At 35.5% G+C, this 64,075-nt stretch overlaps 1 protein-coding gene across 1 annotated transcript; it reads right to left on the reverse strand.

Annotated features, from left to right (window-relative positions):
* Positions 1 to 8,410: 8,410 nt before the first annotated feature.
* Positions 8,411 to 46,295, reverse strand: RpS23 (ribosomal protein S23). The gene is made up of 4 exons (XM_090406230.1): positions 46,207 to 46,295; positions 28,718 to 28,877; positions 18,272 to 18,392; positions 8,411 to 8,594 (listed from the first exon to the last, which is right to left on the reverse strand). The coding sequence occupies exons 1-4, from the start codon at positions 46,208 to 46,210 to the stop codon at positions 8,448 to 8,450; spliced, it is 432 nt and encodes a 143-aa protein (XP_090262356.1). The 5' UTR covers positions 46,211 to 46,295; the 3' UTR covers positions 8,411 to 8,447.
* Positions 46,296 to 64,075: the final 17,780 nt, after the last annotated feature.

The raw sequence follows: 64,075 nt of genomic DNA on the forward strand, positions 1-64,075 counted from the left end.
TAATATGTCTGTAATTCTTAATTTAATGTCACAAATGTCTCTCAAGAGTAAAATTCCTATATTAATGTTTACACTTTGTAATTTCTTGCTTGTGACATTCATTCTTGCGAGAATATCACCACATAGGCAGGTCATGATCCCAACCTCCAGTGACTGAAGTTGCTGTAGAATCCCACTTGCTTTACATCGCGTAACTTTCTTATGGGTGATGTCATTTTCAATTTTGGACAAAGTGGAAATTATTTCCTTCCATCTCTCACGAATACTCCGACAGGCTTCATCACGAGCTGACCAACCAGTAGGCGAAGGACGTTGCATTACTTTTGCAGAAGTGTCCAGGTGCTTTCTTAGAACGCTCCACCAATGTGTTAAGATGTGAAAAATACGAACAGTTTCTGAAGGACATCAAAAAATGCGGAAGAGTACCGATAGGATTCGGCAGCGCAAGTACCAATTAAAGACAGAGAATGTCCAGCACACGGTGTGAATTCTGCCAATGGATTTATTTCAAGAATTCTTGCTTGCAGTCCTGTGTACTTGCCTAACATGTTACAAGCATTATCTACATCAATTCCAAGCTCGTTTAGTGAAGTCAAAACTGCCTCTTTTAACTCTTCAGATTTGTGACTGACGTTAGGAATGAAATGCATGAAACGCTCTGCAGGACCAAAAATGCCATCCTTTCCCCTCAAAGCAAGTCCTCTAATGCCAATGCTTTCACAACTGCAACAACTCATTTTAACACTACCTTCCAGTACTTAATTTCTTCTTCCAGTTGCTGAGTTATTTGTAAGTCAATTCTACCTGCAAGTTTGCTCTTTGTTTCAGAGCTATCAGACAGTTCATATGACTAATTGCTTTCTCGTGAGGACTCACTCGTGCTTCTGCATTTTTTTCCAGTCATTAAATCCACTGAGAAAGTGACTATCGTTAGCTCCCCCTCCACCAAAAAGGCGACAAGGCGCCTTTTTGGTGGAGGTGGGGGAAGAGGAAGGGGGAGGATGGAGGGGTACTAGAAGAATAAACACGAAAATCTCATTTTTTTTTGCCATTAATCAGATTCCTCTCAATGAGTTTCTTAGAAACATGTCTTACTTTGTCAGGATAAGCTCGTTGTGATTTTGAAAGATCACTGTAAATTTTGTGGAAACCCGTTAACTGCGATATACTCGCGTGTTACATCACGCCAGTATATCGCATGTACTCGTGACGCCAACATTAGAATCCACTCAGATGGGTCATTACTCACTATCACCTGTGCTGCCAAATTGTTTGGATTTGTTGTAGGCACTTCATGTGAAACAGATCCAATTTCCATCTCCTCAACCACTTATTGTTCTTTTTCCAAATCAGGATTACTATTAGCAGATACCGACGCAAAAAAACTGTCCAGTTTTCTTGTCTTTGATACTACTTCGTTAATTTTCGCTTTGTTTTCTTTTCTCCTCTTCTTGTATTCACTACCACTTAGTCACTTTCTACCGTCACTCATTTTTAAAATTTAAATAGTAATTTAAAACACAAGGAAGTATTGGAATGATTTACACAATTTATAACTTTTTAAAAGCAAAACAATATAACAGTATTATCTCCACTCTGATGACAACATATGACAAGGGCACTGAAAACTCTAAAAATAATTTCCGACTTAGTACATCTTAGCTGCCACAAAGATATCTGGATACTAAACTAAAGAGATGAAGAAAGGGCAACAATTAACAATCTTAATTTGTATTCGAAATAATAAAATAGGAAAAGTTGTTACAGTTAGTAAGAATAATACCGAAACAAAATTAATTAGCATCAACCTCTCCCGATTGCGATCTCTATTGCCTTTGTGTCAAATTACCGACAATACATAGCTTTCCGTGCACGTGTCTCGGTCTGTATAGTTATGCAGAATCTGATTACATGCCAATATGCTTGCAGACTAAACTTACAATGAGGAAAAGAAAAATATTTCTCTATTTGTGAGTAGATGCGGCATATAAGGAACATGTTATAATTACAAAAATGAGAGCCTGGAAATTTCCGCCGCCCACTCAAAATTTGCCACTCTAGACCCGGGCCTATACCTAAATATGCCACTGATTTTATGTAATACCTTTAACTTCTACTAATAATAATGATATCAGTACTCTAAATGCCTTCTTTTCTCTTGTTTTTTTAGTTCGAACGGATCTAAAGATTTTTTCGAAGGGGACCCTTGCCATGGATCATTAAAACAGTAGCGCTATCAAGCCAACTGTCTGCACATAAAGCAATCAAGTTCTGGACTAACACAGTAGCATGCTATCCACAAACAGCAATGGAAATTGCACTTCACACTGAATGCCTTTCCTGATTAGTGCTTCTCATCAAAATTTAATGCTTTTTTCAAAGCCCACATTTCAATAATCACCTCAGTTTACTTTATAACAATCACTACTGAAACAGAGTTACTGTAATTTTATCCCGCTCACAGCATCATATCTCCTTTATCGGCAACTTTTAAACTTTTTTTTATTACTCCTCCCCATCCCGATCCGGTAGTGTATACAAGCTTGCCTACTTTACCAGTATCGTTTACTGTTAAAGTAAACGCTTCTCTAGATTGCTCTGAAAATGGATTCTTTAATATGAAACATCCTGTGTATAAATTTTGCATTCATACTTTTTCAATAACAAGAATCAGCATTTCATTTGAAATGAGATGAAAATTAAAGTTATGTAAAACCTAATCGAAAAACAGAAATTCAAAAGAGATGGCAGTTCTTGCAGGAACTAAGAATTAAAGTGGCGACAAACATACTATGAGACAGGATGTGAAAGGTCTATTGGAAGAAGGGAGAAAGAAATATGAGAGTAAAAATTGTAGATTTGCTACCCAGATACGACAATATCGAGTTAAGGAAGGGCAGTAATATTAAGATGTGAAAAGAATATCGCAAGAATAAGATATAGAGGCGTTATGAAATATATAAAGCGTTTGCTAGAAAAGTAACTAGTGCAGAAAGCTAAATCGAAGCATGAAAATAAATTGGCTATGCAGTACAGGCTAAGGCAACGCAAAAGAATTCTATCGTTATGCCGAAAGCAAAAAAAAAAAAAAAAAGGAATGAAAGTGGAAGAATAACTTTACTGAAGGCATATGGTGCTCTAATGTCAGAAGCTAATGAGATGCTAAGATAAATGTTGATTTAACTAGGTATATGTCATCATACGTATCAAGGATGTTGATTTAACTAGGTATATGTCATCATGATCATCATCATCATACGTATCAATCAAGGCCTAGCATGGCCTGTTCTGGCCTTAGAAGTCATCGTTGAATCGTTTAAGAGGACGTCCTGGTTTTCTTTTTCCTAATGGCTTGTACTTTAATATCTTCGTTTCTTTTGTGATCAAATAGGGTACTTTGCAGTTTTTCTCATAAACTTCATTTCTGCTATTGTTAATGTTTTTTGTTTTATTGTCCAGATTTTGCTTCCATACATTAAGACCGGTAAGGCTAATGTATTGTATACTTTTAGCCCGGTTTGTTTTTGAACTAGGTTTGGTTTAAATATAGTTAATTACACCTGTTATTTTTAAATATTTTGCAATTTTTACGTTTATATCTTTTTCATTTTCATATATGATCATACATCCTAGGTAATTAAATGAATTCACCTGTTCTAAGAGATCTTGTTATCTATTACTATTTTAGTTCTTGCTGGATCTTGTCCTTTAAAGGCCATAGTTTTTGATTTTTCCGTTGATATTATCATACCATAATCTTTGGATATCTCATTTAGATTTAAAATAGCTTTCTGTAAGTTATCTTCAGAATTTGTAATTATTATTTGGTCGTCTGCAAAGAGGAGAGTGTTTAAGTTAACTGTAGGTGAAAGTTTAATTCCTTGATATAAATTTTTACTCCATTTTATTATTATTATTTCATTTAAGTAGATATTATAAGTAGATATTAAAAAGAGTTGCTGAGACGGGACATCCCTGTCGAACCCCTTGGTTTATCTCTCTTGTATATGATAGCTCGTGATTTAATCTTATTTGTATTTGATTATTTTCATATATACTTGTGATAGCTTTTAGGATATTATTTGGTATTTGTCTTTCTTTTAATATGTTTCTTTTAACTTTGTCAAATGCTTTTTCAAAGTCAATAAATGCAATATGTGTTTCTAAATTATATTCTCTTTTCTCTATTATTAATTTTAGGCAAAAGGCTGGGTCAATACATGATCGTCCTTTTCTAAATCCATTCTGTACCTCTAGAATAAAGTTTTCGGAATATTTCATTAGTTTGTTATTTAAGATTCTGCTATATATTTTGTATATTTTTAAACAGGAATTTAGTATACTGATACCTCTATAGTTCTTAGTCATCTCTATTACCTTTCTTAAAAATAGGAATCACAATTGCTTTTTTCCATTCTATTGGGGGGATACCAGTTGAGTAAATTTTATTTAAAAATAATAAGTCTTTCTTTGAATCTTGTTCCTGCATATTTATATAGTTCTGAACCTAGCTTATCTTCTCCAGGTGATTTTCTGTATATGTAACATGGTAAAGTACTACTGCTAGACTGGATGAAGAGTTAGAGTTGAATGAAAATGAGATTGCATAACCTGAATGATAATTTGTAAGTAGGGACAGATGGAATATCAGAATGTTTGCTAAATATGTTCAACCGGATTGGCTAGACCTTTCACATTTTGTATAACTGAATGCATGATAGTTCCATTGTAAAAGGATGGGTCAAAAACTGATGTTTTAAACATTTCAATACCACTAGTGTGATAGTGAAGATTGTAGAGAAGTTGGTAGGAACTCGCACACAGAAATGGGTAGACATACAAGCTATACCCAGCAAAGAGCAGCATGGATTTACAAAAAGGAAGGTCATGTTTTAGCAATTTGTTCATATTTTATAACAATTATGGCCGAGTTGGATAAAGGAAATGGATTTTGCTAAGGTGATAGTATACTACAGGAAAGGCTGTTGCACAAACTGGAGAATATGGGATTAGAATATAACATCTTGTTTATCAGTGAAATCAGTGGACAGCTGACAGGCAGATATATAATAATAATAAAATGGTATATGCTGGGTGTGAATCTGCCAGATTTAATGTGAACAGTGATGTATCAGGAAGGGTAAAACATGAGACGTGCAATTATTTGCTGATCATGCAGAGATAAGCAGGACAATCAGGGATGCTGCTGCTATTTAGCACTTACAAAATGATTTGAATAGGCTGGAAATTTGGACAAACAAAAATGGCTATTGTTTTAATGGTAGTAAGTGTGAAGTTATGCACTTTGGTATGATGAGATGTCCAGCGACATATCATATTAGCAGAGTTATGCTATAAGAAAATGATGAGGGCTAGGGAATTTGGCATAATGGTGAATGGGAATTTCAAGTTCAAATGTCACACAGCAAAAGTTGCAAATATAACTCAGAGGATAATGGTGGTATTGAAAAGAACCTTGGCATGCAAAAGATACGAAAGTTATTTTGCCTGTTTAAAAGTCTGCATCTGGATTATTGTGTGAAGATTTGGCCTCCCTGGTTCTAATGGCTAGCTGTGGAAAGGGTGCAAAGAAGAGCTACAAATATTATATCCAGATTATGGGATTTAGATTATGAAGACAGATTACGAGTATGTGAATTACACTCTTGTTAACAAGAGAAATAGGGGGTGATATAATAGTGGTCTATAAAGTTCTGAATGAATGGTATAGGAATCATCTGATGAAAATTTCGTTATATGGAAGGTGGGGAGAGAACATGAGGGCATCCATGGAAGATAGGTTTGTTCTCAATCAAGAATGGGATATAAACTAGATTTTTCAGTGAGTGAAGAGTGGGATAGTTCGCCTTTAGGCGGGTAGTGAGTGAATTTAAGGAAAGTTATGGCAGCTGGTTTGGCATTTGACTGTCAAACCAGCTGCCAGAACTTGCCAGGTGATTCATGAGATGTAGAGCTAGTTTGTCTGTCTAGCGTTATCCGTGGTGTAACGCTAAATGAACTAGTAAGTCCTGAACTGCCAAGTAATCTGCAAAATCTCATGTCCAGCACACATCACAAGGATTAAATATGATTCAAGCCCTAATTTCCCTAAAGACCACAGGACCAGAAAACTTGAAAAAGGTGTCCGAATCTGCCAAACCAATATCAATATACCAATATAGAAAGTTTAAGCTGGCCTAAATGCCAGTATTTATCAAAATTCTTATTAGATAACGACATTAATCTGGTTTCAAAACTCATGCAAAAAGAGTGATTACGGAAAAAGAGGAAAAATCCCAGGATATAGTCATTGGAGCCTCATCATATGGGATCACTACATATATATATATATATTACAAATACAGTCGAGAATGCATCATTACTTCCAACTTCTAGAGACAATGACATCCATGAGATTACTATCAAAGTTGGTATTGTAACAATTATCGATATTTATAAACTACCAATTATCTCATGGCTGGTGCAAGTACTCTATCCATATACTCACCTAGCTGTGTATATCGTTGATTTCAATAGCCACTATGAAAATGGAAATATTGGAATAACAACCAGCATGAAGAAGCCCTAGTTACTTGGGCTGTCTCACGAAATTGCACCTTATTTTTAATGCTAAGTACCGCAACACATTTACGTCAGCAGTCTGGAGACAGGATTGAAACCCCACTTGTATTGTCACCTCTAACAAATTTAAACCATTCTATAGACATTGACAGAATTCCCACACAGCCAGTTATCGTAGTGATTAGCTCTCAAATCTTATTAATCTCTTCAATCCCCACATTCAGTGGAACTTTTAAGGCCAATTGGCCTGCTTTCCATGCCTAGGATGAATAGCCCATTCCAGTAGAGATTTGTGGGCGGAGTGATAAGCGCAGCTATAAAGACCAACCCAAGGGGGATACCGTTAAGAGAGTATCACTTATCTCATCCTTTGGTGGGATTTCAGCTCCCAAACATGCCCCTATCGAGCATGTTTGGGAGCTGAAACGGCAGCTCCCACCGTGCCGCAATATCCAGGATTTAGAGCATAGCAACCAATACGTATACCTTTGCTACTACTAGGTCGAGCTAATCAGTTATAACAGCAGATAAAATTTAATAATTATGGAAAATCAGATCTTTTGGACTGTCCTAGATACTTTACACCAAATTCATTTCCAAAGCTTAACATGAATGCTTCTAATACAACCATTGCAATCTCACTAGTAATGATGGCCTAAAGATTTCAAAATATATGGATAGTTCACATAACCTGTCTCTGTTCTCCACCAATCCCTTATTACAAGACTGTAACCAATATGTCAATATAGGCAAAAGATAATGATTATCATTATCTTTTTATGATTATTACAATTTTTGCATAAATCAATAGGAATACTGAGGAAGATGAGTTATGGTATATCCTTTTCTACTGTATATGCATGTAATGATTGGTGGAAGATGGATCTGATGACATCTACTTTCTTCCCACAAGTATTTCTGCTTCTTAAAACTTACATGTGTCGTTGAATGCTCCACCCAAAACAAAATGTCTACCTGAAATCCAAGAGTTTACATAACACTGAATTTCAATGCTCTGCCCATATAACAAATGATTTTCTTGCTCAAGATGATAGGGAAGGTTTTTCAGATCAGTTTTAGGAATTCAATGAATTGAAGACTTAAGATATTCCAGCAAAGCTGGAATGTATGAGTGTTCTGAAACTCTGAAGAATAATCCCAGCAATGCAGTGCCTGGATAAATGACTTCCAAATAAAGCTAGAAATCTTGTGTAATAATTCAGTGTGATACAATGTAACACTTGAACCACTTCTGGCAAACAAGTGTAACTTTTAACTCTGGTTAACCACAAACTATGTAGTAGTCAGTACTGCTGCTGCTGAGAGAAACACAATGAAAATGGTTGTAATACTGTTGCTCATGTGAAATTTCGATAAACTACCACACTACTTACCCTCGAGCTTCAGTATTTCAGCACCATACTGCAAAATTAGATGATCAATATCTAGAATTACTGTACAATATCATCCAATCCTAAGTGCTCTAAATGGAAACAGTACAAATGAACAAAGCTGTTATCAGCATTGTTCATTTCAGTGACCAGAACCAACCCTTTTCTATGTTAATTCTGTATCTTTAATATAGAGAGAAGATATTACTCAATGTACTGATTATTCCAGCATGACCAGATTTAATATAAAAAAATTCTGCTTATCTCTTTATTCTAAATATTAGTGCAGGCTTCTTTACAATGAAACTTTTTTATGTATAATAAATTGCAAATTATAAAGCAATTTTTTTCTGTAGTTTCTCATGAAGATTCTGACCTGTTATCCAGTTTGGAAAAAAAAGCACACTATGTGGCACGAATAATTAGCAATAAACAAAGACAATTAATTTTCTTTATTCATATTACAGAAAGAAATTATGATCGTGGCCTCTCTTTTTTCTCTTTATACAGAGCAAGAAGCGAAACATTTGCTACTTTTACCACTTTGAAACGAACACCAGGAATATCCCCTACAGCATGACCTTTTCGTCCAAAACCTGCTACAAGAACCTCATCATTTTCCTATAATTATAAAAATGCATTTTCAATGAAACTTGTTTAAAAATAAGGTACTTTTGAAAATGAGGAGTATGCTGGCCAGCATAAAATTTCTGGGTACTTAATTTGAAACTTAATTACAAATCACAAGATCAGATTTTTACTTTAAAAAAAAAGTTAAGAAATCACAGGAAGTTTTCTATATCTTGAAGGCAAATAATAATGTGATAAGAGAAAAGCTACTGAAACTCTCCACAATTATATGGTATACTAGGACACACAATAGAGGTATATATATGTCAGCTGTTGAATTGAAGGTGGTTTGGTGCAAAAATCATGTGCAAGACAATCAATGAAAAAAAAAAAAAAAGCAATAAACTTTAATGAAAAGCACAGAAATATCATACTGAAATTAACAGTACACTGTTAAGTGTACATGAGTGTGGAAATAGCAAGCAATCCAAAGAACACGAAGACAAGGTAAATGCTCAAATACTACACTCTCTTGATGAGTCTTTGGACTCCCTGGAGGTGTGTAATAATAATAAAAATAAATAAATAATTTACCAATTAAAACAGCTACCAGATGCTAGAAAATATCACAAAATACTTTCTGATATTCACATAAGATGAGAATCTTTCAAACTTTGGAGGGGGGGAGGGAGAAAAACAGTCTGATTCAGGTTATGCTGATATAAAAGGGCTTTACAATTTTCTTCGAAAAGGCATTCACATGTAAATATTTTGGAAAAGGTGAGTATGGAATACTATGGAAAAGGTGAGCTTCATGACACAGGATATTGAGTTAGTATCAATACTATGATGTGCCAGATCATTTTTAAGGTTTCAGGTATTCAATGCAGTGTTATGTTCATTAATTCTCTCCCCTCCCCACAGAATCACTTGCCTTCCAAAAGTACGTCAAAATAACATCCACAAGGGATCTGATAAACATCAGCAAAACAGAGGCAACAGTTCGTCTTTTGTAGATGGTAACAGATGAGAAATTTTGCTTATAGAAATATGTGGAATTAAGGTGAAACTTCATTAAAATTTGTCAATAGGTTCAGATGCCAGAAATATAGGGGACTGGAACCCTGCAGCCCCACGAAGCATCCCAGAATGGAGTTAATTATCTGTTAGAGCTGATCTGACGAGGCTTGTAAGCATTGATAGTGAGAAGTTCTGTAGTAAGCCTGAAGGAGAAGAGCAAAATTAATCAAAATCAATTTAATTAAAATTAAGGTATTTCTGTTTAAGGCTTTGTGAAATGTCACCCAGTGATATGAGACAAATTCTACCAAACTATGCAGGAATACATTGTGCATCATGCAGAAGGGATATATGGGGGGGGGGGGTTCCAAAATTCACCACCAGGGATGATGTACCAAATGTAGATGTAATTTTTCTCTGCATGTAAGAAGGAGAAAAGCAACAAGCATAAATAACACATTTTTATTCACTTACATTATGCATTCATGGGGTATACTGTTCAATATGCTGCTCTTCCCAGTATCCTTTGCAGTGTGTTCAAACTACAGAATGCAGCTGGTTGGGACTGATGTTACACACACACACACACACACATCCTACGTTATGCCATCTTTCAGTGCTGGCAGGTTATCAGGATGATTCTGATAAATCCCCAAAGCCACAGGGGGTCAGATCAGGTGAACGAGGTAGCCATGCACTAGAAAACACACAGCTGATTCACCCTGGCTTCGGTGAAATGTTCTTGAAGAACCTTCTGTGCAGAGTGATGAATGTTTGAAGGGGTTCACCCCACATTAAATTGATTGAATCCATACAGACACTGCTGTAGCTATGACATAACAAAACTATTTATTACATGGTGATACCTCTTGACAGTAACTGAGCAGGACAAAGGGCCCAACTGGTGAATGATCCAATGATAAATGAAGGTGTAAACCTCCAGACTAACTTCGAATGAATGCAAAGGAATTTGTTGGATTGCATACAGGTTATGCATACCCAGCAATTGTCAATATTCACAGCTGTTCAGCAGAAATGAGCTGCATTTCCCCCACAAAATCATCCATGGCCATGCAGCGTTCAACTCCACTCAAGGAAGTTAAAGCAAATATCAGCTGTCTTTCAAAGTCCTGCAAGCATAACTTCTGTGTCAGAGTTATCTTGCATGGGCAGAAATAAAGAATCTTCCATAGAAAATTCCAGGCAGTTGCATAAAGCACATCCATGTGTCTTGATACAGCATATGCACTGCAGGAACTAATGCTGTTATTCATGATCTGCTCCCCAACAGCAGTAGCAACTTCATTCACTTGTTGTGAACTAATTCAATTGCGACCTCCAAACAATCCCATTTCTTCAAAAGACTATCATTCATTGCAGGGCACACGCATATAGTGGAACTCATCATTTGTTCAGGTGATAAAATTTGTGGAGTGTAGCAACAGCATTGCAATTATAAATCGAAGATGCCAAGAAATTATATTCTTGGTTTCATCCTTTATCCAAGCGTAAGCAAACTTTGTTTTGCATGAAGTTACTTCATGACTGAGCTACTTGTATAGAGGCTAATGACTTCATATCAATTGCTTTAGTATCCCATATTGCAATGCACATATCCTTACGGACATGGTATATTGGGAAACTATTTGAATAAATTTATATGGAATAAGAGAGCAATTATCCAAAACACAAAACTAGCAGAATATAAGACAGTGTTCAAGCTGATTTTAAGTTATGGATCTGAAATGGCATTAGAAATATAGCAGTTGATCAAGAATATAGACCACAAATATGGGAGTTGTGATAAGAATTAGTGAAGTGAACAGAATGGCATAATCATATTACACACGAAGAGATTAGAAAGGAACTTGACACAGTTGGCATTCAAGAATGTGTCAGCTGAGCTAATCAAAGGCAGTATGGCCACTTAGGAAAGGTTAGCAAAGCAGGTGTTTGATGCCTAGATGGAAAGAAATACAGAGGAAGTCGAAGGTCTAGGTAAATTGATTCAGTCAGAATTGGCTTAGAGGCATGAAATGTTAGATATGATAATATTGGAGAAATTTCAAGTAATAGACTGATTTGGAGGAAACTGTTGATAGGAGATTAATAATAATTAACTTAATCATATAGTGCTGTCATAGTAACCTGAACATCCCTTGGGGTACATATCAAGAAACTGATAAACTAAAATATTATAATAAATAAATAATTATTTCTTATCTGTAGGTTACAAAGTTACCATGCATCTAGCTTGTTCATAATGCTCTACACTATGGTCTGTAAAGTATTCCAATGTGATCTGTATTTTCAATGTAAAGCTACAGGAATAAAGATTTTGAACATTGTAAACTTTCTTAAAACAGTTACTCATATAGTGTTATATAACATATATGACTCATTCACTCACGATAACAAAATGCTGGAAATCCAGACCACAGCCCCATTAGTGCGAGCTCAGTTAATACAGATGATACCCTTTGCTTAGGTTTGAATCCAGTTTAGAAGCAAAGAAACTTTATTAGGGGTTTTCAACTGAAGGTGGGCTAACCAAGGTCATACAGAGGTAGAAGGCCTTTCCTCTCACAAAACAGGCAAAGACATAATTTACAGACATAATACAGTGGCCTCCTAGCCTTAGATGATTTGGCCATAAATCTAAAAAAACAATCTCCATATAGAATTTCACAGAACTACAGAAAATTATTCCTGTGGTCTCTACACATCTAGTCTAGTGACAGTAAACTGATATTAATTTTATTACTTGTTCCCAGCATCCTAGAAACTGATTGACTAAACCGGCAAGGCAAACACGCGACCCGCAACCCAATGACAAGTAACATGCAGCCTGCAAAGCTTTTTAACCAATATGGTAATTTAACTTTTGACAAAACCAAATTAAATAAACATATTTAAAAAATTAACATTCCCACTTAAGATTATTTTATACATAAACTACTCTGCAATTTCTAAAGGAAATAATGTTTTGTTTGTCATTTCAAAAAATTTTGTTATACCACTGCATAAATATCGAATTTTAACTAGCAAGTCTACATACACGGCTACATCTGCTGACCACAGCAATCGGACCCTAGCCGTTAGCAATTTAAGTCATAAGAATGTTAATGTTTTCATTATAATTAATAAAGAATTTATAAAATTAATGTCAAAACCTTCAACAGTATGAGTAAAAAACGATTAATTGAAGTACAGCATAGTTCTCAAGAAAAATGGGAGTTACTATTTTTGAATTCATGGAAAAAACAAAAACAAAATATGCCTGATATTTGGAAACTCTATTGTAGTTTGCAAAGAATATAATATTAAAAGGCATTACGATATAAATCCTAAAGAATGAAAATATGTTATGAAACTTCATGAAGATAAATTGTCAGAATTAAAGTTAACACATCAAAATCAACAGTGTTAAATTGTTCAAATATAACGGCCTAATAGGTGCTAACACTTCTTTATTCATGTAACTTGGTGCATTTGTATTTACACCAGTAAATACAAATGCACAGCCTTGATAATCCTCGACAGTAGCTAGTGAAACTGGTTGGCAATTTGTATTTTTTATTCATTAAATCGTATGGTCTCTTATTAATAAAGTTTTAAGTTTCATCAACAAAGTGTATTAACCAAACCTATTGAAGATGATAGAGCTATGGTAAATACAAGTTATTTGTCATCATCATCATCATCAAATTCCTGATATGTACCCTCAAGGGCTGCACAGGATATGATAGCACTACATGAAACATCTACATCATTACTAACTTCCTATGTACAATAAGTTTTAAAAGAGGTATACCGTGAGTAGACATATCGATACAAAATAAATAACGGAAAAAAACTCACGTAGAAAGATTATTTAATAGTATAATTTTCACCTGTGTGTCACAGGCATCTTCAGTACTTTAAGCTCAAAAATAAACACTAACTGACAATTCTAAAAAGCTCCACCTAAGTAGCTGGTGTAAGATAACTAAAAAGGTCAATAACTTTCCTAAAAAAAAAAAAAATTAATACAATAAAAAGTTAGGAAAGATTAGCTGATTTGTAAAGTACTATCTCCCATAAAGGGGATAGGCGTAAGCCGTTGGATCTGTTTAAGTTAGAGAATGAAGTAGAGTTTCACATGTTTCTTTATAAAGGCGTTCCATGAGAAACTGACTTTTGTGAAGAACTCTTGTCTTTCTCCAATGAACTCTGTGTCTAGTGAAGATGGCATGTTCAGAAAGTCCAGACTTTTCAGGTTTAAAGTATTCAATATAAGATTGGTGTTCTTCTAGCCGAATAGAGGCAGATATTCCTGTTTGTCCGAAACAAGATACTCCACAAGAGCATGGAATCTGGTAGACGCCTGGATGATTAAGATGTGGAAGCTTGTCCTTAGGAGAAGTGTGAAAGGTGGAGATTTTTCTAAACAGTCGAAAGGCAACAAAAATATTCAGTGGTTTTAAAACTTTTGCTATACGTTCACTGATGCCTTGTACATAAGGGATAGTAATGCGCGTTATTTCCTCTGTGTTTGAAGAGGAAGACATATTAAAACTACTCAAAGTTCTTTTAATGAAGCAATTCTTATAACCATTAGATGGAAAGGAAGAAGTTATATATTGTAGTTCTTTCTGTAAAAGATCATCTGAAGAACAAAAGGAGTGGGCCCGATGAACCAGTGTTTGGATATAATGACTCATACAGGCCATTGTATCCATGCGGAATCTCATCCCAGTCAAAAGGCAGGAACTATTAAAACACTGGTTCATCGGGCTCACTCCTTTTGTTCTTCAGACGATTTTTGCCTGTTGAGTGTTTTTTACCACTGTGCTATCACTGCTTGTTTCATTTAGCAATTTTTCGAAGTAATTACTCCATACTTCAAGGATATCCTTTTCTCCTGTTTTTATGTCACCTTTATCATCTCTAAGTCCTTTTATAGCACTCTTTCCTCCATTTCTAAGCTTCTTCAACAACCTCCAGAATATCTTACCACCAGCTTGATATTTATTTTCTATGTTCTTGCCAAACTCCTACCATGACTTTAGTTTAGCTAGTCTTACACAGTGTTTAGCATTCTTGCATTTGTCTCTATATTCTCTAAGAGCACAAGCTGACTTATTTGCCAGGAACTTTTAAAATGCTTTAATCTTTTCCTTCACTGCCTCTTTAACTTCCCTGTGTCCACCACAGAGTTCTGATTTTTCTATCCTTGCAGACATCCTCACCACATGCCTCTCTGCCTGAATCAATCAGGGTTTTCTTCAAGGCTTGCCACTGAATCTCCAAGGTTTGGTTCTTGTTCTCAAACTGTTTCATTTTTTCTTCAATAATCTTTGTGTATTTTAGTCTACAATTCACATCTGAGAGCTGCTCAACTTTTAGTCGCTTTAAAACTTTCTTACATGTCATTCTTTTTAATATGAAATTCAATTTTATCCTGCTTAAGACTAAATAGTGATCGCTTCCAATTTTAAATCCTCTGTACACTCTGGTGTCCTGTACCTGGGAGAAAACATCACTATTAACAATAACATTGTCAATGAGACTTTTTTATTCCTTGCTTCTCTCCATGTGAATTTGTGCACATTTTTATGTTTGAACGTAGTCTTAGTAATAACCAGTCCATGTCTTAAGCAGAAATCCAACAGGTATTTGCCATCATTATTAGCTTTGCTCTTTTCTCCAAATTTTCCGAAAATATTTTTGTATGTCTGACAATCATTTCCTACTCTGCTATTTAGATCCCCCAACAAAGACCAACTTTTTCTTTTTAATTGTGTCATATGCTTTCTCTAAAGCATCAAAAAATTCCTCCACTTCTACCTTAGTAGAACCTTCTGTGGGATCATAGGCACAAATAAGTCTCATTTTCCATTTCCCCATTCTCATATTTGCCCACATCACTCTACTTGAGACTGCCTGCCATTCAAGATTAGCCCCGTATTTGGTTTTGAATACTAAGTCTATACCTTCTTTTCCTTGATTGTCATTGCCTGAATATAACATTTTGTATTTATTGCTTAGAAAGATCTCACCAGTTTTGGTCTTTTTTGTTTCAGTCACCCCTATTATGTCAATCTGGTACTTATCTAATTCCTCAGCTAGCTTCATTTATTTGCCATTCAGACTTCTTATGTTGATAGTATTGATCTTTAACTCTGGTGATGTTGAGTTGGGATGTGCTTTCCGGTTTGTTCCAGTAGCTGACTTTTTGCTGTTTGTCCTGGTTCCCAGGTGAAAACAACAAGGGCCTTGTTTAACCGGGCGATGCCCCAGCCGGCATGAAATTTTGTCATGTTGTACCATCACTTTGTATATTGGATTAAGCCAATAAAAATACAATTTGATCAGCTAAATCCCAAATTGCCAGCCCATCCTTGTTCAGTATCCAGTGAGATACCCAACAGGGTGCACCATGAGAAGGTGAGGATTTGACATAAGATCAGAAGCCCTAGTCGGTTCTCCGCATTCCTTTAAAGGCTATGTGGAGGTCTCCTCTCAGTTATACAGCTTTGACCCTTAAGCACCCCCCCCCCCCCAGTTATTTGTTATCACAAGCAAGTCGAAACCATTCACTGAAGGGGAATTTATTTACAAATGTATTATTAAAGCAGTTGAAGTGTTGTGTCCTGATCAATTAAAGAAATTTTAAAATATAAGCTTATCTCGAAACATCATTGCTAGCAGAATTGATGATATAGCCAGGAACTTAAGGAATCAACTAAAATCAATAATTCCAACATTTCAGACCTATTCCCTTGCAAATGACAAAAGTACAGATGTATGGGATATTACTCAGCTGGCTGTTTTTATTCGTGGATGTGATACGAACTTAAAAAGTAAGCAAAGAACCTCTAGAAATTATTCCTATGAACAATACGACCACTGGAATTGATAGTTTTGAATGAATACAATTTACCTTTAAAAACTAGTTTGTCTTGCAACTGATGGTGCTCCTGTCATGACTGCTGTTGTTAAAGGAGTTGTTACAATTTTAAAGGAAAAATACAAAGAACAAGGTAATAATAACTTTGAACATTTTCATTACATTATTTATCAGCAAACACTATGCTCTAAAGTTTTAAATATTGGACATGTGCTAAAAAATGTCAGTAAAATTGTAAATTATATTTGTGCATGTGGGCTTAATCATCGACAATTTAGTAACTTTCTAAAATATATAGGAAGTGAATATAGCTATATACCTTATTATACAGAAATTAGATGGCTTTCCAGTCATTGTTTTAAAGTGATTCTTCGAATTGCTGGACAAAACTACCATTTTTTTAGAATTGAAAAATTATGAATGTGAAATATTAAAAAATGATCAATGAATAAAGGACCTGGGCTTTTTCAGTTGACATTACAAGTCACCTTAGTCAACATAATCTTAAGGGCCCTAGCACCTCCCAAAGAAAAAGAAAAAAAAAAAAAAAAAACATTAGAAAATTTTCCAAAAATCTTCCTAATTAAAAAAAAATTTTTTTTTTAAATTTATGTTTGTCATGTCTTCTATTGCTATAAGGCAAACATCAAGTAGTTACCATGTTATTTGACAATATTAACATTTTCAAACAGAAATTATTACTTTGGCAAAAACAAATTCAAAAAGAATATTGATCCCAATTTGAGGGTTGTCAATCACTATTACAAAAATCTCCAAAATTGAAATTTTCAGAATATGCCAATCAAATTAAGTTATTAGAAAATAAATCGAAAGAAGATTTTTAGATTTTAAGAAATATGAAAATCAGTTTCACCTATTTACTTCTCCTGTATCGACTGATGTTGAAACTGTTGATGGCAATTTACAGTTGGAATGAATCGAAATTCAGTGTGATTCCATATTGAAACAAAATATATGGATGTTGGGATTCCAAAGCTCTATAATTATTTAGCAGTCGATCGATACCTCAATGTGTCATGTGCAATTAAGCATATTTTATCTATGTTCGGGTAGCACATATTTAAGGAACAACTATTTGCAACGTTAAAGAATAATGAAACTGCGGAAAGATCAAGATTAACAGGCAAGCATTATTGAAAATAACTACAGCTCAACAAATTCAACCAAATTTTGAAGATTTTGTTAAAAGAAAAACGTTTCTTCAAAAAAATGATATGTATAATTTTATTTAAATATGTAAATTTTATATTTTATATGTATTTTTGTAGCATGGTTGTATTTTGTACTTATATACTCTGATGTTAATATTAAAAAATCTGTTTCCTCTTTATTTTGAGATTTTTTTTTTTTTTCTATGTTGTGGCCTGCGGCTTGATGTATAATTCTTAATTTTGCCCTTGGAGGTAAACAAATTTGACATGCCTGATCTAAACCCACATAAGGATCATTTCTGGAGAAAAACCTAGTACAGCTCAGTGCTATTAAAGTATACTGTATGAATTCCAATATTTATGTATCTTTGTTGGGCGAAGCTGGGTTCGAATTAACTAAGCAAGGATGTCTTGTGCATATCTTTAGGTGGGGAATTTCAATGCCTGGAGCGAGACCACTACCTTGCTCATTAGATGCTTGAAATAGCTTAAATAAGTTTCATGTCTGAAAGTTTTCAGGTTATTCAATACATAAAAAACTGCACTTCATTTTATGACAAGGAAAAATTAGAATGAGCAACTGGAATAAACCAAAACCCCCAACTTCACTTCCAGAAATATACAATGAAAACAGATATACTTACCTCAATAAAATTAAGACAACCATCTCTTGGAACAAAGGCTGTAATTTTTTTTCCATTTTTGATTAACTGCACCCTCACACATTTCCTAATGGCAGAATTGGGCTGTTTGGCTTCAACACCCCTATATAAATAAATACACCTTAAATTAAGATTAACAATGCTAATGTTTTGTCATAGTTTGAACCTTAATTATAATTATAAACAATTTAAATTATTTTCAGGAAAATTCAAAAATCCCATCCTGCTGCTTAGAGAACATATACACTAATCACTTTCTTGTGAGCAGCCTGACAGTTCATATATTCACCTGTTGTTGCATGTATCAAAATTTAGGTGCTTTGAATGCAGGTTTGTATTGACTCATACACAGACCTTGGGATGTGCTCATAAGGAATTCTGTGCTTCTAGCTGATTGTTTATACACACACACCATTAAGCACAAAAATTATGAAATGCAAGTCAGGAGAAAACACACTGTAATGAAAAGCTATGTTTGGACAAACAAGATTAGACCACATTCACTTAAAGTGAAGGTGATAATGTGAAAATAATCTGTGGTAAAATTACTGATATATCCTGAACAAAATCACAGCTGTCAGGGAATCACTAGTTTGAACACAATTCTCAGCACTTCAACAGTGCAACTAAAGAGCACCCATTGTTTATATTGAACAACAAAGTCAGTATGCAAAATGGAGATTAAACACCGTTATACTCTGGTATTCTCCAGGTGTATGAGTAATGACAATTTAAGATTGTTATTAATTTCCAGTCAACATTTTTACCAACCATTCTATTATTTGTTAATCTGATTTCTTGCATCTCAATCTTTTGAAGCACTCCTAACTTCCTCAATCCACCTATATTTTGGTTTTTCTCTAGAGCAGTTTACCAAAGTCAGATTCACAGTCCGATATTGTTCCTTAGAAAATAAAAATTATGGTATATGAAAAAATCAAGTTCTATGTATTTTCTGTATATGCCCATTTATAACTTGATTATAAATGGGCATATACAGAAAACCTTCCTCATCTACAACTAGAATCAATTAATTGCATTAATATACTAAAGTAGATTAAATAACTTTAGTATTAAATAATTATTTTAAAACCAAAACAGGTGTTACTCTGTGATGGCATCTCATACAGTTCAACATCCTTCTACATGTAATCCATACATGTAGAAGGATGTGGTCTAATCTTTTATTGTAACTGTTATGACATAGGTTTTGCCATAACAGTTACAATAAAAGAAAAGGAGCATGTTGATGTGCTCCCTAAAAGTCTTAGTGTTTGATAAAAACAGTGCGAGGAAGGTATTCCAAAGAATAGAAGCTGAGATGAAATGAAAAATGAAAACAAGAAGCTGGTTTGGTAGGGTTGAAGATGTACCATGAATGGATATTGACCGGTAGCTCAGGTTTTTTTACAGGCTAAAAGTGGAAGAATGGATACATACAAGTTCAAGTAATCAAATGCTACAGAGGTCTGACCAGATTCCACTGCTATCTTTATACCAGTGTAAGCCATAAAGTCAAAAAATCTCACCCTTTAAATAATGCTGATTAAAAGCATCAAGCCAACAATTGCCTCTCTCGCAAAGAGCTCAGACTATTTTAACTTTTATTCTTACTTCTATTTGGCTTTTTCTAATCTACCCAGTGCATTTCTCACCTCCTCAAATATTATCAGTTACAAAGTTAAATGAAGTGAGAAACTTGCTTTATAGCACATCCCAAAAGAAAACGGAGTATGAAAAGAAAATGGCCATGCAAGCTAAAATCAATCCAAAAGAATTTTATCGTTATGCCGCTAGCAAAAGAAAGAATGAATGCGGAAGAATAACTTTATCGAATGCAGATGGTACACAAGTGCTGGAAGCCAAGCAGATTGTTCAGTTAATGAGTGCTCACTTTTGATAAGATATATCAACCAGGTGAATGTACCATGATGCACAGTGCTACTGCTACGTTGGATGAAGAATTAGAGGTTCATGAAAATGAGGTTGAAGAGCTCTTGCATAAACTGGATAAGAATTTGCCAATAGGGACAGGTGGAATATCAGCCCATCTGCTGAAGGAATGTTCAGCTGAATTAGCTAGGCCTTTCCCACATTTGTATAACTTGAGTCCCAGCTCAGGAATGTATGATAGTTCCGTTGCACAAGGGTGGTGGAAAAACTGATGTGTCCAACTATCGATCTATTAGTATCTCTGGTGTGGTAGTGAAGATTTTAGAGAAGTTGGTAAGAACTCAAATACAGAAATGGGTCGACAAGCATTCTATACTCTGCAGGGAACAGCATGAGTTTACTAAAGGAAGGTCATGTTTTAGCAATTTGCTCATCTTTTATAACAATGTTACGGCCGAGTTGAATAAAGGAAATGGATACACTATGATAATGTTGGATTTTTCTAAGGCATTTGATAGGATATCACACGACAGGCTGTTGTGTAAAGTAGAGAATATGGGATTGGAATATAATCTATTGACTTGGATAAGGGGATGGTTGACACATATCAAAAAGCGGTATACAGTGGGTGTGAATCTGCCAGATGTAAGGTAACCAGTGGTGTACCTCAGGGTCCTTGGGCCATTATTGTTCAATCTATACATTAATGACATCAAGCAGGGTCATCATCAGATGTGCAACTGTTTGCTGATGATGCAAAGAAAGGCAGGACAATCAGGGATGCTACTGGAATTCAGCAATTACAAAATGATTTGAACAGACTGGAAATCTGGACAAATGAAAATGGTTATCAGTTTAATATTAGTAAGTGTAAAGTTATGCCCTTTGGCGTGATTAGAGTTCCAGCAGCATATTATATTAGTGGCATTATGCTACAGGATCTTGGTGTATAAGAATTTTAAGATAAAATTGAATTTCATATTGAAAAGAAAAACATGCAAGAAAGTTTCAAAGAAAATAAAAGTTGAGCAGCTCTCAGATGTGAATTGTAGACTAAAATACACAAACATTATTCAAGAAAAAATGAAAGAGCTTGAGAATAGCAACAAAACCTTGGAGATTCAGTGGCAAGCCTTGAAGAAAACACTAATTGATTCAGCCAGAGGCATGTGGTGAGGTTGTCTGCAAGGATAGAAAAATCAGAACTCCATGGTTGACACAGGAAATTAAAGAGGCAGTGAAGGAAAAGAAGAAAGCATATCAAATGTTTCTGGCAAATAAGTCAGCTTGTGCTCTTAGAGAATACAGAGACAAATGTAAGAAAGCTAAACACTGTGTAAAACTAGCTAAACAAAAGTCATGGGAGGACTTTGGCAAGAACATAGAAAATAAATATCAAGCAGGTGGTAAGATATTCTGGAGGTTGTTGAAGAAGCTTAGAAATGGAAAAAAGAGTACTGTAAAAGCAGTTAGAGATGATAAAGGTGACATGAAAACAGGAGAAAAAGATATCCTTGAAGTATGGAGTAATTACTTCGAGAAACTGCTAAACGAAACAAGTAGCAATAGCACAGTGGTAAAAAAACACTCTACAAGCATACAATCAGGAATACATATCTGATTATCTATTATACTTGAAGTAGAAAATGCCATCAAAGGCTTGAAATGTGGAAAGGCAGCAAAAGTAGATGATATTCTAACAGAAATGCTGAAGTATAGAGGTATAAAAGTCTTACAGTGGCTGCATAGTTCAGAAGGCCTGGACAGAGGGACAAATTCCCGATGATTGGAGTAGAGCTCTCATAGTACCCATATATAAAAAGGAAAATAAAACTGAATGTGAGAATTACAGAGGTATGCTAGTACTGAGTGTTCCTGGTAAGAAATATGCCAGTATACTTGAGAAACGGTTGAAAAGAATTGAGGAGGAAAAGCTTGGTGAAGAACAAGCTGGATTCAGGCCAAATACAGGCTGTCAGGATCAGATCTTCACTTTACGACAAATAGTTCAGAAAGCATGGGAATATAACAAAGTTATCTGTTTAAGTTTTGTAGATCTGGAAAAGGCATATGACAAGGTGCCAAGAGAGAAGCTATTCAATACGCTACAGTTATATGGTGTCAATGGGGGGGCATTATATCAAGCAATACGTAGTCTTTATTTAAGTTGTAAGTCAGATCAGTTAGAATTGAAGGAAGTACAGGAAGATGGTTTAACGTTAAATCTGGTGTGAGACAAGGATGTACATTATCCCCTATGTTATTCATTATCTATATGGATCACATTATGAAGAAAACTGGTATTAAACATGATATCAAAATTGGAGATGTTAATGTCAGCTCTTTGCTTTAAGCAGACGATGTCATACTTATCAATAAAACCGCTACAAGTCTGAAAGATTCCTTGACTAAATGGAATAATTGTTGTAATAGTTATGGTATGATGGTCAGCAATAAAAAGACAAAGACAATGAAAATAGGCAGAATTGTTGAAAATGTCAACTGTGTTGTGAACGGAGTACATGTGGAACAAGTAAAACATTTCAGCTACTTAGGCACAAATTTTACTGAAGATGGTAAATTAAATATAGAAATAGACAACAGAATCAACAAAGCTGGTATTGTAGGAAGTCACTTGAATAAATACATATGGAATAAGAGAGAAATCAGTCAGAACTAAATTAGCTGTATACAAGACAGTGTTCAACCCAATTTTAACTTATGGATCTGAGAGCTGGGTCAGAAGTAAAACACTTGACCAAAGACTAGAGACCACAGATATGAGAGTCCTGAGAAAGATTAGAGGCGTGAACAGATGGCATCAATGGCAATATCATATTAAAAATGAGGATATTAGGAAAGAACTTGACACTGTCAGCATTCAGGAATGCATCAGCAGAGCTAATCTAAGGTGGTATGGTCATTTAAACAGAATGGGTGAGGAAAGATTAGCAAAACAAGTGTTCTCTGCCAGGTTGCCAGAAATTTGGAGAAAAGAGCAAAGCTAATAATAATGGCAAATATCTGTTGGATTTCTGCTCAGGACATGGACTGGTTATTACTAACACCATGTTCCAACATAAAAATATGCACAAATTCACATGGAGAGAAGAGACAAGCAATAAGAAAAGTCTCATTATCTACGTTATTGTTGACAGTGATGTTTTCTCCCTGGTGCAGGACACTAGAGTGTAGAGAGGATTTGAAATTGGAAGCGATCACTATTTAGTCTTGAGCAGGATAAAATTGAATTTCATATTGAAAAGAATAACATGTAAGAAAGTTTTAAAGCGAATAAAAGTTGAGCAGATCTCAGATGTGAATTATAGACTAAAATACACAAAGATTATTGAAGAAAAAATGAAAGAGTTTGAGAACAGGAATCAAACCTTGGAGATTCAGTGGCAAACTCTGAAGTAAACATTGATTGATTCTGCTAGAGAGGCATTTGGTGAAGTTGTCTGCTAGGATAAAAAAATCAGAACTCCCTGGTGGACACAGGGAAGTTAAAGAGGCAGTGAAGGAAAAGAAGAAAGCATATCAAAAGTTCCTGTCAAATAAGTCAGCTTGTTCTCTTAGAGAATACAGAGACAAATGCAAAAATGCTAAACACTGTGTAAAACTAGCTAAACAAAAGTCATGGGAGGACTTTGGCAAGAATATAGAAAATAAATATCAAGAAGGTGGCAAAATATTCTGGAGGTTGTTGAAGAAGCATAGGAATGGAGGAAAGTGTGCTGTAAAAGGAGTTAGAGATGATAATGGTGACATGAAAACAGGAGAAAAAGATATCCTTGAAGTATGGAGTAATTACTTGGAAAAACTGCTAAATGAAACAAGCAGTGATGACAGCGCAGTGGTAAAAAACACTGATCAGGCATGCAGTCAGGAATACATATCCATACTCGAAGTAGAAAAAGCCATCAAAGGCTTGAAACGTGGAAAGGCAGCAGAAGTAGATGATATTCGACAGAAACGCTGAAGTATGGTGGTATAAGAGTCTTACAGTGGCTGCACTGCATAGTTCAGAAAGCCTGGACAGAGGGATGAATTCCCGATGATTGGAGTAGAGCTCTCATAGTAACCATATATAAAAAGGGAAATAAAACTGAATGTGAGAATTATAGAGGTATTTCCCTACTGAGTGTTCCTGACAAGATCTATGCAAGTATACTTGAGAAACGGTTGAGAAGAATTGTGGAAGAAAAGCTTGGTGAAGAACAAGCTGGATTCAGGCCAAATAGAGGCTGTCAGGATCAGATTTTCACTTTACGACAAACATTCGAGAAAGCATGGGAATATAACAGAGATCTGTATTTAAGTTTTGTCAATTTGGAAAAGGCATATGACAAGATGCCAAGAGAGAAGCTATTCAATACGCTACAGTTATATGGTGTCAATGGGGCATTATATCAAGCAATACGTAGTCTTTATTTGAGTTGTAAATCAGCAGTTAAATTGAAGGAAGCACAGGAAGATGGTTTAACGTTAAATCTGGTGTGAGACAAGGATGTACATTATCCAATCTGTTATTCATTATCCATATGGATCACATTATGAAGGAAAGTGGTATTAAACATGATATCAAAATTGGAGCTGTTAATGTCAGCTCTGCTTTATGCGGATGATGTTATACTTCTAAATAAATCCACTACAAGTCTGCAAGATTCTCTGACTAAATTGAATAGCTGTTGTAATAGATATGGAATGAAGGTCAGCAATAAAAAGACAAAGACAATGAAAATAGGCAGAATCATTGAAAGTGTCAACTGTGTTGTGAATGGAGAATCTGTGGAAGAAGTGAAACATTTCAGCTACTTAGGCACGTTTTTAACTGAAGATGGTAAATTAAATATAGAAATAGACAACAGAATCAGCAAAGCTGGTATGGTAGGAAGTCAATTGAATAAATTCATATGGAATAAGAGAGAAATTAGTCGGAACACTAAATTAGCTGTATACAAGACAGTGTTCATACCAGTTTTAACTTATGGATCTGAGAGCTGGGTCAGAAGTAAAACACTTGACCAAAGACTAGACACCACAGATATGAGAGTCCTGAGAAAGATTAGAGGCGTGAACAGATGGCATCAATGGCAATATCATATTAAAAACGAGGATATTAGGAAAGAACTTGACATTGTCAACATCCAAGAATGCATTAGCAGAGCTAATCTCAGGTGGTATGGTCACTTAAACAGAATGGGAGAAGAAAGATTAGCAAATCAAGTGTTCTCTGCCAGGTTGGCAGGAAAACGACCCAGAGGAAGGCGAAGATATAGGTGGACTGATACGGTACAAAGTGCCTTAGATGATAGAAATATAAGATCTGATAATGTTGAAGCCTTGACAAGTAACAGACTGATTCGGAGAAAAATTGTAGATAGGAAGTTAGTAATGATGTAATTTTTTTAATGTAGTACTATCATATCCTGTACACCCCTTGAGGGTACATGGTAGGAATTTGATGATGAGGTCACATAGCAAAAGTTGCAAATACAACTCAGAGGATAATTGCTATGTTGAAGCAAACCTTTACACGTCAAGGTTTGCTATGTTGAAGCAAACCTTGACGTGTAAGGATAAGTAATTTTGCCTCTTTAAAAGGCTTTGATAAGACCACACCTGGATTACTGTGTGCAGATTTGGTCTCCCGGGTTCCAAGGGGATAAAGAAGAGTTACAAAGATTATATCCAGATTATGGGATTTAGATTATGAGGACAGATTGCAAGTATGTGGACTGTAAACTCTGGTTAACAGGAGTGATATGACAGAGGTCTATAAACTTTTGAATGAGTGTTATAGCATTTCAAAATGATGAAATTTTTTGTTATATGGAAGGGAGGGAGAGAACATGGGGGAATCCATAGAAGTTAAGGTTTTTATCAGTCAAGAAATGGGTAAGAGCTAGGTTTTTCTCCAGAGTGCAGTGAGTGAGTGGAATAATTTGTCCTTAGGGGTAGTGAGTGCATCTAGTGTAAATGAATTTAAGGGAAGGTATGATAGCTGGGTTGGGTAATTTACAGCCTCTCTCAATGAGTCCTTGACTCAACACGAAGGCATCTTATGAAATCAGTTTAAGAATATCTAAGGCAGGAAAACCTGACACACGATTGGAGGTTCATTAATATTACTAGCAGCTAGATATGGTTAGAATAATTTTGGGGGAAAAGGCAGCAAAACAACTTGAAATGATTCCATTATCCAATGACACCATATAAACGAAGAATTTCAGATTTGTCTTGAAATGTTAAGGAGCAGTTAACAGAAAAAGTTCAGGCTAGTAAATATTTTTCCATACAATTGGATGAAACTATTCACATCACCAGCATGGCCCATCTTCTTACGTATATAAGATTTATAGCCTGCTTGAATAACCTCAAATGAAATATTTTCAAAATTAGATCAATTTATGAAAATGAATTGTAATTGTCTGTGAAAATAAGTGGTGATAGTGGACAGTAGATGGCGTTGGTATAGATGAGGCAGTTTGTGGATGAGGCTGAGTGGTGGAGATGGAGAGTTGTAAAGTAAGTTCCCTCCCTCGATGAGTCTTAGGACTCCCTGGAGGTGTCAAATAATAATAATAATAAAAAAAAAATGAATGATATAGGATGGAATAAATGTGTTGTTGTTTGTTCTGATGGAGCACATGCAATGGTTGGGAAACACAGTGGAGTTGTTGCAAAAATTAAAGTGGCTCCACAAGCAAAATTTGTACATTGTAGCATTCATCGCAAGGCTTTAGCTGCAAGAAATATGCCTGCTGCTCTGAAGACAGTTTTGAATGAAAGTGTGAGAATTGTTAACTTCATTAAGTCCAGAGCTATGAATTCACGACTATTTTTCATTTTGTGCAATGAAATGGATGCCGAACATGATTCTCTTTTACTTCACACCGAAGTTAGATGGCTGTCGAGGGGAATCGTATTGAGCCGCCTGTTTGAACTTTGTTCAAAAGTGCAGATTTTTCTCTCTGACAAATCCTCAGACTTGAATTATTTCACTGATAAACTGTGGCTTGCCCAGTTGGCTTACCTGGCAGATTTATTTTGCCACCTCAACCAGCTAAACACGAGCTTGAGGGGTGCAACGTACTTCCTTATTCTTGTTACAGGATAAAACTGTGGCTCTTAGGGAAAAAACTTGGCTTAATCATTAAAGAAATCTATACTGGAAACACGTGTTCCTTTCCACTGTTGGATGCTTTCTGAACTGAGAATGAAATTCTTCCTTGCAGTGAACTGGTAGTGAATATAAAGAAGCATCTTGGGATTCTAATCACAGATTTCAAGGAATACTTCCCTGAAAACCTGGCTTCTGAATTTTGGATTAGAGAGCCATTTTCCATTGATGACACCTTACCAGAAATGCTAACTCCTTCCGAGAAAGGTGAACTGATCGAGCTCTTCTACGACGGAAGTCTCAGGCAAAGATCAAGAGGATGGATTTAACAGACTTCTGGTTGGCAAGAAGAAATGAATATCCAATGATCTCAGAAAAAGCTGTAAAATTTCTGTTGGTGTTTGCACTACTTACCTTTGTGAACGTGGGTTTTCTTATCTCATTTATATCAAAAACAAGTACAGGAATAAGCTGAATGTTGAACTCCATTTAAGACTCAAATTAAGTCAATTGAAACCGGACATCAAGAAGCTGTGTTTAACTAAACAAGCACATCCTTCAACTGAAACAAGAATGCGAGTTCAGTAATTACAAATATGTTACATTTATAGCTTGTACTGATTGTAAGTTTATTTGAGAACTGGAGTACAATTATCAGGAATGTGTTTGTCAAAATTTGTTTATGTATTCACTGATTATTATTTTAATTTTTAAAAATTGCACATTTTACAGAACAATCCATTGAATAGATTCAAAGAGTATTTGTTTATCCAATAAATATCTGAATGAAATAATAAATAACTAAATAAATCACTAGTATTGTAGAGAAATGCTTATTTTGCCTGTGGGACCAACAAATTATGCTTTTACAGAATAAATTTGCTTACTGGTTTGCATGCAATATACAATAAGTTTGCATGTGAAGTCACTTCATGACTGGGCACTTGTATATAGTCTAAGACTACACAGTTGCCTTAGTATCCCATAATACAATGCACACATCCTTAAAGACATGTATAATGCCATGCATTATGGGAAGGCCCACTACCCAGACAGATTTCAACTTTTATTGAGGTCTCATCAGTGGGAGTCATATCCAGAAGTGATACCAAGGCTGAAGTAATGCAGAAGTCGTATTTCACTCATTTTTTGAAAGATAGTGGGCTGGGTGACATTATTAGTAGATTGTGAAATAAATGATGTTGATTTTTAAAATGTTCATTACCTGCACTGGAAATGTTATACACAAAAGGTAAAGTAAGTAAATAAGATTATTAAAGTTCATAAAAATCATTGCTAGTAAATTGACCTCACATACTAATGTGCTGTATCTTTTGCAACCTCTCATGTATGGGAATGGACAGAAAAGTTAATGTCATCAGGTACATTAACAAGTTCAGGTGACTTACACTTTTTCAAGAACGATCCCTTTAGCATGGGAAGCACCCCCAAAAGGATTAGCTTTCCAGCGAGTTCCTAAATGAGCCTTCTTGTAATCTTTATCATGCCATCGCTGTTCCCGACGATGATCCCTATGCTTACGAGCTGTACGAAGACCTCTAGGTTTGCCTAAAAAAAAAACAAGGGCATTTATTATAAAAGATTTTTAAGACCCAAAAAGCATGTATAGTATTGAAACACCATACAATCTTTTTTTTTGTATAAAAAAAATAAAAATAATCAATGGAAATAGCCTGATATATATCAGTTATTAAAAGACTTCGTGATTTCGTCACGAAGTCTTTTAATAACTGATATATCAGGCTCGTGATCAGTTCTTCATGATTTACTTATGTATTAAATCCTTACCTGCAAGGCCTGTCTGTGTTGATCAGAAATACATGACAACTAATAAACAGATATATTAATCATGATGTAAAAAATGAAAGTCTAGACAACCAGTATCCACAGTGAAACATCTGAAGTGTTTCACATGTAGTTAGCCATAGCTACATTTAATTTTTTCACCTGAACAAATGTTTAATGTCAAACTAAACAAATCTGTTTACTTTGACATCACCCTAAATGAAGTTTTGCTGTATACACTAGTGCTGAAAGAAATTTTCTGCTATTTCGGCCAAAATGAGCAACATGATTTTTCCCTCTTGCCACCACACTAACAGATCACCATTCTGTGCTGGCCTAGTTGGCTGAGTGATTAGCATATCCGTTCTCCAGTCAAGAGGGTTCAAATCCTGCCAAGGGCATGGATGTTTGTGATTCTCCCACCAACCAATCACCATATGTACTGCTGTGACCTGTGTCCTGGTACAGTATGACCCTTGATGTCTTTGCACAACAAAAAATCACCATTTCGTTTTAACAATGTCTTACTAAAACAGATAACGATCTCATCATTAATGTTTTTCTTCAGGTACTTCCCCAGTGACAATACAGCAGAAGGGGATGACATCAAACAACGACAATTTCTATTTTTCCTATCATTACCAACAATCTTAAGTTTTTTGATAAAGGAATGTTATCAACTTCATCACTTGACATTTCCAATTCAGATCTGATTAATTAGAATGCTTTTAATGCAATTTTGTCTGACTTGAAAAATGCTTGCTTAAATCCTGAATCTAATACTATAGAAATGATACACAGCCACTCCACAATGCACATTATATTCGACTCACATAAAGTGAACTTTAAATTTCTGGTGGGCTGTGCAAACTGAAGAAAATCATGGAAACATATTTTGCATCCTGTAGGAAAATAAATGGAGGACCTGACTAGGATGGAAAAAATACATAGATTGCATAGCTCCATAAGTATGGAGGTATCTCTTGGTTGGAACTAATATGAATTACAGTATCCAAATGTTTACTGTACTTTACTACTGTTCAAGATTGGATACATGAAGTTGGGTCATCAATTTTTTTATTATTATTTTGTTTTTTAATTCTTATTACAATGATAAAGGGAAAGGAAAAGAAAAGTGCAAGTGGTGACAGTGCTAGGTAATGAAAATGATTTAGAAATGAAGATGAAAATTATTAAGAACTATGAATGAAGATAAAATATGGCCATGGCACATAAAAGGCTTCAAAGGATTTGAAAAAAGATGGATCATATAAAGAGGTTACAGATAACATTGTAAAGCTTGCAGTGTACTTCAGCTGGATGCCAAGAACATGGAGTTAACAGAGAAAGAAGGCAATGAATAATCCAAAGAACTTATTAACTTCCAAGCAGTGACAGTGAGAGAAGAAAATGCTGATAGGACTCAACATGAACCAAATGAGAAGCCATGACACTTCATCAGAAAGATGGCAATGGCATTTCATGCAATTACATCAGCAACAGACGCTCGAGAAGATGGAATCAAACAGCCAACAATTCTTAAAAGTTAACGGAGGGATGAACAATACACCTGCTTGCCACAAAGAAATCGACATAGAAATGACGCCATCATCCAATCATCCATTATGTTTATTCATAGAGATGTTTTTTTTGTGTAGGAAGTCAAGTGAATAAATTTATATGGAATAAGAGAGATTAGTCAACACTAAATTAGCTGTATACAAGTGTTCAAACCAATTTTAACTTATGGATCTGAGAGCTGGGATTAGAAATAAAACACTTCACCAAAGACTAGCGAGTCCTGATGTCACAGATGAGAAAGATTAGAGGCATGAACAGATGGCATCAATGGCAATATCGCATTAAAAACAAGGATATTGGGAAAGAACTTGACATTATTAGCATCCAGGGATGTGTTAGGAGAGCTAATCTCAAGTGGTATGGTCAATTAAACAGAATGGGAGAGGAAAGATGAGCAAAACAAGTGTTCTCTGCTGGGTTGGCAGAAAAAAGACCCAGAGGAAGACCAAGATATAGGTGACTTGATAAATAAAAAGTACCTTAGAAGACAAATATAAATCTGATAACGTTGGAGTCTTGACAGATAACATTGATTTGGTGGAAAACTGATGATGCAAGGTCTTCATGTAGTGCTATCATAATATCCTTTGGGAACTTCATTCTTGTATAGCAAGAATGGAGTTCCCATATACAAACAACACACATATACCACAATAAACAATTATTTTACAAATATGTCTTATGTATCGCAAAATGTCATCAGTGAGCACAGAACAGGAATTTGAACAACAGAGCACATGTGCATTCATAAGTTAAACACTATTGCACTGAAAATGATAAGTTAAATTGTTGATAATACAATCAATTTAACACAATTGAGCAGAATGTGGTCCTGATGTTCAGAAATATGTTTGACTGATTTTCCTATAGTATGACAGATTACATGAACACAATATTTAGTGTACTCCAGGTGACAAGGTAATAAATTATGGATGTGGTTCTGGTCACTTAACTAAAGATTTTGTCATACAGCAGGACACTATATTCACAATACATCAGTGCATGACACATCTCAGAAATACAGCATCATAAAATCGTTAGTGATGAGATTAGTATTCCTCTGGACTGCTCAAACAGGAACTGGAAACCATCAAACAAATAGCTCTACTAAATGGATACAACCCAAGAAAAACAAAAATTAGTTGACACCATGCCAAGAGAACTTCACATGAACTTCAAAGGCATCTCTGAACGAGTAACAAAGATCTCCAAAGCAATGATGTCACCTGGAGTATACTTAGTGTTATGTTCATGCACTCCGTCATACTATGAGCAAACAGGAAGTTCAGCACTTATTAACATCAAAACCACATATGGCTCAAACTGCACAAATCTCTCTTTTTGCACGGTGTGAAATTAAAAATACAAACCATTGTACAGGTCTCTGTACAAATAAAAACAGATATTCAAATAAAGTACTGAAGCCCTACTTCATCGACCAAACTATAATCATTACTGCAATACTATCCCAAAAATTTAGGAAATTGTTATACTCAATTGTGTTAAACAGACTGTATTATTAATCATTTAATTTTCATTTCCAGCATATTAGTTTTTAACTTAAATGCACAACTACGCATACAGAGGAATTCAAATTTGGTGCATGAGATCTATTGTTGTTCTTCACTTGCAATGATGTCTTAATACATGAGACATCATCAGTTCAAGTGATGATGCATAAGACAATATTTATAAACTAAATATAATTTTCTAATGTGGCACATGTGTTAGTAGAATTATTCATAAGATTGAGCAGCAAATATCTAAATCTCCATAGTTCTCAAACCTCTGCAGTGGCATACTTATCAGAATATTATTTTTGATAAGGTGCTTCTTGTACTGGCACTTGCCTTAATTTTTTTTGATTGTGCATTAAGAAGCACACGTCATTTTTCCAACATGAGATTTAAAAAAAAATATTTTAAAAAAAACTGAATAAATCATTCTATTTACATGTTTGCCAAGAATTTCTTTTTTACTTCAATAAGAGCATATAGTTGTGAGTGCTGCATAAGTGTTTCAAAGTGTTGCAAAGAAATTCCGACTTATGTAAGATTCAACTTGCATAAAGTTCTGCAGAAAAACACCCCTATATGAGTGGCTATATTATCAAATAAAACATCAAATTTTCTGTTAAGTTCTTCAGATTTTTTTTCATTTAGAGTTCTGCAGAATGCAACCTATATATAAAGGAGCAGCTATATTTTCAAATAAAGCATCAAATCTTCTGTTAAGCTCTTCAATTTTTTCATTGTACCTACTCTGAAAAGTGTTATCTTCATCTCCAGATAAAAATAAATACAGAATCTGACAGTTAGAGATCGTTTGGAAATTAAGGCAACAGCTGAACAATGTACTCAAAAGTAATTTCATGTATGGTGTAATGCAAAGGTTTTGTGTGTATCAACTATATTTCATTTTTTAGATTTCTTATGACATCGAATAACATTTGTTGTTTTGATGGATTTACATTAGATATTGAGTACATACCTGTTATTCCATTTTGGTTTGACATTTCATCAACGAGCTAAGACTAATCTATTTAACTCAAAATGGGTTAGATATATAGACATTTTTAAGGAGTGGCCTCACAATACAGATACTATACCAATGTTTTCAGCTATTATAAATACTTTACATCCTCGTATCAAAATTGAAAGGGACAAATTATCACTTTTAGACATTCTTCTCATCCGCTCACCATCAGGTAATTTAATAACATTAATTTATAGAAAATTCACTTCCACTGGAAATTACATTCTTCAACAATCTGCATATCATCCTTCTCAAAAGACAGGAATCATAAAATGTTTAATTTGACGAGGTAAGACTAATTGTTCAACTCCCCATCATTAACAAGAACTCTCAACTATCAAACAATATATAAAATTAAATGGCTTCTCTAAAAGGACTACACATCTGTCTTACTCCTAAAAACCTCAAAACAAGGAATCAATAAGTCGAGTTCCAATCCCATACATCTCTGGCATTTCAGAACCGATTTCAAGAATTCTGAAGAAATATAATTTAGTAGTAACTTTTATTCCTATTAATAAACTCTGGACATTTCTTCTCTGCTAAAGATAAATGTTCTCCTATGTCTCTTCCAGGTCTATACCAAGTTCCATGTGACTGCCATCTTTCCTACTTCAGATAAACTGGACACTCAATAGAAAAAAGAAGACAAGAACTTCAATTATACATTTCCACATAAAAAAATCCTATAAAATAAGTCTGGATTAGCTCAACAAGGAATAGAAGCAGACCACAACATTCTTTGATCTGAAACACAACTACATAGATGTTAGTACAAATTTGAATGCCTATTTAAGGAGTGCTGAGGCCATGCTTCATTGCCCTAACTTGAACGGGAATGACTGCCTATCCTTATCATATACATACAGTTAATTCTCTTTTCAGACGCTTTTGAAATAACAGTTTAGAAAACAAAAGTAATTCTATTTTTACATGGTATATTTTGATTTCCCAGTGGTCTGGAAAACCATGTGGGAGTCCATCGTCTAGCAGTGGACAGAACCAAATGGTTGAAGAAATTTTGATTTAACTTGGTGAATGAGATCTACTGTTGTTCTTCACTTGCAATGATATCTTAATACATGAGACATCATCAATTCAAGTGATGATGCATAAGACAATATTTATAACACGGTTCAAATGCAGCTTATTTTTAAAATTTCTGTTTGAATTCAGTAAAATTAATTATTTTCAGATATTTTCGTAAAATTACCCCATTAATCACGATGTCAGATAATTCAGTTAGACAAAAGAAAAGAAAAAAGCTATTACTGAAATAAAGAGCCAAAAGGCTTCCCTCCGGCAATGCAAAATTATTTAAATTGAGTGGATATTGAATCCAACATTATTTCAAAGCTGAATTGAGAAACTACAAGATTTTCGTGCCGAATTTAGAAACTATAAAAGTTTTGGAGGATCCAAGTGCAAGTAAACCTTTCATAGGCGCAACCCCATAATGTATAGCATTATACATATCCACAAGGAGATATGCTTTAACATTATGGGAAATACTAAGGAAAGTGATCAGAGGTTACTCCACCTTTACCACGAGTTGTTCCTGTCACGAAAGGTTTTGCTTGTGCTTGAATCCGCCGAAACTTTCATAGTTTCTACATACAGTCCAAAAAGAAACTGAACTTTTCGAAAATAGAAGAAACTAGTGGCGCCACCTGTTGTATCTTTTTGCTGTCGAAAACAGCAACCTTCATTAGTGTTGTGTCAACTGTTTATGACATTTGTTTCATTAGAAGTCAAGTTATAGTGCCAAGAGTGGGAGTGTGTTTTGACGAACGGTCAGAAAATGAGTTTCAAACAGAGCTGCGATTGACTTTTGTGTTAAGTTCGGTAAAAGTTTTCAGAAAACGGATCAAATGCTTCAAAAAGCATACAGTGATGAATGCTTATACCGTACTCAAGTTTATGAGTGGTTTAAGCGATTCCAAAGTGGTCATGAGACGCTTGAGGATGATGAAAAGCCAGGCAGTCCAAAACTGGACTGAGCGAAGCTAACATCTAAAAAGTGTGCGATTTCATCGAAGAAAACCCAAAATCGTCCATGAGATTGATTGCAGATGAATTGGGGGATTCCAAAATCAACTGTGCACAACATTTTGACCGAGAGTTTGGGCCTTCGTAATCCGAAGGCCCAAATTCATGAAGTGTTCCCCAAAAAGTTGACTAACGACCAAAAAATGTATCGAATTGAACACTGCAAGGACCTCATTAAAACCGCTCAAAACTTCCGTGAAATGATCGTTACTGGTGACAAAACGTGGTGTTTGGAGTATGAGCCCAAAACAAAGTGGCAGAGTGCGGGGTGGAGACCACCAGAAAAGGGTCATCTGAAAAAAAGTTACTTGGAGAAGTCAAAAGTAAAGACAATGCTGATTTGTTTCTACGATTCCAAGGGCATTATCCACAAAGAATTCTTTCCACCTGGCCAAACGATCAATGGAGAGTTTTATCTCAAAGTTTAGAAGCGATTGATAGCAAGAATTCTTCACAAACGGCATGAATATCTGATGTAGGCAGCTGGTCACTTTTGTACAATAATGCACAATCTCATCATTCGAAGAATGTGAGACAGGTTTTGAGTAAAAACTAAGTTTGTGTGTTGGATCACTCACCATATTCACCAGATTTAGCACCCTGTAACTTCTTTCTCTTCCCCGACTTCATTTGACGATGAAAGGAAAGCGATACACCATTGAAAACATTCAAGCTGCAGTAACCGCAACCCTCAACAGTATCCTTAAAAAACGATATAAAAAACTCATTCAACGAATCAAATGACCATGCCAAATGCTGTATCGAAGCTGAAAGAGAGTATATCGATTGAAATAAATTATTTGAATTATAATTGGCCTGTGTTTTATTTTCTATCAAAAGTTCCGTTTCTTTTTGGACAGAGGGTATATTCAGCATGAAACTCGATTCAATATCCACTTTTTTTTTTTTAAAAAAAAGCTATTTCTTTAGAAAACTAAGATCCAAATTTTAGATCATTTAGCAGCTGGAGAAGGTTCAACATCAACAACCTTAGGAACTATTTTGGATTGAACGAAGCTACTGTGAAAACGATTAATAAAAATGAAGAGGCCATTAGAAAATCTGTTCTTTATGGAACAAAATTAGGTGCAAAATAACAAAAGTTGTTATCATATACGAGAGACATTATAAAAGCAAAGATGGAAAAGGTCCTAGTGATGTGGATAGAAGATTGCACACAAAAAGGAATACCTTTAAATGGAAATGTCCTCAAACAGAATCAGAAAAGGAGCCAACAACATGAAACAACAATCGTTTTTTCTGCAAGCACAGGTTGGCTTACAAAATTTCTCAAAAGATATGCATTTCATAATGTAAAAATAAAAGGAGAAGCCACATCCACAGATGAGCAAGTAGCTAGGGAATTTCTTTCAAAACTGTCCAAAATTATTGAAAATGGTGGCTACACTCCTGATCAATGCAGATGAGAATGTTATCGGAAAAAAATGCCAAGTAGAACTTATGGTGAAATCACAAAAATGTGCTTGTGGCTTTAAAGCAGCTAAGGATCGTGTGATTATTATTTTGCAGCAATGTTTCAGGAGAAGCATTATATATTAAAACCATTACTCATTAATCGACCCCTAAGATCTTGGACTTGAACATTACCAGTGTCCTGGAAGGCGAACAAAAAAAGGTTGAAAAATTGTCACAAAAGAAATTTTGCATTAATGTGCTTTGTTCAAGAATTTAAACACTATTTGATGGGAAAAAAATCTGGACATTAAAGTTTTATTGATTATATACAATGTGCCTGGCCTGCCTATTTTTGAACACCTGAATGTGAAATTTCGTTTTCTGCCACCTAATAAAACATCCAAAGATCTAGTCTGACACTTATTTTCTTTAAGAAAGATACACATGTAAAGGGTGTCCCAAAATTCACGCAAGATTTAAATTTAGCGCCATTTGTGCAGTAAAGTGTTGCCAATGAGAAAAAAAAGACACCATGACAGCTGACAGTTCAGGGTTATTAAAAATGGAGCGCTACACAAAAGAACCGCATTTTCATTGTTGAGCAATATTTTAAAAATAATGAAGGTTTGGCAGCTACAGCTCGCAATTTTTGTACAAAATATGGTCGGAATAGTGATTTAACTTCATCAACTGTGAAAAGATTTAAAAAATTCAAGGAAACTGGATCAATTAGTGATCTTATATACTCTGGCCGTCCTTCAACAAGTCGTTCAACAGAAAACATCGAAGCAGTTCATGAGAGTGTTGCTGAGAGTCCAAGAACATCAATTCGGCACCATGGTCTTGAATTGGGCATTTCGAGAAGCTCTCTACAGCGTATTCTCACGTAAGCATAAAGATTTGCATCTTTATGCTTACAAAGTTCAATTGACTCAAGAATTGAAGCCTACTGACCACACACACAGAGTGAAGAGAGTTCGTTGAATGGATTATGGAACAACAACAAGTGGATGCTTATTTTTTGAACAAAATCATCTTCAGCGATGAGGCTCACTTTCATCTTGATGGCTTCATTAATCGACAAAATTGTCGTATTTGAGGTTCAGAAAATCCACGAGTGATTGTTGAGAAACAAATGCATCCACAACGTGTCACTGTTTGGTGCAGATTTTGGGCTGGAGGCATCATCGGTCCATTCTTCTTCGAAAATGCGGCTGGTAACGCAATAACAGTTAGTGGTGCTCGCTATCGCAACATGATAATCCAGTTTTTTGTGCCTAAATTGCAAGATATGGACGTGGACGACGTGTGGTTTCAACAAGACGGTGCCACATGCCATCCAGCCCGAGAAACAATTCAATTACTGCATGAGTCATTTCCTGGTCGTGTAATTTCCCATTTTGGTGATCAGAATTGGCCGCCCAGATCATGTGACTTAACGGCGTTGGACTTTTTTCTTTGGGGTTTTTTGAAGTCCACAACCATCCACGCCTTGAAGGAGGAAATTGAGCGTTGTATCAACGAAATTCAGCCACATTTATACAAAACGGTCATCGAAAATTTCGACAAAAGAGTGTGTATGATGTGCCAGCAAAGAGCCGTGGAGGCCATTTACCCGATATGCTATTCCATGCATAACCCTATACTGTATACTATATGAATCAATAAGAAATTACAATTTTTAATTAAAAACCTGTGTTTTCTATCAAAATTACTTCTTGCATGTATTTTGGGACACCCTGTATATACTTTAAATAAGTATTTAAAATAAAAAGTACTCTATTCAAATTAAATAGTTTTCTTCAGTGATTTTCATATGTTTTGTTTGAAAATAACTTATTGTTCATATCGGGATTTCACATCTGGAACCATTCTTCTATTTTTTTCATATACACTGTATTCTTTTTTACACATTTTTTTCTGGAACCAATCTACCATGTAAATTTAGAATTGGGTGTGTATGTATATGCAATTTATTTTACACTATTATGATTAACCTTTTTTTCAGCGAAAGCATATTGGTGATTTAACATCACCAGGCTCGATCTATTTGGAATAAATAAATTGTTTGCATTCTACCTCTTAAAACTGGTCTGATAATTTCAGACTGAAATATTTGACAGTATATTTAATAAATAATACTTTTACCTTGTGTTATAGAACTATGGAACAAGTTTCTCTAAAAACAAAAAGTTCATAAAAATTGATTTAAAAAACAAAACAAACGTTCACAAGATCCTCAACAAAAATACCATTAAAAGCAAAAAAAGATTACAAGAATGCCGTAGTCATACCATACATTAGTGGTATATCAGAAAAAATACATCGAACACTACATAAATACAATATTAAGGCAACCTTCAAACCTCCTGCAAAATAAAATTTACTCAACTCATCCAAAGATCCTCTTCCACACCTTGCCCACCCATGAGTTTACAAAATTCATTGAAGCAGCAACCTACCCACACAGGGTGCACCATCCAAATAAGTAAAGACTAACATAAATGCCACATTCAATTCCTCCACTATACTAAAACAGGTTCTCACTAAGATCTGCAAAATACCCTTCTACAACTGCAATCACCTCTTGATTCGAAGAAAAATGTTCACCAGCAAGGAAAAGTTTTAGTTTTGAGAAGAGATAGAAGTCAGAGAGAGCCAAATCTGGGGAATAGGGTGGATGTCCCAACAATTCATAGTGCAGATCCCCCAATTTTCCCATTGCCAAAACACCTTTGTGGGCAAGTGCAATGTCCTGATGAAAGATGATTTTTTTCTTCTGCACACCGGTTCATTTCTTACGAATTTTTTCATTGTCTGGTTAAAAGATTGGAATAATATTCCCTAGTTATTGTTTTACCCTTTTCAAGATAATTTATAAACAAAATGCCTTTAGTATCCCAAAACACTGATGCCATGACCTTTCCTGCTGATTGCTAATGGAACCGACTTTTTCTTCTTTGCCACTGAACAACAGGTTTCTGTCCACTGTTTTGACTGCTGTTTGGATTTTGGTATGTAATGGTGAATCCAAGTCTCCTCCATAGTAATAAATCAAAGCACAAAATCAGTTTAATTCTAGTTAAAATGCTTCAAGCACTGTTCAGAGATTTTCATATGTATGTGGTGAATGTGTTTTTGATCTGCTGTGAGCAAGTGCGGCACCCATCTTGTGCTAAGCTTTTTCATTTGCAATTCTTCATGCAAAATATATTCTACACGTTCTTTTGAAATGCCTATAGTCTCAGCAATTTGAATTCAACTGAATAAATTTATATGGAATAAAAGAGAAATTAGCCAAAACACCAAATTAGCTATATACAAGAGTTTTCAAACCAGTTTTAATTTATGGATCTGAGAACTGGATTTGAAGTAAAACACTTGACCAAAGACTAGAGACTGAAGATGAGTCGTGAGAAATATAAGAGGCATGAACAGATGGCATCCATGGCAATATCATATTAAAAATGAGGATATTAGGAAAGAACTAGACATTATTAGAAACCATTAACGTGTTAGCAGAGTTAATCTCAGGTTTATGCCACTTAAAAAGAATGGGAGAGGAAAGATTTGCAAAACAAGTGTTCTCTGCAAGGAAAAAGACCCAGAGGAAGACCAAGATATAGGTGGATTGATACAGTAAAAAGTGCCTTAGACAATGTTGGAGCCTTGACAGGTAATAGATTGATTTGGGGGAAAATTGTAGATAGGAAGTTAGTAATGATGTACAATTTTACTATCATATCCTGTACACCCCCTTGAAGGTAGTTAGGAATTTGATGATGATGAATATTGGATTTGTGATAAACGATAGACCAAATTAGAAGAAAACCCTTGAAAGAACATTTATTAATAACGTAATCCAAATCATATAATTCTGTGACGCCCCTTGAGGGTACGGTACTAGAAGAAACTATGACTGTCGAAATCTGGGATGTACCCCAATAAAGGTACATCCAAGATTACATTTAATATGAAATACAGCTAACTGTCTTTTTACATGATTTCGAAATAATGTGGTTCATCATCATCATCAAATTCCTGCCATGTACCCTCAAGGGGTGTACAGGATATGATAGTACTACATGAAAAAAATTACATCATTATTAATTTCCTAGCTACAATTTTCCTCCAAATCAGTCTGTTAGTTGTCAACACTCCAATATTATCAGATTTTATATTTCTATCGTCTAAAGCACTTTGTACCAATCCACCTATATCTTGGTCTTCCTCTGGGTCATTTTCCTGCCAACCTGGCAGAGAACACTTGTTTTGCTAATCTTTCCTCACCCATTCTGTTTAAGTGACCATACCACCTGAGATTAGCTCTGCTAACGCATTCCTGGATGCTGACAATGTCATGTTCTTTCCTAATATCCTCGTTTTTAATATGATACTGCCACTGATGCCATCTGTTCACGCCTATAATCTTTCTCAGGACTCTCATATCTGCAGTATCTAGTCTTTGGTCAAGTGTTTTACTTCTGACCCAGCTCTCAGATCCATAAGTTAAAACTGGTTTGAACACTGTCTTGTATACAGCTAATTTAGTGTTCCGACTAATTTCCCTCTTATTCCATATGAATTTATTCAATTGACTTCCCACCATACCAGCTTTGCTGATTCTGTTGTCTATTTCTATATTTAATTTACCATCTTCAGTAAAAATCGTGCCTAAATAGCTGAAATGTTTTACTTGTTCCACAGGTTCTCCATTCACAACACAGACATTTTCAATGATTCTGCCTATTTTCATTGTCTTTGTCTTTTTATTGCTGACCGTCATACCATATCTATTACAAGAGCTATTCAATTTAGTCAGAGAATCTTGCAGACTTGTAGCGGATTTATTTAGATGTATAACATCATCCGCATAAAGCAAAGAGCTGACATATAATAATGTGGTTTATAAAACAAAAGCAATTCTATTTTTACAAGGTATATTTTGATTTAACACAGTTCAAATGGCACTTATTTTTAAAATTTTTGTTTCAATTCAGTTCTGTTAAAAAGGGTATTTCCATTATAATTATCATCTCCTAGAACGGTACATATGTACATAAACTTGAATTTTGGGGAATCCACGCTATGTTTTAAATATCAGGGTTTACTCTATGTTACAGAATGTAGACAATTGTGGTGACAACAAAAAAACATTTCACCACTGCAGTATGAACAGGATTGTCAATGTTATTCAAGTGACGTAAGTGATTTAATTCCAGTCTCACACAAAAGAATGCAGCTATTGTCAGAAAGTGTTGGCGAATAAAATTTAACTAATAACCATATGTGCAGGTGTATTTGGGCCTTTTCAAATGTTTTATTAGTGACGCTATTTTCTTTAAGAAAGATACATATGTATATACTTTAAATAAGTATTTAAAATAAAAAGTATTCTGTTAAAATTAAATAGTTTTCTTCTATGATTTTCATGTTTTGTTTGAAAATAACTTATTGTTCATATTGGGTTTTCACATCTGGAACCATTCTTCTATTTTTTTCACACGCACAGTGGTTTTTTTAGTATTTTCCTAGAACCATCTACCATGTAAATGGAGAATTGGATGTACTTCAAGCAATAAATATTAGCTTTTATTTATTTTACTACTATAAATTTATAAACATTTTCAGCATTGTCTCACATGACTAACAAACTTCAAACATAAAATCAATGTGTTGTCACAGTGAATGTTTCTTTAGCACCATGGCTCATCCTCCACAGTTTAATATACCTGTGAAAGCTTTTATTTATAGTGCTACCATTAATCCAATTAAATATCTAAGAAACATCAATACATACAGTTATAGCATTATCAAGAGTTACATATGATTCAGTGACATTTTACAGATTGATACAATGGTTATGGTGTCTTAGAATTATTCTGAGGCTGCTATTAAATGACAAGAATCATCCTGGATGTACTTCCATTCTACATGTAACAATACATCATGCTTACCTGTGATCTTTCACTGTCCAGGTATTCTCTAACATGCTCATTCCAAACAAACACCTGTCTCCTTGCAAAAAATCCAGTTTATATTCCTTGCACAAAATGCTCTTAGGATGACATGTTTATCTATCCTTTATCATCCCACACAACGCCAGCCCTCACATATGATAAAGTACTCGGCAATTTATATCTCTATCATACCATCTCTCATCTACTTCTCCAACAATATGAAAACTACACTTCCAACTTAGATCATACTATTATTTATATTGTATTATATTGTGGAATGCATACAGCTGATTGCATCAGGACTTTGGAATGTTGAGGACCAGATCTTCTCCAGCTCTTGAACAAGCTATAAAGAGAACACTCTGGATTGGTGAACATGCTGTTTCAGGCCAAACAGAGGCTGTCAGAATCAGATTTTCACTTTACGACAAATTATTGAGAAATCATGGGAATATAACAAAGATCTGTATTTAAGTTTTGTAAATCTTGAAAAGGCATGTGACAAGGTGCCAAGAGAGAAGATATTCAAAATGCTACAGTTGTATGGTGTATAAAAAATAAATTAAATTAAAATAAAATAAAAAACATACAAATTTATTTCAATTTTTTGTACTGTCATATCCCCACATGTCCCGAGGTCACAGAGGTCTGCCATACATCAGTTTACAGGCCGAAGTTAACAATGTGAGAATGGCCAGTCCTCGGCAGTGTGCCAACAGCATCGAACAATTGAACAACTTCCAACTACTAATTGAGCTCAGACTTGCTTAACCTTTTGCGTGAGCCATTAGTAGCAGAGACTCTACCAATCAACCAAACTTTGCTGGCTTATTTTACAATTAAGGATGACAATTTCCCAAACTTTAGGGATAGTAAGAAAGTCGTTATGGTTTAAATTGGGTCTGTGACGTAGGGCTTCAGCACTTTCTTTATATAAATGCTCATGTTTATATAAGGATCTATATAGAAGTTTTGTGTTTTTTCACTGGATCCTATGGTTTGGGTTTTCAACTCTGTGTTGTGCGAGGTCAGATTTGTGCAGTTTGATAAGACAGATATGGTCATGATTTCAGAGTTGCATTTACTAATAGATCTCCCTGTCTGTCTGTAGAAGACCAGGGAATGGGAGAGGAACTGATTATTTTTTAATACTGTGATCGCTGTAGCCATTGGAGAGAAAAGTGTATATGTGGTTGGGCTTAGTTGTAAGGGTAGTTCCACTGGAACAAAGATTGTGGACTCTCTTGGTTAGTGTTTTAATAATTCCATATTGTTGAGCGGAGTGGTGGTGAGAGAGTTTGTGAATGTATCTGCCTGTGTGCATAGGTTTTCTATATACAGTGAAGGAAAGTGTCCCATTAGAAAGGTGTGTGTAACTACTGGAACAAAGATTGTGGGCTCTCTTGGTTAGTGTTTTAATAATTCCATATTGTTGAGCGGAGTGGTGGTGAGAGAGTTTGTGAATGTATCTGCCTGTGTGCATAGGTTTTCTATATACAGTGAAGGAAAGTGTACCATTAGAAAGGTGTGTGTAACTAAGGTGTCTAGGAAGGGTAAACAATTGTTGTTTTCCTTTTCCATTGTAAACTGGATTCTTGGATGTAGGCTGTTGAGGTGACCGAGGAAGGAGTCTGAAGTGTATGGGCCATGAGGCCAAATAGAGAACAGATCATCTACATATCTTAGCCAGATAGAAGGTTTGAGAGGGGGGGGGGGCCTGAGTCTATGGCTCGTTTTTCAAAATTTTCCATATAAACATAGGCAACGAGGGGTAACTCATGACAGTTCCCTCTATCTGCTTGTAGATTTTGTTCTTCCAAGAAAAATAACCAGAATTGATGGCAAAGGAAAAGAGATCTAAGATGTCAGAAGGAAAAGGTTTTCTAAGAGTGTTAAAGTATCAATTAAGGGAACACTGGTAAACAATGAGATGTCAAAGCTTACCAATATGTCTGTATTATTTAAGGTTGGATTTTTCTATTAGGGTTTTAAAATGGGTAGTTTTTATGTAGGATGTGGAAATCCAGTGAGGGAGGGGGGGGGGGACAAAATATACAGAAATGTTTTGAGAAAATCTGAGAAGAGGAAGGCTAATAATAATGGTATAAGTACTGGCTGGATTTGTGTTAAGGACATGGATAAATCCTTACTAATACCATGTTCATTCAATATCTTATGAATGACATTATATTATTGTTGACAGCAATATGGATGGCGTTATTGTGGATGATTGGTAGTAGAGGTTCGGTGTAGTGGAGACAGCTGTACAGTAGGTGTCCTCCAGCGATGAGTCTTCGGACTCCTTGGAGGTGTCATGAATAATAATAATATCTTCACAGTGGTTCAACACAAGTCTATAAAAGTAGATCCTTGTCTTGAGGCAGAAAACAAAATTTAGTTGAGCTAGATAAAAAATATCATACTAAGAATAAGGGAAATCATGTATGAAATTGGTTAACAAGGATCGAAAAATCTAAACCTGTTGATTCAGCAGATCAATAAGTAGTCCTGTAAAAGAAGAAATTGCACTATAAGTTAATAGCAATTCAGCAAGTGCCCTGTGAGAATACTGAGAAAAAAATGCAAGTAAGCTACATGTACAAGTAGCTAAAAATCAAAGGAAACCTTTGGTAAGAATAATGAAGATAGGGAATATAGCAAAATATTGGTCACTGAAAACTATATTAGGGAGGAAAAAATAAAATAGGCAGAACTGTGCAATCATCATTTTTAAGTGGGTTCTTCACTGTTTAGAATGATAAAAAGAACAATATTCTCAAAAAAAAGATACTGGATAGATAACGAGACCAGAAGAGACCAATATGGTCTATATCCATAATTAGTGTTAAACGATAAAAAGAACTAATGCTGAAGACAGTATTATGTATGTAAATTGCTGTGCTGTGATACATTTGCCTGTTTTGGGGGAAAGAAAAATGAGATTTCAGTAGGATCCATACTGATACCTAACTACTTTCGATACTTATGTAAATCATTATTATTATTATTATTCCTGATACCTCCAAGGAGTCTGAAGACTCATCGCGGGAGGAAACCTACAACTGTCTCAACCACGACATTGTCCTTATAGTAACATATTCGCTTCAAACTACGTCCAACTTTTTTAAACGTTTTGAATACATGTTTAACAAAATGAATTTTATACTTAGTAATGCCAAAGATACATGAAATTAAAGGGTTTATTAATTATAATTTGTAAAAGTTGCACCACTTTATAAATACACAAGGGTGAATCACCAACAAACCAATATTGACTAGCAGAAAATTATTTTATAACAAGAAGTACAGTTCATAATTTTGAATTTTCCAATACACAGAATAAAAACTTTGCTTCAGCTACTTATCATTTACTATACCATAAGCATAATATTTTATGTTAGGAACAAACTCCTATATATGTTCCACTCACGATCAATATTATCAGAAGATTATCGCATTAAATCAAGACTCTTCAATTATATATATAATATAACAAAAAAATTACTTATAAGCTAAGCTAAATAGGCTACTTTATTCACAATCAAACTCACCCATATTACACAATACGTGCAACAAAAGATGGAATTTCCGAATAAAATCTACGATGAAAACGTGTTAAGGCAGGATATGCAAAAGAGAACCGTTAGGTGGCAGCAATTTATATTACACGTTTCCGTTTAACATTATTATTATTATTATTATTATTCATCTAACGCCTTTGGTACAACTTATGTGTTATTATCTTCAGCAATAATAATCATCATTTTAAAAAAGAGTTCATTATTGAAAACGAATATACTGCCCACACTGAGAATTTTTTATTACAGTAGCTACATTTTGTTAGAATTTCAGCAAAATTACGATATTAACATTACAACAATTCTTATATCGAAATTCATTGATATAAAAATGTAATTAATGTAATATAATAATAATAATAATAATAAAACTTATAAATTATATAACTAGCCATATGCCTAATTCGTCAGCTATAAGCAGGTCCCGGATAAATGGGAAGGGGGTGGGGGAAAAAATGGAAAAAAGCTACCGTGTAAAAAGAATCTCATCAGATTACTTTATGGCAAGAACTCAACTTGTTACAAATATGGATACCAACAATGATTCAGGCTTAATGGCAGCCTACAAGCGACTGGGAAGGAGCACAGGATTATGCCTAGTAGTCAGGGAGTAGATGGTGCAGTTGATTAAATCATATACTAAGCCCAACTGTTGATGGTGCCCATGATGAAAGAAATAGCTGCACAAAATCTTACCAAATTGGAACATGGAACGTCAGGGCATATCACTTGGAAAGCAAGAAATTGTGAAACATAAGATTAGCAGGAAAACATAGATATTGTCGGTATTAGTGAATTACACTGGACAGGAAATAGTTTCAGTTTGAAAACGTCACACGATTCATCCAACATCAGTCCCACGACTTATCCAACATAAATGACATTTGTTCGCGTGAAACTCATAAAATGGACAACATATGAACCAGGTTGACTTTATTTAATGACAACGTCATTGGAAAAACTCTGTCCACTATTTTGACTGCTGTTTGGATTCTGGTGTGTAATGGTGAATCCAAGTCTCATCCATAGTAATGAATCGACGCACGAAATCAGTTTTATTCTTGTTAAAACGCTGCAAGCACCGTTCAGAGATTTTCATGCGAGTGCGTTTTTGACCTGCTGTGAGCAAGCACGGCACCCATCTTGCACAGAGCTTTTTTATTTGCAATTCTTCATGCAAAATATATCCCACACGTTCTTTTGAAATGTCTATAGTCTCAGCAATTTGGCGCACTTTGACTAGCCGGTCATCCAATACCATATCGTACACTACATTAATTTCTGGTGTTGTTACACTTTTTGGGTGTCCTTCACGTGGATCAACTTCAAGGCTGGTACGGCCACATTTAAGCTCGGCAACCCATTACTTAATTGTCGAAAACGAAGGAGAAGCGTATCCATAAACATTTATGAACTTCGAATGAATTTCTTTTGGCCTTAAACTTTCTTTTACAAAGAATTTTATAACTTCACGACACTCAATTTTATCCATTTCAAGGGATACAGGAAACACGACAACACGTTTGCTTCAGACAGCTGTATAAAACGAACTATTTGACAGATGGATTTGCAATTTCACATGGATGCTTACGACAGATGCAGCAACTTAACAGAAAATCTTCCCAATAGTGTTGCCATCTATGGTCGGGACCAAGAACGTTTCAGACAACCCTCGTATTATGGTCGGAATATAGATCTTGCTCGATCGATTGAAGAGGTGTTTGGAGAAGCTCCTCATTTCACTAGTGTTACCATCTCCACCCCCCCTTGGAGTAATGAGTGTTACAAAGACTTAACTTATAAAGGCATTACTTCTACAGAAATTAAAATCTTGTCATTTAGAGCTTTGCTGAGCACACTGGTGGCTTGGCATGGTCACCAACAAATGACTTCTAAAATATTTCGCACCGGCGTGGGATAGATCTTGATGTATTTTAACTTTGGCCTTTTTGGCATTTTGGGGCAAAGGCATCGGCTCTGATAGACCATAACATGTAGCATTGCATTTCAGTGTGAAAATTTTTTAAATAAAATAAATAAAAAAATGACATATATTCTTGGGGAGATTACTCTTTGGACCATTGCGGTTCAATCTTTACATTAATCATATTGGGAAGAAACTAACAGCGATGTTCAATGGCATGTTGATGATGCAAAGGTAGGCAGGGCAATCAGAGATGCGACTCATATACAGCACTAGCAGAATGATATCAATAACGTTAGGCACCTGGACAAACTATGCTGGTTATCATTGCTTGTACAATACCACTGAGTAACGCACTATGGTGTAAAGAGGTTTCCATGGCTTATTATATTCGTGGAATTATCGTACAACGAATTGATGATGATAGTATCTAGTCATTATGGTGAATAAGAAACTGAAATTCAAAGGTCCCATTGTATTTAGAGGATTTTCTTGTAACAGTTTTTTGGCATAAAAATTATAATTCCTTTCTTTGAATATTTGATTTCTTATCCCACATCACAAAAACCAAGCGTGGAATACCCACTTTATTACATACAATAATACCAGTCTTACAGTTTGGGACTCAGTACGGCTGTTAACCATATATTCAATTTACAGACTAGAAGACACGTTCAAGAAACAAAATAATTTGACCAGACTTGTTGCCATAAATGGATACGGAAGAAGCGTGCCGGTATTGTAATTGGAGGTTGTACTGATAGACATTACTGTACTAGAACAATCTACATTACTCCTCACGTGGTAATTATTTTGGACCGGGATACCATTTGCTATATGGTGACAATGTGATCCAATAAAACAAGATTTCCTGCAAAACAACGCAAAGTGTCACAAGGCTTGCATTGCATAAGTATGGTTCGATGGGTATTCCCAAGCATTTCTTACATTCCCATGGCGATTTAATTCTCCTATGGTATATATATATATATATATAGTCCTATAGTATATATATATATATATAGTCCTATGGAATATATATATATATATGGAATCATGCAGAACTCAGTACATACAGATCAATGTTACAACCTCGATGACTTACGGGATGCTATACGGTTTAGTTAGTTTACAATACTTCAGAACATCGTGTATGATCTAGTAAAATCAATGGCTAAACGCCTAAAAGAGGCCGAGCACACTATTAGGAGGGTGGTGACAACATGTTCTCAGCACCTTCCAATGGATCATCGGTCGATTTGCTTGAGTTTAAGGAACGTAAAAGTCGAGTTTCCGGCTAAAAAAACCCGATTGCCCATTTTAGAGAGTGACTAACTCAAAAACTGGAAGGAAAAAAGCTTAGTAAAAAAATCTTCTAGCTGGTTACTAGACTTGAACGTAAGTCTATCTGCAGGGGTGGATTTAGCCCAAAAGAGTACAAACTACACTTTCGTTGCGCAACAGAGGAACAGTTGACATGTCTTATATATCCTAAAAGAAAAAGTAAATTAATTACAATTTGATGATAAATGGAGATAAAAAGTTTTAAGATATGTTCTTTCTTCTAGTTGTCAAAAAATCAGCTAACGCCTTTTATTCTTTTATAGAAAGTAAGTGAGATATTTTAACCCTATCCAACTTTTGGATATTGAGTGAGCAGTTCAATCCCCACAGGTAGCTAGCCCCAAGTCAATCATCAATTATAGGCAGCAACCATGAAGTGACGGGCAAAGAAGTGCTGCCCTCTCTTGGTACCTAACCCCATCAAGATGTGTTCCTATTTGAAATAATGTGGGTTCGAAAGTCGATTTTCTCTAGTATACGGGACGAAAAACACGAGGTTCCGAAAGAAACAATCCGGTTGCCAGTGGCAGAGAGCGACTAACTCAGGATCCGTTCTGCGATAGGCTTACAAAAAAGTACCTTCATACGGCAACTAGACTTGAATGCAAGTTAATCTTCAGGTGGCCTAGCGCAGAGGATTCAAGCATCCACTTCCTTACTCCAGCCTTTGATCTTGTCTAATCATTTGCTTTAATACCAGTTTTGTTCTAGGCCTTTATCAAAAATTTTCAGCCCATCCCAGAATTTCAGCTATTTCTATCAATTATTCTGAGAAATTATTTTACCAGACAACCTTTTAATTTTTTTAACAAAGTTATTCAGCAATCCTCAGGTGTTTCTTCCCTTGAACTCAATAAAATTGACCGTAAAAGCAACACAATTAGAGACAATAACATAATCCTGTTAGAGACCAGGAGATGGGATAACTTGTTTACCAGTCTCTTCATCGGTTGCTCCTTATAATTAGTGATAGTCTTGGGCCAGCTATCTCTGAATGGCTACCAGTGGAGACTCAACTGCCCACTCAGACTCCAAAAGTTAGACAGGAATAAAAGCCATCGCGTAATCCCCTATAAGCTAATTTTCAGCCATTAGCTGATTTTGTTTAACGAGAGTCACTGACTGCATCTAAAAGACCGTCTTGATGCTGCTGTTGTGCAAGTTTGGATTCATTCACGAGGATGTATAACATTTCCCCCCAAAAAAAACATCACGTGGCAGGTCAACTAGAGAATGGTTCAATGACATTGTGAGTGAACTGGTTTAAGAAAGACGGAGGCGACAGACCGAGAGAAATAGGGAAGAGCTGCTCATCTGCTGAAACCCTCTTGCTAGAAGATATTACCAGATGACGACGACGACGACGAAAAACATCAATACACATTTGTAAACATTCAGTGATAAGGGACCAGAAATCTGCTTTATGGTGATTAAGAGTATTGTACATGCAAAATCATTTAAATATGTGCAGATTTTTAAATAATGGGAACATCATACTCTCGAATTAAAGAACGCACTATATTTTGTTTCAGACAATACGCATAACTGAATCATTGCTGAAAGAAATACTGAACAAAATGTTTGCCAAACGAATTTGAATTATGATATCGGAGCTGAAGTTTATCATAAATTTTGATGATGACGTTGTTAATATAATAGTAATGAGGAGTTACTAAAACTGAATCACAAAAAAACACCATAAATGGCACTCGCCTCTAATTCCAAATTTAACTATATGAAAAGCATGAACTGGCTTTCTAATAAAATGGAAGGAGCCATAACATGAACAGAAATATTCAAAAATAAAAACTCATCTCTAAACAATAATAGTAATTTCAGCGTCGCTAAAATAAATAAAAATCCTTATGTGTCCATACTATCAACTTTATTCACAGGAATAAAGTTGATAGTATGCTGAAACTCATGAATATCCAGTGAGCTTCGTAGCTCCGTCAGTACCGACGATACCCTTAACCTTGAATATGAATTATTTATTGAACACGATATTGAACCGTTTACAAGCAAACTTTTCAATATCGTTATAGTTTCGCAAGTAAAGGTTAGTAAGCCAGACTTACTCAGTAGCAGTAGATTTTTCTTCACTAGTAATCAGGTTTTTCATCACCAAATTTGGTAAACTGACCTGAAATGATATTAGGAAGGATCTTATATTCTGTGTGATATCTAGTACAATTACCAACAACTAAATTCACACAGCTGTAAAAATAATATAAAAACTAGTGCTATGTGCTCAGTGGAACTGGTGTTTGCACTAAACCGCACGAAGATCGACTTCGAGTACAAGTTTAGTCGCCGACTATAGAACCTGTGTAGCTCAGTGGATGTAGCATTTGCACACCAGGGCGCTTGACCGCACGAAGGAAGACTTACTTTCGAATCTAGTCTGCGATTAGACGAAATTTTTGAAGCCTTTTTACGTCTGGTTCCCGAATTAGTCGATCTCTGACACGGGCAAGCGGGTTTTTTCTCCCGGAAACTCGGGATTTTCTTCCCGTAAATTCAAAAAAATCGACCGTAGAACCCACATTATTTCAGACATTAAATATATTGTGTTAGTGTTAGAAACCACGAGATGGCGGCACTTGTTGAGCCGTCTGTCTTCACTGCGTGCTGCTTAATTAGTGAGAGCCTTGGATCATCTATCTTTGATTTGCTGCCAGTAGAGATTGAACTGCCCACTCAGTCTGCAAAAGTTAGATAGGGCTAAACAGACTCGCATACTCCCTATACGGGAATAAAAAGGCGTTAGCTGATTATTATTATTATTATTATTATTATTATTATTATTAGGAGTTATTACATGCTAACTGGATATCTCAAATCTGACAAACTCAGCAGAATAGTATTTTTGGTTCCATGTAACAGTTAATGAATTGGAAGAATATTAGCAATGCATGGGAAGCCTTGAAAAGATTTGTGAATAATGGGGTATCTGAATACCCCTAGGGTTTGAAGAAGCAATAGAATGGGAGTTAAATGAATGAGCCATCTAATTAAACAAGTGATTCATAAGAAGATGATGTGTAAGGAACATTAAAGTTCCATGTAACAGTTAAAGGAATTATGAAATATGTAAAGCACGAACGGAAACATTACGAAAATTGTACAGAATGCTTAGTTGGAGTATGTAGAGAAATTGGCTGCACAAGATGAAAGCAATTCAAACGAATTTTATCTTTATGCTGCAAGTAAAAGATAGAATGAATACAGAAAAACAACTTTACTAAACGCAGACCGTATCCACGTGTCAAACGCATATGCAATAGTTCAAATTGTGATAATTTTACCAAGTCCTGCCCTTGTGTATTTAACATATGATACAGTGTTACCACCACATTGGATGAAGAGATAGAGATATGTGCTGAAGAATACGTTCTAGAGGTGTTGAATATTATGCATGAGAATGTGGCAATAGGGACAGGTGAGATATCAACGGTTATGCTAAAGCAATGTAATTAACTCTCTGGAATGGCAAAGAGGGACCTCCCTACCTGAGGAATCATCTGAAAAAATCGACTTTGTCCTACAGAATTTTAAGACTATAAAATATAGTGTTCTAATTAGGAACACGACATAGCGCTAGTTGTCTGCCTTAAAGCCCTCAGATGACAATTAAAATCACTCTCTTGGGCGAGTTATTCTGTGACTGCTTTATGATGTGGACCAGCTGCCCAACCAATCTTTAAATATAAATTAGAGCAAAATGGCATTATGGGAATGAAGAACATTACCGGAATTTTTCTTATAAAAAAACTGGTATTTTGTTTTTTTTCCTTGGTCTGCTTCGGTATTTCAGATATCATTTTCTCATAAGTCGGTGGGATGCAAGTTAGTAGAAGATATTGTGAACCGAGACGCTATAATTGTTTGAATTGTAATAGGTTTGGGTCCTCAAAATGCTTATTTTTCCGTTTATGGGATTTCTTCATATACAAAAGGCAAGAAGTATAAAAAAGATATCAACTTTTTGATCTCAACTAGGTAGCTGGAGGTGATTTCCTTATATTTTAACGATGAACAACATGAACATGATTTCTGCTTCTTTCTTTTCAAGAAATATATTCTGTGAAAATCAATTACTACATCCTCTAATTTGTCAGTGCTGTTCTAAGTTAGGCTGTGAGTGGAATGAGAAATGAAGGACAGGGATGATTCTTCGTGTATTGGAATTTTCTACTGTTTGGAAAGAAATCAACAGGCATCCCAATAGGCAAGGTGGATCATGCTATGTAACGAGTCACGTCTTCGTATCCTGTACAAATTGAAGTCATATGATGCTCCCAAGTCAGTTCAATTGTGTTCGGATGAAATGGCCGCGAGAAAGGAACTGACGGAGTTGAAGAAAACTTTGAGATAGGATTCAATGTGGCAGGTCTAACTATTCAGCAAATTATTGCCAAATGGGTCTCTTTAAGGTGAACAATCAGCGGTGAAACTATCTTGAGAAGGAAGTGCAGGGAGTCAACTGTAAATGCTGCCAGCAGTGCAAGACCCATCACACTCACTAAACGTGAATATAGTGTACTACGAAGGATAATTTGAAAAAATCGTCATTCGTTGGCCGACACGTTGAATGCGTAATTCCTGGCATCGACTGGAACACGACTACGGATTAACACATTCACAACCGAGGCCAACAACATGGGGTTTCCATGGTAGGACTGCGGTATGCGAGCCCTACATTACCTGAATGAACATGAAACATCATCTTCGGCGATGCAAAGAGCATATATATTGGGATGTGGAGGCATGGAAATCTGTGCTATGGACCAACGAATCACGCTACACCCTCTATCGAGTTGATGGATAGGTGTGAGTGTGCGAATACCCGTTGAACGTCGCTTACCAGAGTGCGTAACCCCAATTTTGAAATTCGGAAATAGCGGTGTGATAGTAAATTCCTGTGTTTTCTAGTTTGGCATAGGATCTCCGTTTGACGTGCCTTGAAGATTAAACTGCGAGAGGTATCTGAACATTCTCGACAATGTAAAGCTCTCTACTTTCTTGTGTTTCTACGGAACTAACCGTTGTCTCTTTCATCAAGACAATTATTATTATTTTTATTATTATTATTATTATTATTATTATTATTTCATGACGTCTCCACGGAATCCACAGACTCATTGAGGGTAGGGTACCTTCTATACCACTCTCTTTCTCCACCACTCAATCCACCAACTACAACGAACCGCAACCACACCAACGGCATCTACCGCCCACAACCACTAGTAATTTAACATACAATCACAAACATCCATGCCCACGGCAGAATTCAAACCCACAGCCTTTTGACAGGAGAGCATATACACTGACCACCTGGCCAGCCGGCAGTGGAATTTGCAACAGATGATGAGAGTTATTTGTTCTGTTGAAACTATAGGTAAGTTATATGAAAATGTGGAATGATTTTTTTGGCTTTATGAACCTTTTTGAAAGCACCAGTAATGGATTAACAATCATTTAAAAACTATATATTGGAATAATTAATCCATTACAAGATGTCACAGGCATGGATATGATAATGGAACTAATATGGCTAGATATATAAACAGTGTGTGAGCACATTTTCAAAGGCAATAGTGCTTTCTTCAAGAGCAGTGAATACCGTACTCTTGGCTCTAGCTCTTTAAGTTTAAATATATTAAGATATCAAGTATTAAAGTCCAGGGTATTATATTATTCTTTAAACTTAAAACTTTATGATAAAAAGGTTTCCGTTTGGTCGTTTATCTGTTGTGTGCATATGACGTTTAATCCTTGTGTTAGATATTTTTGGTTATTCATATAATGTCGTGTTTGATGAAACATTTTGAGAATGATATGTTATAGTTATGTAATATGAAGAGTTAGTGTAATGAGAAGTTATAGTACTATTGCCTATAAATTGGTATTTCTTTGTATTTCTCAGTTAGGTGCTTCTTTCAAGTCAAGCGTGTTTATTTTGTGTCGAGTATTTTTGCATTTGACATAATGGTTTGTATTTGGTATCAGATTGTATGATTAGGCATCGTTGCAGCTAAGCCTAATCTCGTTATTGTGACAGTTAAATCTTCTTTGTAGCTACGTATGTAAATCCTTGTGTTAGATATTTTTGGTTATTCATATAATGACGTGTTTGATGAAACATTTTGAGAATGATATGTTATAGTGATAGCGTTCTTGTTGTTAAGCCTATTACTGCCATTCTCTGAGCATACATACTGGATGTTAAATGAAATCTATTGATTATAAGTGTATAATACTGAGATAATTATTTCAAGCAACGTATGTAAATTTTGTTAGGTATTGTTTAATGTTGGTTAATATGAGTATTCTATTTTAAACTTAGTTCAGAACTCAATATGATAACAAGATCACAGATAATTTGTTTGAAAGGGCACAATCACACACCTAATATATTATCTGTTTTTAATAAATTACTTGCTAGTGAAAGTTTGGTGGATGTAACATTACTGTGTGAAGGAATGACCCTTAAGGCTCACAAAATAGTACTATCTGCAAGCAGCACTTTTCTATACAGCTTATTTTTAGAGAACCCAAGTAGTCATCCTGTTGTGACATTAAATGACATGAAGTTCAACGACTTAAGGTTGATGATCCAATATATGTACCATGGTGAAATTAATATTTCATGGGATATGCTTCCATCATTGTTAAAATCTGCAGAGTTCCTAAAAATGAAAGATTTTTTGGAAGTTGCTAATAAGTACAATGATTCTGTGGAAGGCATACAGCAGAGCGCTTTAGATTATGATCGTCACGAAGCAGGGAAACCGATCATTGTTCACTTGGTTGCTGAGGGTCAACTGTCAGGTGAAAGTGTGCATATGGGTGTATTGTCTTGTTCAGTGTCTGATGCTACAGTTGATTCTCACCTAACAGTCACAACCTTGGGTTGTGATGACAACAGTCCTTTCATCAATTCAGGTGAATGTGTGCATAACGGTGTGTTGTCTGTTTCTGATGCTGCAATTACGGTTTTTAGCGGTGATGATCGTCCTTTCATCAATTCAGGTGAATGTGTGCATGGCAGTGTGTTGTCGGTTTCTGATGCTACGGTTGATTCTCACCTGCCAGTCACAAACTTGGGTATGTCATCTGAGTCAGCTATTTCTTCTGTGGTTGCTGGTGATGTCAATCCAGATTACTTAACATCTTGTGTTTCTATAGTATCCCCTCTTGAATCTGATGTCAAAGTAGAAACGAAAGACTGTGCAGTCCATTCCACATCTAATATATCAAATGTTTTGCCTGTATTAAGTGACTCGTATGATCGCAGAAGTTTTAATGTAATATATGATGATACATCTGGTTTGACTAATATCCCAAGTTTAAGTGATCATCAAGACTTCGCAGTTAGCTACCATCAGTCACATAGGGAACATACATGTTTTATACAGCCATATCCCAATGTATCGGATAGAAGCATGTGGAGTAGACTGTGTTGTGCAAGTTCTCCTGAAACAAATGAACGGACATTTTTAAATGACTGTAATATATTTTATAATTTTGATCTGACCAAATTGTATAATCTATCTTTTAGAATTCCAATATGTTCTAATATTTTTTATGGAATAGGAAGTATGGAGGGATTAAGAATGACAAAGTATGAGAATGACAGAAGTGAATATGTGCATGGAATAAATAGTGCAGAAATAGATACACACATATTGCTGAGTGATATACTAAAGAATGTGAGAGAGGTTCAGGAACAAAAACAAGCATCAGTGGGAGTAAACGATGTCAAGTTAAGAAGAAGCAAAAAAGATGTTGTGCTGTATGGGAATTCTATAATTAAGGGTGTGAAGGATGGTAGAGTAATTAAAGCGTGTTACCCAGGGTCAAAGATTAAGGATATAACTAGGGCTGTGAAATTGCAGAAAGATAGAGTGAGTGAGATTATTGCAGTTATAGGGACGAATGATCTTCGTAGCGAAAGATTTTCTGTAAGACGGGATTTGAAGAATTTAATGATTGCAATGAATGCAAAGAGTGAGAGTGGAAAGATCATGAGTGTGCTACCACGATTTGATTGTGATGAAATGAACAGAAGAGCAATTATAGTAAATGTAATGGTGTCCAGATTGTGTAAAAGGTTTTGCAAAGAAATGAAACTGAATATTCATTTTATGAATGTCTGGGATGAGTTTGATAAAAGGAAGGAGTATTTTAAGAGAGATGGTTTGCACTTAAATGGATTAGGAGCTTGGCATTTAGAACATTTATTGATAAAGGACAGAGTAAAGGGTCATAAACAGGGAAATGGGATTTGCTAGGGAGGCAGGTGATAGAGTTAGCTGTAAATAGTACTAAGGTCATTAATCGTTGTGAAACTGGGATTAATTGTTCGCAGAATGTTAACAGTAGACAGAGTGGGGTAATTCGCACACAGGGATATTATGGGAGGAAGGGTGTATTGCAGTTTATGTATACCAATGCTCGAAGTATTAGGAATAAGTGTGAAGAATTTTTGTCATTACTGAGTACAACATGGCCAAAAATTATAGGAATTAGCGAAACTTGGTTAACCAAAAATGATGTAGTTATTGGGATTGAATGTAAGGGGTACAGTATTTTCAGGCAGGACAGAGATGACAGAATGGGGGGAGGGGTTTTATTAATGATAGTTGAAACATTAAAGCCAAAAAAGATAGAAGTACCTCACTGTGACAGGTATGTAGAGGGCAGTTCATTAGAGGCTGTTTGGTGTGAGATAGAGATTAACAAGGCGAAATATGTAATTGGTTGTTGCTATAATCCAAGGGGAATAAGGGAGAATGTACATAGCATGTATTGGCAAATTAGCACGATGAGTAAAGGTCAAGTAATTATTATGGGGGATTTTAACTTTGGGGACATAGATTGGGGGAAGGAATGGTCACAAGGAACAATGGAAATGGAGTTTATACATTTGTTAAGAGATAATTACCTGAGACAGCATGTGATGGAAGGGACAAGAGATTCTAGAGTGTTAGATATGGTCATAACATCGGAGAACATATCAATAAGTAATTTAGTTACAATGTCTCCACTTGGGGAAAGCGATCATGTGGTCTTGACCTGGGAGATTGAAAGACGTACTGAATATTCTAATAAGAATGGGTATATGTGGAATTACAAGGCTGGTGATTATGGCAAGCTGAGAAGTCAGCTTTCAGCTGTATTATGGCATGAGAAATTCAAGGGGAGAGATGTTGATGGTGCGTGGGAGATTCTCAAGGAGTATTTGAAGAAAGCTGTATCAGACTGTATTCCCAGAGTCAGAAGGAGAAATCAAGTAGGAGTAAAATGGATGACTAATACTATTAAACAAGAGTTGCAGATAAAGAAAAGGTTGTGGAAGACATATAAAGAAAAAGGTGATGAGCGTTCCAATGAGCAACATAAGGTACAGGCAAAGAGAGTAACCTGTATGGTAAGGAAAGCCAAAGCTAATTATGAGAGGAAACTAGCTGATGAATCCAAAAGAAACCCTAAAGAGTTCTTTCGCTATGTGGCTAGTAAAAGGAAGAATATCCATGGAAAGATTACTTTAAAAAGTGTTGATGGTAAGGAAATTACTGAAGCTAATCAAATAGTTGAGTTGCTTAGTGATCATTTCGCAAAAGTGTACCATCTTCGTAGTGATAGTGCAGTGTCAGATGTGCCATTGACAGATGAGAGTATAGAGATAGATGAAATTGAGGTGCTTAATATATTAAAGAACCTTAATGCTAACACTGCCATTGGGTTAGATGGCATATCGGCCCATGTGTTACGAGAATGTGCAAGAGAATTAGCAACTCCTCTAACCAGGATGTTTAATTTAAGCCTCAGTTCTGGTAAAGTGCCAATAGAGTGGAAAGAGGGGAAAATAGTTCCATTGCACAAGGGAGGCTCTAAGACTGATGTTGCAAATTATAGACCAATCAATATATCTGGAGTGGTGGTTAAGATTTTGGAGAAATTAGTTAAAATTAGAATTCAGGACTGGGTGGACAGCAATATGATACTTTATAAGGGGCAACATGGTTTTGTGAAAGGTAGGTCTTGCCTAAGTAATTTGCTTACGTTCTATAATAAAGTAACAGTGGAGTTGGATAAAGGAAATCCTTACTCAGTGATACTGCTTGACTTTGCAAAGGCTTTTGACAGGATTCCACATGGAACTCTGTTACATAAATTAGAGCAAATGGGTTTGGATCCGAAGATGGTGATTTGGATTAAAGGATGGCTGGCGGACAGATATCAAAGAGTGGTTTACGGAGGAGCTGAGTCTAGGAAAAGGCAAGTGACTAGTGGTGTACCTCAGGGCTCAGTTCTTGGTCCTCTATTGTTTAATTTGTACATCAATGATATTGGAAATACCTTGAATGGAAATATCCACTTGTTTGCTGATGATGCAAAATTGGGAAGAGCGATAATCAATTCAAATGATGTGGATATTTTACAGGATGACTTAAATAGGCTGACGCTATGGACTGAGGTAAATGGCTGTCAGTTCAACGTGGCTAAGTGTAAGGTGATGCACTTCGGGAGGATGAAATCGCATGCTGTTTACTATATTAACGGAACTGAACTGCAGGAAGTTGATGAGATAAGAGACTTGGGAGTTATTGTGGACAGAGAACTTAAGTTTAAAGGGCATATTGCTAAGATTGCCAAAACATCACATCAAATTACATGGTTGTTGAGGAACACACTAACAAGCAGGGATAGGGAAGTTATTATTCCACTCTATAAGGCATTAATAAGGCCGCATTTGGACTATTGTGCACAGATCTGGTCGCCAGGATTTCTTGGTGATGCGGAAGTGGTAGAAAGGATTCAGAGGAGGGTTACAAAGATTGTTGCAGGTCTGTGGGATGTTCCCTATGAGGATAGATTGATGATCTGTGGGCTCCAAAAACTAGCTGATAGACGTAGGAGAGGAGATATGATAGAGGTATTTAAATTGTTAAAGGGATTTTACAGGATTGATACTGATGATATTCTTAAGACCAATGCAGGATGTGAGAGAACGAGGGGTCATCCCTGGAGATTGTGTAAGAGTGTGGTTAACAAGGGTGTTAGGACTAGATTTTTTACTTGGAGGGTTGTGAATGGGTGGAATGCTTTGCCAGAACTGGTTGTGAATGCTTCAACTGTGAATGAATTTAAGGAGAGGTATGACAGGTATTGTGTAAATAATGGTTAGTGTGTCAATGTCGGGTCTCCCGCGATGAGTCTTTTGACTCCATGGAGACACCGTTAAAATAATAATAATAATAATAATAATAATAAAACTTTGGGGGAGGTACAAATGTAGACTAGCCTCCTAGTTGTGCACCCCAGGCAACGTGCTTTTCGCTGCGAAATCTTCTTCTTCTCTTCCGTCTAAGACGGGTTGAGTCCTCTCTTGAGCAGGATCTTCCAGTCTTCTCTATTCCTTGCTGTTCGAAAAAGTTCCTTATATGTTCTGCATCCCGAGATGTTCTTTATTAATTTCAGCCAGGTAATTCTTGATCTTCCAGGTCTTCTTTTTTCAGTTGGAAAAGTATTGATTAGGACGTTAGGTAGTCTGTCTGCATCAATGCGTACAGTGTGTCCAAACCATCTCAGTTGTTGTTTTCTAATTTTTTCTATTATTGTCGTTTTATATAATAATTCTTGTCTGACTGTGATGTTTGTTTTCTTTTCTATCCAACTTGTTCTATTTATTTTTCTTAAGCATTTCATTTCAAATGCCAGCAGTTTTTTCTCCTCTCTTTTTTAACTGTCCACGCTTCTGCTCCATAGATGACTGTTGGTATAATTATTGCTTCATATAATTTGATTTTGGTATCTTGTTTGTTTTCCAGATTTTCTGTAATTTTCCCATGGTGGTCAATCATATCGCTATTCTGTGTTTGATTGTTTTGAGTTCATCTATTGTTTCTGTTAGTTTTGATCCAAGGTATATGAAGTTGTCTACTTGTTCTATTTGTTCTCCGTTTAGGGTGGCTGAGATGGTAGTTCTGTTCCTCCCTATTTTCATCACCTTTGTCTTTTGTATATTTATTGTCATGTCATATGTTTTACAGGTTTCATTTAGCTTGTTGATCAACTTTTCTAGTTCATTTGGGGTTCTTGCAAGGACGAGATCATCTGCATATTTGATATTATTTATGTTTAAACCGTTGACATTGATTCCAGGTTTATTGTCTATTGCTTTCTTTACAACTTCTTCTAGATATATGTTGAATAGGCATGGGGATAATGGGCATCCTTGCATTACTCCTTTTGGGATCTGTATGGGTTCTGTTGTGAGTGTGTCCTTTTTAATTATTGCATTTTTCTTAGAGTAATATTTTATCAGAAACTGTATTATATATTTGTCTATGGCTTTTTCTAGTAGAATTTTAAGAAGGATTTCTCTGTTGATGTTATCGAAAGCATGTTTAAAGTCCACAAAACAACAATATAGTTCTTTATGGTCTTCCCAGCTTATCTCTGCTAGTTGGTGCAATGTGAAAATTTGGTCTATTGTTGAATAGTTTCATTAGAAACCAGCTTGTTCTATGCCTATCATATCTTTGTAGGTGTTTTTAATCTATTTTGTATAATTCTTATGAATATTTTATAGGTGTGACGGAGTAAATTGATTGGTCTGTAATTTCTGCAGTCTCTTTTGTCTCCTTTCTTGTATATTGGGATGATCTTTCCAGTTCTCCAGTGATCTGGGATCTCTCCTGTTTGTAGTATTTTATTGAATAGGGTTGTTAAATATTCTATTGATGGGCTGTGTCCATATGACCACAGTTTAATTGCGATAGTATCAATGCCTGGTGCTTTATTGTTTTTTCATCTGTTTTATTGCGTATCTTACTTCTTCTTGTAAAATTTTTGGGTGATCATTATTTTATTCTATTGTTGGCATTGTAATTTTGTTTCATTGGTGGAAGATAGTCTTAAAATGGTTTGACCAGATTTTTCTTATATATTCAATATTCCCGGTTTCAGTCATCTTGTTGTTTATCATTGTTACTGCTTTTGCTGAGAATTCCTTTGTAATTTCTCTTACAGTATCATGGAAGACTGTTAGGTTGTTTTGTTGGTATGCTTCTTGGCATTTCTTAGCTTTTTCTTCTAACCATTTTTCTTTGACTTTTTTGCATAGGTTATCCACTTTATTTTTTATTGCTCTGTATTTTTCTCTATTCTCTTCATTGTTTTTTTGGTTTACAAGTATCTTGGCCTCTCTTTTCTCTTGTATAGTAGCTATTATTTCTTGGGTTATCCACTGTTCGTTTATTTTGGGTTTGGAACCTAGAGTGTCTTTTGCAATTGATAACACTGTTTCTTTTCCTTCTTCCCAGTATTTTCCGCTGTTCTGGAAGATGGAGGGTTTTAATTTCAAGCACATCTGTTCTAAAAATCGACTTCTGCTTGAGCTATCTTTTAGTTTTGATAGGTTGATGTTTTCTTCTTTTCTGATATTATTTTTCCTGTTGAATTTTATCTTTATTTTGGCAGTTAATATTTCGTGGTCAGTGTCAAAATCAAAACTTCGTAATGTTCGTACATTATTTACTGATCTTTTTCATTGTTTGTGTATGATGATATAGTCTATGCAGTTCTTTATATTACCATTTGGGGATTTCAATGTATATTTATTATTAGGGCGTTGATAGAACAATGTGTTTGTGATCATTAGATCGTTTGCTTTACAGAAGTGGAATAATTGTTCTCCTCTGTCGTTAAGCTCTCCGTATCCAAATTTCCCCATCACATCTTTTTTGTCTGCTGTGAACTGGCCTATTTTAGCATTAAAATCTCTCATCACTATCATGAGTTCTCTATTTTTGGGATTATCTATTTCCTGTTGTAGTTCTTCATAGAAATTTTCTATTTCTTCCTCTGAATGGTTACTGTCTAGTGCATATATTTGGATTATTTTAATTGTTTGATCTTTTTCTTTTGCTTGAAGTTTGGCTGTTATTATTCTAGGAGACACTGGGTTTATTTCGATTACTGAGTGTGTAAGTTTCTTTTCAATTAGTAATGCAACTCCTTCTCTGTGTATGTTATCTTTTCTTCCTGAGAAGTACAGTCTTCCTTCTGGTAAATCCATGAATCCATCTCCGCACTGCGAAATAGTCTACAATATCTGGCAGTCGAATCCCGTGGGATCTTCTGACTATATTGATTACATCGCATTAACCAAAAACGTTCGATGAAATGAGAAGCTCAGGCACTTTCCAGAACCAGCAGACATCCAACTCAGACCTTCAATCCGTATCTGCCAATTAAATATTGAAAGCATCAGTTGGCCTAAATGTCAGTGTTTTTCTAAAATGATCAGAAAAAATGAAATAGATGTAGTTGCTATCTAAGAGACATTCATTGACAAGGAACAGGATTTTCAGAAAAGGGGTAAAATTCCAGGATATGATCTAGTGGGCGCAACATTCCACCAAGTATATGCCATTGTGTCCTAATACACCATGTCCTAAGGCTGCTGCATGGTTTGTGGACATGAACGTCAACACACTCAACTGTCCTCCACAGAGCAGTGATATCAACCCTATTGAACAGGTGTGGGATGAACTGAAG

Source organism: Typopeltis vanoorti, chromosome 2 (assembly GCF_054136105.1).
Source record: "Typopeltis vanoorti isolate ZY-2024b chromosome 2, IOZ_Tvanoo_1.0, whole genome shotgun sequence".
NCBI classification, from domain to species: Eukaryota; Metazoa; Arthropoda; class Arachnida; order Uropygi; family Thelyphonidae; genus Typopeltis; species Typopeltis vanoorti.

What these genes read in the sequence shown, in the direction of transcription:
- RpS23 (XM_090406230.1), bottom strand. An exon ending in GGGATCGTTCTTGAAAAAGT is followed by an intron (nt 18,393 to 28,717) that starts GTAAGTCACCTG and finishes TTATTTATATAG; the next exon opens with GGGTGTTGAAGCCAAACAGC. An exon ending in GTTGTCTTAATTTTATTGAG is followed by an intron (nt 8,595 to 18,271) that starts GTAAGTATATCT and finishes TTATAATTATAG; the next exon opens with GAAAATGATGAGGTTCTTGT.